Source organism: Triticum aestivum, chromosome 7A, assembly GCF_018294505.1.
Source record: "Triticum aestivum cultivar Chinese Spring chromosome 7A, IWGSC CS RefSeq v2.1, whole genome shotgun sequence".
Classification (NCBI taxonomy): domain Eukaryota; kingdom Viridiplantae; phylum Streptophyta; class Magnoliopsida; order Poales; family Poaceae; genus Triticum; species Triticum aestivum.
In genome coordinates, this window is record NC_057812.1 from 442491781 (window position 1) to 442563869 (window position 72089).

At 43.8% G+C, this 72089-nt stretch overlaps 3 protein-coding genes across 3 annotated transcripts; 2 read left to right on the plus strand and 1 right to left on the minus strand.

The window, feature by feature from the left end:
- Positions 1–17023: 17023 nt before the first annotated feature.
- On the plus strand, positions 17024–22360 carry LOC123147452 (BTB/POZ domain-containing protein At1g30440). The gene is made up of 4 exons (XM_044566700.1): positions 17024–17694; positions 19617–19686; positions 19929–21155; positions 21656–22360. The coding sequence occupies exons 1-4, from the start codon at positions 17636–17638 to the stop codon at positions 22229–22231; spliced, it is 1932 nt and encodes a 643-aa protein (XP_044422635.1). The 5' UTR covers positions 17024–17635; the 3' UTR covers positions 22232–22360.
- A 1985-nt stretch (positions 22361–24345) lies between these two features.
- LOC123147453 (RNA exonuclease 4) lies at positions 24346–29666 on the minus strand. The gene is made up of 7 exons (XM_044566701.1): positions 29317–29666; positions 29154–29238; positions 25786–25894; positions 25599–25687; positions 25463–25527; positions 25312–25390; positions 24346–24885 (listed from the first exon to the last, which is right to left on the minus strand). Exons 1-7 carry the CDS (start codon positions 29574–29576, stop codon positions 24718–24720), a joined length of 855 nt encoding a protein of 284 aa, XP_044422636.1. The 5' UTR covers positions 29577–29666; the 3' UTR covers positions 24346–24717.
- Positions 29667–44780: 15114 nt separating this feature from the next.
- On the plus strand, positions 44781–47247 carry LOC123147454 (60S acidic ribosomal protein P0). The gene is made up of 5 exons (XM_044566703.1): positions 44781–45186; positions 45269–45337; positions 45899–45997; positions 46085–46477; positions 46917–47247. Exons 1-5 carry the CDS (start codon positions 44929–44931, stop codon positions 47058–47060), a joined length of 963 nt encoding a protein of 320 aa, XP_044422638.1. The 5' UTR covers positions 44781–44928; the 3' UTR covers positions 47061–47247.
- Positions 47248–72089: the final 24842 nt, after the last annotated feature.

A 72089-nucleotide genomic window follows, 5' to 3' on the forward strand; every position in this document is an offset into this window, starting at 1 on the left:
TCCGTTGAGACGACACCGTATGAATTGTGGTTTGGCAAGAAACCTAAGCTATCGTTTCTGAAAGTTTGGGGATGCGATGCTTATGTCAAGAAACTTCAACCTGAAAAGCTCGAACCCAAATCGGAAAAATGCGTCTTCATAGGATACTCTAAAGAAACTATTGGGTATACCTTCTATCTTAGATCCGAAGGCAAGACCTTTGTTGCCAAGAATGGATCCTTTCTAGAGAAAGAGTTTCTCTCGAAAGAAGTAAGTGGGAGAAAAGTAGAACTTGATGAAGTATTGCCTCTTGAACTGGAGAGTGGCGCAGCTCAAGAAATTGTTCCTGAGGTGTCTGCACCGACTAGGGAGGAAGTTAAAGATGATGATCATGAAACTTCAGATCAAGTTGCTACTGAACTTCGAAGGTCCACAAGGACGCGTTCCGCACCAGAGTGGTAGGGCAACCCTGTCCTGGAAATCATGTTGTTGGACAATGGTGAACCTTCGAACTATGAAGAAGCGATGGCGGGCCCAGATTCCGACAAATGGCTGGAAGCCATGAAATCCGAGATAGGATCCATGTATGAAAACGAAGTATGGACTTTGACTGACTTGCCCGTTGATCGGCGAGCCATAGAAAATAAATGGATCTTTAAGAAGAAGACATACGCGGATGGTAATGTGACCATCTATAAAGCTCGGCTTGTCGCTAAGGGTTATCGACAAGTTCAAGGGGTTGACTACGATGAGACTTTCTCACCCGTAGCAAAGCTGAAGTCCGTCCGAATCATGTTAGCAATTGCCGCATTCTATGATTATGAGATATGGCAAATGGACATCAAAACAGCATTCCTTAATGGTTTCCTTAAGGAAGAATTGTATATGATGCAGCTGGAAGGTTTTGTCGATCCTAAGAATGCTGACAAGGTGTGCAAGCTCCAACACTCAATCTATGGGCTGGTGCAAGCATCTCGGAGTTGGAACATTCATTTTGATGAGATGATCAAAGCGTTTGGGTTTACGCAGACTTATGGAGAAGCCTGCGTTTACAAGAAAGTGAGTGGGAGCTCCGTAGCATTTCTCATATTGTATGTGGATGACATACTATTGATGGGAAATGATATAGAATTCTTGGAAAGCATAAAGGCCTACTTGAACAAGTATTTTTCAATGAAGGACCATGGAGAAGCTGCTTATATATTAGGCATCAAGATCTATAGAGATAGATCGAGACGCCTCATTGGTCTTTCACAAAGCACATACCTTGACAAGATATTGAAGAAGTTCAATATGGATCAGTCCAAGAAGGGGTTCTTGCCTATGTTGCAAGGTGTGAGATTGAGCACAACTCAATGCCCAACCACGGCAGAAGATAGAGAAAAGATGAGTGTCGTCCCCTATGCCTCGACCATAGGGTCTATCATGTATGCCATGCTGTGTACCAGACCTGATGTAAACCTTGCCGTAAGTTTGGTAGGAAGGTACCAAAGTAATCCCAGCATGGAACACTGGACAGCGGTCAAGAATATCCCGAAGTACTTCAAAAGGACTAAGGATATGTTTCTCATCTATGGAGGTGACGAAGAGCTCGTCGTAAAGGGTTACGTCGATGCTAGCTTCGACACAGATCTGGATGACTCTAAGTCACAAAACGGATACGTATATATTTTGAATGGTGGGGAAATCAGCTGGTGCAGTTGCAAGCAAAGCGTCGTGGCAGGATCTACATGTGAAGCGGAGTACATGGCAGCCTCGGAGGCAGCACAAGAAGCAATCTGGGTGAAGGAGTTCATTACCGACCTAGGAGTTATTCCCAATGCGTCGGGCCCGATGACTCTCTTCTGTGACAACACTGGAGCTATTACCCTTGCCAAGGAGCCCAGGTTTCACAGGAAGACTAGGCATATCAAGCGTCGCTTCAACTCCATTCGTGAAAATGTTCAAAATGGAGACATAGATATTTGCAAAGTACATACAGACCTGAATGTCGCAGATCCGTTGACTAAACCTCTTCCTCGAGCAAAACATGATCAACACCAGAACTCTATGGGTGTTCGATTCATCACAATGTAACTAGATTATTGACTCTAGTGCAAGTGGGAGACTGTTGGAAATATGCCCTAGAGGCAATAATAAAATGGTTATTATTATATTTCCTTGTTCATGATAATTGTCTATTGTTCATGCTATAATTGTGTTATCCAGAAATCATAATACATGTCTGAATATATAGACCACAACATGTCCCTAGTGAACCTCTAGTTGACTAGCCCGTTGATCAACAGATAGTCATGGTTTCCTGACTATGGACATTAGATGTCATTGATAACGGGATCACATCATTAGAAGAATGATGTGATGGACAAGACCCAATCCTAAGCATAGCACAAGATCGTGTAGTTCGTATGCTAAAGCTTTTCTAATGTCAAGTATCATTTCCTTAGACCATGAGATTGTGCAACTCCCGGATACCGTAAGAATGCTTTGGGTGTGCCAAACATCACAACATAACTGGGTGACTATAAAGGTGCACTACGGGTATCTCTGAAAGTGTCTGTTGGGTTGGCACGAATCAAGACTGGGATTTGTCACTCCGCATGACGGAGAGGTATCTCTAGGCCCACTCGGTAAAACATCATCGTAATGAGCTCAATGTGACTAAGGGTTGGTCAGGGGATGATGTGTTACGGAATGAGTAAAGTGACTTGCCAGTAACGAGATTGAACGAGGTATTGGAATAGCGACGATCGAATCTCGGGCAAGTAACGTACCGATTGACAAAGGGAATTGAATACGGGATTGATTGAATCCTCGACATCATGGTTCATCCGATGTGATCATCGTGGAACATGTGGGAGCCAACATGGGTATCCAGATCCCGCTGTTGGTTATTGACCGGAGAGTCGTCTCGGTCATGTCTACGTGTCTCCCGAACCCGTAGGGTCTACACACTTAAGGTTCGGTGATGCTAGGGTTGTAGAGATATTAGTATGCGATAACCCAAAAGTTGTTCGGAGTCCCGGATGAGATCCCAGACGTCACGAGGAGTTCCGGAATGGTGTGGAGGTGAAGATTTATATATAGGAAGTCAAGTTTCGGCCATCGGGAAAGTTTTGGGGGTAATCGGTATTGTACCGGGACCACCGGAAGGGTCCCGGGGGTCCACCGGGTGGGGCCACCTATCCCGGAGGGCCCCATGGGCTGAAGTGGGAGGGGAACCAGACCCCAGTGGGCTGGTGCGCCCCCCCCCCCTTGGGCCTCCCCTGCGCGTAGGGTTGGAAACCCTAGGGGTGGGGGGCGCCCCACTTGGCTTGGGGGGCACTCCACCCCCCTTGGCTGCCGCCCCCCTTGGAGATCCCATCTCCTAGGGAAGCCCCCCCTAGGGGTGCTATATATAGGTGGGGGAGGGAGGGCAGCCGCACCCTAGCCCCTGGCGGCTCCCTCTCCCTCTCGTGACACCTCTCTCTTCTCACTGAGCTTGGCGAAGCCCTGCCGAGAACACCGCTGCTTCCACCACCACTCTGTCGTGCTGCTGGATCTCCATCAACCTCTCCTCTCCCCTTGCTGGATCAAGAAGGAAGAGACGTCTCTCCCAACCGTACGTGTGTTGAACGCGGAGCTGCCGTCCATTCGGCGCTAGGTCATCGGTGATTTGGATCACGATGAGTACGACTCCATCAACCCCGTTCTCTTGAACACTTTCGCTCGCGATCTACAAGGGTATGTAGATGCACTCCCCTCTCCCTCGTTGCTAGGTGACTCCATAGATTGATCTTGGTGATGCATAGAAAATTTTAAAATTCTGCTACGTTCCCCAACAGAAGCGTTATGACAACGCGGTTGATGTAGTCGTACGTCTTCACGATCGACTGATCCTAGTACCGAAAGTACGGCACCTCCGTGATCTGCACACGTTCGGCTCGGTGACGCCCCACAAACTCTCGATCTAGCTAAGTGTCGAGGGAGAGCTTCGTCAGCACAACGACGTGATGACGGTGATGATGATGCTACTGTCGCAGGGCTTCGCCTAAGCACTACGATGATATGACCGAGGTGGATTATGGTGGAGGGGGGCACCGCACACGGCTAAGGGATTATCGTTCAACTTGTGTGTCTATGGGGTGCCCCCCCCCCCCCGTATATAAAGGAGTGGAGGAGGGGAGGGGCCGGCCCTCTACTATGGCGCGCCCTGGGGAGTCCTACTCCCATCGGGAGTAGGATTCCCCCTTCCATGTAGTAGGAGTAGGAGAGAAGGAAGGGGAAGAGAGAAGAGAAGTAAGGAGAGGGCGCTGCACCTCCCCCTAGTCCAATTCGGACTAGGCCTTGGGGGGCATGCGGCCTGCCCTAGGCAGCCCCTCTCTCTCCCCTAAAGCCCAATAAGGTCCATATACTCCTCGGAGAATTCCCGTAACTCTCCGGTACTCCGATAAATACCCGAACCACTCATAACCTTTCCGATGTCCGAATATAGCCTTCCAATATATCGATCTTTACATCTTGAACATTTCGAGACCCCTCGTCATGTCCCCGATCTCATCCGGGACTCCGAACAACCTTCGGTCATCAAATCACATAACCCATAATATAAATCGTCATAGAACGTTAAGCGTGCGGACCCTACGGGTTCGAGAACTATGTAGACATGACCGAGACTCATCTCCAATCAATAACCAATAGCGGAACCTGGATGCTCATATTGGTTCCTACATATTCTACGAAGATCTTTATTGGTCAAACCACATAACAACATACATTGGTCCCTTTGTCATCGCTATGTTACTTGCCCGAGATTCGATCGTCGGTATCCTCATACCTAGTTCAATCTCATTACCGACAAGTCTCTTTATTCGTTTCGTAATGCATCATCCTGCAACTAACTCATTATTCACAATGCTTGCAAGGCTTATAGTGATGTGCACTACCGAGAGGGCCCAGAGATACCTCTCCGATACACGGAGTGACAAATCCTAATCTTAATCTATGCCAACTCAACAAACACCATCGGAGACACCTGTAGAGCATCTTTATAATCACCCAGTTATGTTGTGACGTTTGATAGCACACAAGGTGTTCCTCCAGTATTCGGGAGTTGCATAATCTCATAGTCTAAGGAACATGTATAAGTCATGAAGAAAGCAGCAGCAATGAAACTGTAACGATCATCGTGCTAAGCTAACGGATGGGTCAAGTCAATCACGTCATTCTCTAATGATGTGATCCCGCTTATCAAATGACAACTCTTTGTCCATGGCTAGGAAACTTAACCATCTTTGATTAACGAGATAGTCAAGTAGAGGCATACTAGTGACACTCTGTTTGTCTATGTATTCACACATGTACTAAGTTTCCGGTTAATACAATTCTAGCATGAATAATAAACATTTATCATGATATAAGGAAATATAAATAACAACTTTATTATTGCCTCTAGGGCATATTCCCTTCAGTCTCCCACTTGCACTAGAGTCAATAATCTAGTTCACATCGTCATGTGATTTAACACCAATAGTTCATATATTTATGTGATTAGTTCACGTCTCCATGTGACTAACACCCAAAGGGTTTACTAGAGTCGATAATCTAGTTCACATCGCCATGTGATTAACACCCAAAGAATGATCATGTTTTTCTTGTGAAAAATATTTAGTCAACGGGTCTGCCACATCCAGAGCCGTATGTATTTTGCAAATTTTCTATGTCTACAATACTCTGCATGGAGCTACTCTATCTAATTGCTCCCACTTTCAATATGTATCTAGATCGAGACTTAGAGTCATCTAGATCGGTGTCAAAAGCTTGCATCGACCTAACTCTTTACGACGAACTCTTTGTCACCTTCATAACCGAGAAACATTTCCTTATTCCACTAAGGATATTTTTGACCGCTATCCAGTGATCCACTCATGGATCACTATTGTACCATCTTGCCAAACCTATGGTCAGGTACACAATAGTCTAGTACAAAACATATCATATTTTATAGAACCTATGACTGAGGCATAGGGAATGACTTTTCATTCTCTTTCCATTTTCTGCCATGGTCCGGTTTTGAGTCTTTACTCAACATCACACCTTGCAACACAGGCAAGAACTCCTTCTTTGACTGTTCTATTTTGAACTACTTCAAAATCTTGTCAAGGTATGTACTCATTGAAAATATATCAAGTGTCTTGATCTATCTCTATAGATCTTGATCCTCAATATGTAAGTATCTACACCGAGGTCTTTCTTTGAAAAACTCCTTTCAAACACTCCTTTATGCTTTCCAGAAAATTCTACATTATTTTCGATCAACAATATGTCATTCACATATACTTATCAGAAATGATGTAGTGCTCCGACTCACTTTCTTGTAAATACAGGCTTCACCGCAAGTCTGTATAGAACCATATGCTTTGATCACTTTATCAAAGCATATATTCCAACTCCGAGATGCTTGCACCAGTCCATAAATGGATCGCTGGAGCTTGCTCACTTTGTTAGCACCTTTAGGATTGACAAAACCTTCTAGTTGCATCATATACAACTCTTCTGTTAGAAATCCATTAAGGAATGCAGTTCTGACATCCATTTGCCAGATTTCATAAAATGCGGCAACTGCTAACATGATTCGGACAGACTTTCAAGCATCGATACGAGTGAGAAAATCTCATCATAGTCAACACCTTGATCTTGTCGAAAACATTTTGCGACAATTCGAGCTTTGTAGATAGTAACACTACTATCAGCGTCTATCTTCCTCTTAAAGATCCATTTATTCTCAATGACTCGCGATCATCGGGCAAGTCAATCAAAGTCCATACTTTGTTCTCATACATGATCCCATCTCTGATTTCATGGCCTCAAGCCATTTTGCGGAATCTGGGCTCATCATCGCTTCCTCATAGTTCGTAGGTTTGTCATGGTCTAGTAACATGACTTCCAGAACAGGATTACCGTACCACTCTAGTGCGGACCGTACTCTGGTTGACCTACGAGGCTCGGTAGTAACTTGATCTGAAGTTTCATGATCATCATCATTAGCTTCCTCACTAATTGGTGTAGTAATCACTGGAACTGATTTCTATGATGAACTACTTTCCAATTCGGGAGAAGGTACAATTACCTCATTAGGTTCTACATTCCTCCCACTCACTTCTTTCAAGAGAAACTTCTTCTCTAGAAAGGACCCATTCTTAGCAACGAATATCTTGCCTTCGGATCTGTGATAGAAGGTGTACCCAACAGTTTCCTTTGGGTATCCTATGAAGATGTATTTCTTCGATTTGGGTTCGAGCTTGTCAGGTTGAAACTTTTTCACATAAGCATCATATCCCCAAAATTTAAGAAATGACAGCTTAGGTTTCTTGCTAAACCACAATTCATATGGTGTCGTCTCAACGGATTTAGATGGTGCCCTATTTAACATGAATGCAGCTGTCTCTAATGCATAACCCCAAAACGATAGTGATAAATCGGTAAGAGACATCATAGATCGCACCATATCTAATAAAGTACGGTTATGACGTTCGGACACACCATTACGCTGTGGTGTTCCAGGTGGCATGAGTTGCGAAACTATTCCGCATTGTTTCAAATGAAGACCAAACTCGTAACTCAAATATTCTCCTCCATGATCAGATCACAGAAACTTTATTTTCTTGTTACGATGATTTTCTACTTCACTCTGAAATTCTTTGAACTTTTCAAATATTTCATATTTATGTTTCATCAAGTAGATATACCCATATCTACTCAAATCATCTGTGAAGGTCAGAAAATAACAATACCCGCCGCGAGCCTCAGCACTCATCTGATTGCATACATCAGTATGTATTATTTCCAATAAGTCAGTTGCTTGCTCCATTATTCTAGAAAACGGAGTTTTAGTCATCTTGCCCATGAGGCATTGTTCGCAAGCATCAAATGATTCATAATCAAGTGATTCCAAAAGCCCATCAGCATGGAGTTTCTTCATGCGCTTTACACCAATATGACCTAAACGGCAGTGCCACATATAAGTTGCACTATCATTATTAACTTTGCATCTTTTGGCCTCAATATTATGAATATGTGTATCACTAAGATCGAGATTCAATAAACCATTCACCTTGGGTGTATGACCTTAGAAGGTTTTATTCATGTAAATAGAATAACAATTATTCTTTGTCTTAAATGAATAACCATATTGTAATAAACATGATCCAATCATATTATGCTCAACGCAAACACCAAATAACATTTGTTTTAGGTTCAACACTAATCCTGAAGGTAAAGGGAGTGTGCGATGGTAATCCTATCAATCTTGGAATCACTTCCAACTCACATCATCACTTCGCCCTTAACTAGTCTCTGTTTATTTTGCAACTCCCGTTTCGAGTTACTACTCTTAGCAACTAAACCAGTATCAAATACTGAGGGGTTGCTATAAACACTAGTAAATTACACATCAATAACATGTATATCAAATATACCTTTGTTCACTTTGCCATCCTTCTTATCCGCCAAGTATCTAGGGCAGTTCCACTTCCAGTGACCATTTCCTTTGCAGTAGAAGCACTCAGTTTCAGGCTTGGGTCTAGCATGGGCTTCTTCATGGGAGTGGCAACTTGCTTGCCATTCTTCTTGAAGTTCCCTTTCTTTCCCTTGCCCTTTTACTTGAAACTAGTGGCCTTGTCAACCATCAACACTTGATGCTTTTCTTGATTTCTACCTTGACTAATTTCAGCATCGCAAAGAGCTCGGGAATTGTTTTCATCATCCCTTACATATTATAGTTGATCACGAAGTTCCAGTAACTTGGCGATAGTGACTAGAGAACTCTGTCAATCACTATCTTATCTGGAAGATTAACTCCCACTTGATTCAGGCGATTGTAGTACTCAGACCTTCTGAGCACATGCTCACTGGTTGAGCTATTCTCTTCCATCTTGTAGGCAAAACACTTGTCGGAGGTCTCATACCTCTCAACTCGGGCATGAGTCTGAAATACAAATTTCAGCTCTTGGAACATCTTATATGCTCTGTGGTGTTCAAAGCATTTTTTGAAGTCCCGGTTCTAAGTCGTAAAGCATGGTGCACTAAACTATCAAGTAGTCATCATACCGAGCTTTGCCAAACGTTCATAACGTTTGCATCTGCTCCTGCAATAGGTCCGTCACCTAGCGGTGCATCAAGGACATAATTCTTCTGTGCAGCAATGAGGATAATCCTCAGATCACGGACCCAGTCCGCATCATTGCTACTATCATCTTTCAACATAGTTTTTCTCTATGAACATATGAAAAATAAACAGGGAGCTACATCACGAGCTATTGATCTACAACATAGTTATGCAAATACTACCAGGACTAAGTTCATGATAAATTAAAGTTTAATTAATCATATTACTTAAGAACTCCCACTTAGATAGACATCCCTCTAGTCATATAAATGATCACGTGATCCAAATCAACTAAACCATGTCCGATCATCACATGAGATGGAGTAGTTCTCAATGGTGAACGTCACTATGTTGATCATATCTACTATATGATTCACGCTCGGCCTTTCAGTCTCCAGTATTCCGAGGCCATATCCGCATATGCTAGGATCGTGAAGTTTAACCCGAGTATTCCGCGTGTGCAAAACTGGCTTGCACCCATTGTATGTGAACGTAGAGCTTATCACACCCGATCATCACGTGGTGTCTCGGCACGACGAACTGTAGCAACGGTGCATACTCAGAGAGAACACTTATACCTTGAAATTTAGTGAGAGATCATCTTATAATGCTACCGCCGAACTAAGCAAAATAAGATACATAAAGGATAAACATCACATGCAATCAAAATATGTGACATGATATGGCCATCATCATCTTGTGCCTTTGATCTCCATATCCAAAACACCGTCATGATCTCTATCATCACCGCCATGACACCATGATCGCCATCATCTTGATCTCTATCAACATGTCGTCACATGGTTGTCTCACCAACTATTGCTTTTGCAACTATTGCTATCGCATAACGATAAAGTAAAGCAATTATATGGCGCTTGCATCTTATGCAATGAAGAGACAACCATAAGGCTCCTGCCAGTTGCCGATAACTTTAACAAAACATGATCATCTCTTATATCTCATCACGTCTTGACCATATCACATCACAACATGCCCTGCAAAAACAAGTTAGACGTCCTCTACTTTGTTGTTGCAAGTTTTACGTGGCTGCTACGGGCTGAGCAAGAACTGTTCTTACCTACGCATCAAAAACCACAATGCGGTATAGTGATTGCTTTTTGATCTTCAGAAAGAACCCTGTTCATTGAATCCGATTCAACTAAAGTTGGAGAAACAGACACCCACTAACCACCTGTGTGCGAAGCACGTCGGTAGAACCAGTCTCGCGTAAGCGTACGCGTAATGTCGGTCTGAGCCGCTTCATCCAACAATACCGCCGAATCAAGAATCAACTAGTAACTGCAAGAAATATGTATGTACCCACGCCCACAACTCCTTTGTGTTCTACTCGTGCATATAACATCTACGCATAGACCTGGCTCGGATGCCACTCTTGGGAATGCAGTAATTTCAAAAATTTCCTACGCACACGCAAGATCATGGTGATGCATAGCAACGAGAGGGGAGAGTGTTGTATACATACCCTTGTAGACCGTAAGCGGAAGCGTTATGACAACGCGGCTGATGTAGTCGTACGTATTCATGATCGATCGATCCTAGTACTGAAAGTACGCCACCTCCGTGATCTGCACACGTTCGGCTTGCTGACGTCCCACGAACTCTCGATCCAGCTGAGTGTCAAGGGAGAGCTTCGTCAGCACGATGACGTGATGACGGTGATGATGATGCTACAGTCACAGGGCTTCGCCTAAGCACTACGATGATATGACCGAGGTGGATTATGGTGGGGGCACCGCACATGGCTAAGGGATCAATGATCAACTTGTGTGTCTATGGGGTGCCCCCTCCCTCGTATATAAAGGAGTGGAGGAGGGGTGGGGCCGGCCCTCTACTATGGCGCGCCTTGGGGAATCCTACTCCCACCGGGAGTAGGATTTCCCCCTTCCATGTAGTAGGAGTAGGAGAGAAGGAAGGGGAGAGAGAAGAGAAGGAAGGAGGGGGCACCGCCCCTCCCCCTACTCCAATTCGGACTAGGCCTTGGGGGGTACGCGACCTACCCTAGGCAGCCCCTCTCTCTCTCTCCCCCCTAAAGCCCAATAAGGCCCATATACTCCCCGGCGAATTCCCGTAACTCTCCGGTACTCTGATAAATACCCGAACCACTCAGAACCTTTCTGATGTCCAAATATAGCCTTCCAATATATCGATCTTTACATCTCAAACATTTCGAGACTCCTCGTCATGTCCCCGATCTCATCCGGGACTCCGAACAACCTTTGGTCATCAAATCACATAACTCATAATACAAATCGTCATAGAACATTAAGCGTGTGGACCCTACGGGTTCGAGAACTATGTAGACATGACCGAGACTCATCTCCAGTCAATAACCAATAGCGGAACCTGGATGCTCATATTGGTTCCTACATATTCTACGAAGATCTTTATCGGTCAAACCGCATAACAACATACGTTGTTCCCTTTGTCATCGGTATGTTACTTGCCCGAGATTCGATCGTCGGTATCCTCATACCTAGTTCAATCTCATTACCGGCAAGTCTCTTTACTCGTTCCGTAATGCATCATCCCGCAACTAACTCATTAGTCACAATGCTTGCAAGGCTTATAGTGATGTGCGTTACCGAGAGGGCCCAAAGATACCTCTCCGATACACGGAGTGACAAATCCTAATCTTAATCTATGCCAACTCAACAAACACCATCGGAGACACCTGTAGAGCATCTTTATAATCACCCAGTTACGTTGTGACGTTTGATAGCACACAAGGTGTTCCTCCGGTATTCGGGAGTTGCATAATCTCATAGTCTGAGGAACATGTATAAGTCATGAAGAAAGCGGTAGCAATGAAACTGTAACGATCATCGTGCTAAGCTAACGGATGGGTCAAATCAATCACATCATTCTCTAATGATGTGATCCCGCTTATCAAATGACAACTCTTTGTCCATGGCTAGGAAACTTAACCATCTTTGATTAACGAGATTGTCAAGTAGAGGCATACTAGTGACACTCTGTTTGTCTATGTATTCACACATGTACTAAGTTTCCGGTTAATACAATTCTAACATGAATAATAAACATTTATCATGATATAAGGCAATATAAGTAACAACTTTATTATTGCCTCTAGGGCATATTTCCTTCATGTCAGGACGGAGCGGGGCGGCGATGGACGGAACGGGTTCTACTCCCGTCCCCGATAAAGCTAAGGGGCATGTAAGCAGTGCATTTAATGCGCTTGTCCTAAGACGCCGGTGATAAACATAGACACTGTAACTACTTTACAGCTCCTGTGTGCCACTATGGCAGCCCCTTGGACATATAAAAGGAGGCCCATGGCGTACTGGAGGAGGATTCAGACTTTTGAACCTCTCGGCCCAGCTTGCATGCGTAGCGGCTAGATGAAGCTCAAGAACACAGAATATACACTCAAGCAGGACTAGGGTTTTACGCTTCTCAGCGGCCCGAACCTGGGTAAAAATTCCGTCATGTTGATCATTAGATCCGCTCTTTGCTCTACCCCTCTTCCCTGCCAACCCGTAGAAGGGATCCACGTGATCCCGTAGGTGTTGTCCTTCGCACCGACAGTAACGCCTTAAGTAAGATGACATAATGTAGAGGGATAAACTCAAGCAATATGATGAAAGATCCATCTTTTTATCCTCGATGGCAATAATGCAATACGTGTCTCGCTACCCCTACTTTGTCACTGGGTGAAATCACGCAGGATTGAACCTAAAACTAAGCACCTCTCCCATTGCAAGAAAAACCAATCTAGTTGGCTAAACCAAACCGATAATTCAAAGAGACATACAAAGATATCAAATCATGCATATAAAGAATTCAGAGAAGATTCAGATAATATTCATAGATAAGCTGATCATAAATCCACAATTCATCAATCTCGACAAACACACCACAAAAGAAGATTACATTGGATAGATCTCCAAGAACATCGAGGAGAACATGGTATTGAGAATCAAAGAGAGAGAAGAAGCTATCTAGCTACTAGCTATGGACCCGTAGGTCTCAGGTAAACTACTCACATTTCATCAGAAGGGCAATAGGGTTGATGTAGATGCCCTCCGTGATCGAATCCCCCTCCGGTAGGATGCTGGAAAAGGCCCCAAGATGGGATCTCACGGGAACAGAAGGTTGCGGCGGCGGAAAAGTATTTTTGGTGGATGCCTCTGAGGGTTTTGGAATATATGTGAATATATAGGACGAAGATCTAGGTCAGGGGACTCCCGAGGGGGCCACAAGGTAGCCCCCCCTAGGGCGTGCCTCCACCCTTGTCACCGCCTCGTGGGCCTTCTGGCTTGGACTCCAAGTCCTCTAGGTGTCTTCTGGTCCAAGAAAAATCATCGTAAAGTTTTATTCCGTTTGGACTCCGTTTGATATTCCTTTTCTACAAAACTCAAAAATAAGGAAAAACAGAAATTGGCACTAGGCTCTAGGTTAATAAGTTAGTCCAAGAAATAATATAAAATAGCATAATAATGCATATAAAACATCCAAAACAGATAATATAATAGCATGGAACAATCAAAATTATAGATACGTTGGAGACGTATCAGTGCATATAGGTGAGCCTAGTTGTTTTAGGTTTTGTGTTTGACAAATTAAACGCTAGTTTTATTCCGCATTTGTTCAAGCCTAAACCGTAATTATTTAAAGCGCTTATTCATCCCCCCTCTAAGCGACATCCACGATCTTTGACTTGGGCTGAGGGTTGAACATTCACGACTTGTAGCTTACGCCAAGAGCTAAGAGCACCACAGAATAGGGTATTACCTCCACCGAACAGGGCCCGAACCTGTATAATTCCCTGTGCATACTCATATCAGCATTCTTCGGTAGATACGATTGCCTCTACATTCCTATCCCCGTAGTATTGTCAGGATTATATCCACGATAGCCACTTTGCGCTCCAGGCATCACTTTTCCTTGGACACTTTGCCTATGGTCGAAAGGAGCTTCAACTAGCCAGGCTGCATCTTGCGCTGGATTGCATAACTGTTGGTAAAGGGCCTCGATCTCCCCATCATTGAGTTCCGCCACGGCACTTTCCTCACTTCCCATGAAGCTATAATCTGGCGTGTCGACCGTGTAACATCCTGGACCTAGGTCACCTGCCACGGGCGTAAAGGCGTCATGGATGGCACCGTTATTGCGGCCCGCTCAAGAAAAAGTTGTGAATGTGTTTCCCATCTCAAAGAAAAAAAGATAAAAAAACATCACCTTCATCTTAATTTTTTTAAAGAAAATCTCGCATCACGTGAACATCACATCCATCTAAAAAAAACTAGAAAACAATTATCAAAAAAAAGAAAAAGGCTCACTTCCCTCTTCTAAAAATAATCTCCATAAAAATAAAATAAAAAATCTCACCGTGGCCAACCAGCATGCGCCAAGTTGCATAGCTGGCTGGCCGCTCTTTCACTGTGCCTTAATGGGTTTGGCAATTTTGTAAATAAAAAAAGGATAAGTGGAAAAGAAAGCATGGAACTGGATTAGTGCCTCGCTTGTCCTGTGACCGGGGGAATCTTTGCTGCCTTGGGACAGAAGGGAAAGGGATGCATCGATTGGAGGGAGCATGGCATGGTGCTAATCATGCGCGGCTGCCCTCGCAGAATCCACAACCTTTTGCGCTGCCACAAGACAAACAAAAGTGATCAACAGTGCGCCTAGTGTCTAGTGCTACCTCACGGTTTAATAGTTTCTGTTTCTGAAATTCCATGGTTGCTTCATCGAACATGAAAAACAAAGATGGAACATGGAATGCTTAGGCCCGGCCCTGCCCCTGCGACGTGATTCCAGTTGTTTCTGGATGGAAGTGCCAGTCAATCTCCCCCAAATCTCTCGGCTGTCCCGACTTGCACGTTGGTGATCTCCATCATCTCCTCCACCAGGGACGACAGACCTTTCGGTCTCGAACATGCAAGAACTTGTCGACGGACATTGAAACATATGGATTCTTGCGGGTGTGTGTTTAGGACTTACGAGTGGCCATTTGCTGCTGTGGTTGTGGACCACGGGGAGGGTAGAAGACCCTCAAGAAAAGGCCAAAAGCACAGTAGCCAACGGTGGTTGATATTTGTAGTATAACAAGAAACACGCGGATTACCATTTACCGTCCCCTCACTTTCTCTGTCCAAAAATCTTCTCCTCTTATCTTTTCTTCTACGCGAAACTTTTAATTTATTTATCTTCAATCATGGCAGTATAACGAACATCATATAAAATAAAAATTACATTCAAATCCATAGACCATCTAGCGACGACTACAAACACTGAAGCAAGCTGAAAGCGTGCCATCGTCATCACCCCGTTGTCAATTAGTTTGGCGGAGAGGGACATAGAGAATCAAAATCAAGAGCCTATCAATCAATAAAAATGGAAAATTAGTTGGCTATCGATCGCTAGCCTACCCCTTCCTACTCCCCTCCCAAGCGAACAAAAGATTAGGATTCCTGCCTACAGTCGGCGGCAACACCGATTTAATTCATCTCCTGTGGCGTAAGGGCCATGGGCGTGTGGTGGATCCCGACCACTGTCGTCGGGAAGGCTCAGTTGTTAGATGTTTCTTTGAATCGGTTAGGATTTGTGTTCTGCTCATGAAAGTGAGACGACGGCGTCTCCCTGAAGATGGAATAAGATTTTCCCTGCCTAGCCCCCATCTCAGTGGTGCTTCTAGCATCGTCGGAGCCCGTGTGGAGGTATGTTTCACGAGATTTAGTTGGTGGTGGTCTTTGATGGATCTGCTCCTAACAACAAGTTTTGCCCAGCCCCGACGAGGGAGGGAGGGGGGTGATGACGACACCACACCTTCGGCTTGTTTCAGTGTACAACCTGGCTAGGTGGTGTCCCGGATCTGAATGTAACTTTACTGTTTGTTGTACTGGCATGATCGTAGATGAATACTCCCTCCGTTTCTAAATATAAGTCATTTTAGAGATTTCAACAAGTGCCTACATACGGAGCAAAATGAGTGAATTTATAATCTAAAATATGTCTACATACATCCGTATGTTGTAGTCCATTTGAAATGTCTAAAAAGACTTATATTTAGAAACGAAGGAAGTAGATTGGAATCATGAAACGCAACGGCCCTGGTGATGGGCGTTGCCTGCTCTGCGGGCCTGAAGAGGACTCAAACCATATCTTCTTCTCCTGCGTATCCGCGCAGTTCCTCTAGAACTATTTCCGTGAGATAGTGGGTGGAAGCTGGGACCACAACAACTTTCCCGCCTTTTTTGCCGAACTCCAGGCGTTAGCACCTCCGGCTCGCCACATTAGGTGGCTGATCATTGGGGTGCTTGCCTGGACGCTGTGGACTGTTAGGAATAAGCTTGTGATTCAGCGTATCCCTCTTCGCCGCGCTACTGATGCTTTGTTCAAATGGTCTGGTTACTTGTAGCTTTGGCGGCCGCTTAGCCGCCCCAGGGAGAGAGACGCCATCACCTCCATCATCATCCAGCTTCGTGTGATGGCTCTCCGGATGGCTCCACCGCTTTCCCCACCACCGGAGCCGGATTAGATCTTCTCTACTTCGCCGCCACCGCCGTTTATGTGTTGTGCATGTCGTGTGTGTATGTTGGGCTTGTTGTGCTGTGCCCACAGCTGAACCTGGGTGTTGTGTGTTTGTGTGTGTGTTGGATTTTGCCTGCGGCGGCGTTGTGTGTTGTTCGGTTGGTACCTTGATAACTTTGTGCCCCGTGGTTGCTTTATTTATAAAGCGGGGTGAAAATTTTTTTGACGACGGGAAGGTTTGGTAAAAAAAAATACAATGCAGCCAAGCCAAAGTGCATTCGGGCCTGCTGGGTCTGGGCCCACAGCCTGGCTGCCTTCCTCCTCCCCCCTCCCCGTCTCCTTTCCGTTTGGTGTCCTTTTCTCCATAGGAAGCTGTGAAGCCCACCCAAATCCACACCACGGCAGGACTACTAGTACTAGTACACCGAGCCAAAGAAGAGAATGTTCTTGGATCCCCTTCCCTGCCTGCCACAACATTCCTACTCCCCCACACTTCCAGTCCCCATAAACAAACAAACCAACAAACCACTGGTCATCGACCTCTCTTCCTCATCTTCTTCTTCCGGGACGGTCTATTCCTTCGTTGAGTCGGGATCTTGGGCGGCAGAATCCAGGAGTAATTCGGCGGGTGGGCTTAGTTAGGTACCACAGTTATCCAAAGGTCCGCCGGCCCTTCTTTTCCACGTCTCCAGAGGTCGCCGGAATCTCTCCTCACCAGTGGATGTGCAATCTCGTGCGTCCTCTCCGCGTAATCTGGGCGCCCTTCGCCTTCCACATCGCAGCAACGTCTCGGGGGATTTTGGGCTAGATTGAGGTTTTGCGTGCGTGTTCCTGTGTGGGGAAAGTGCTTTCCTTTTCTATTTTCTTTCCCTTGGTTTCTCGAGGATTTGGTTCTGGTGTGTGCGGGGGGGCGGAATCTTTCTCTGCCTTTGATCCCAAGGAACCGGCCGCCTCGTTCATGTAGTGCGGCGTCCGCTGGAACCTGGGACTCCTAACATGGCCTGCCTCAAGCTGGGATCAAGGGCTGATGTATTCAGGAAGCAGGGTCAAGACTGGTATGAACAGCTTCTCTCTCTTTCTTCATTTCCCCCAACATGATCCTCTGCCATGTCTAGCCTGCACATTTCCTCATGGTTGCAAATGACAATTTTAACATCTTATTAAAGTTGCTTCACCTTTTAATACGTGCAATGTTTTCATTACTTGCTCTATTTGCTGCCATAATTACCACCGTAGACATTGGAGTGTTTGTCTGTGTGAGGTTGGGCACGATAGGAAATGTACCTGCCATTACTTCTTTCAGGAATTAGAAAAATAATTGAATAGGTGCCATATGTGTGTACTAGAAGCTCCCATGCATCATCCATGGCCCAACCTCTTCCTGTTGGCCTCATCTGGGGTACTGATTATAATATGCTAACCAACTCCTTCTGGATGGAAGGCTCTAATCAAAACATCGAGCCCAGGCCAGCTAGGAAAACTACAACCGTTTTTGTTTTTAAGCTGATGCAACTTTCTGGGAGGACTCACTACCAGTTATTTACCTAAAGACAGCCTGTTAATCAATATCATTATGCTAAGGCTGTCATTTCGATGCATTCAATGCTCGTACCGTTTGGACGACTTCATCTATTCGTGGAAAAATGGAACCTACCTTTTATACTACCATTTTTGGGTGTTATTGAGATCAAGGCAGTGGTGGGTAAATGGAGCAGAATGCCTGTCCTGGATTAGCATTTATTCCCCCTTTCCATGAGAAATATTGTCTCGCTCTCGCCTGACTTTTGGGACCGGCCGTTCTTATGTTCAGTACTTGCTGGAGCTGCACATGTTGGACACTAAATGTGCCATATTGATGCCTCCAAATTCTGTTCTCTCGTCACAATCATGCCGAGCATTACTCCGTCAGATACCGGTCCTGGAATATGTAATAAACTGCTACAAATCTGAAACTTGAGATTTTTTTTATCTTTTGGGTTACGGTTAGAAGGCTTATAGCTAATCTCTTATTTGGTCTCTTGTATCCTATTTAAGTGCAATCTTTTTTTAGAACCAACTTTATTAGGCACATCACTTGATCAACACTTCTAAATACATCTAACCTGTATTTACAAGAGAGAGAAACAATTGTGACATATGAACTTTGATTATTATTTTCAATTCTGACCATGGATATTTTAGTGCATGTTCTGTGTGCATACAGTCTAGAAATTAGGAAGTCAAGCACATTAATGTGCCTTGGAGCTGGTCGTGATCAATGTTCAAGATATCGGTAACTAGTACCATATCGTTCGGGTGCTGAGTAGTGACAAATAGGCGAATTTTCCAGTTAATTGGCCAAGAAATCAGTTAATCGGCTGTTCGGTGACCCACCGAGTAGCGATTAACTGACCGAGATGCTGGTTGAACACATGGCCAATATTTGGAACAATATTCATGATAACACATGGCCTTTTTATCCCTAAATTTTTCAACTTAATGAGACAAGCTAGGGCTGATGTAAGATGTTGATATTCAGCTGGATTATGTAGTGCATTAAGTTTAGTTCACTCCGTTGATGAGCTCAAAGATCACCAAAGTATACCATGTTTTTCCAAGAAGCAAAAATGCTGGAACATGTAGGAACAATTACATGTTGAAATAGTAGAAAAGAAATAGGGATAGACATGGAGGGTAGTGAGTTTGTACATCTACCCCCACCCAAGCGAGGCTCAATTGCTACATTGAGCTCATGTTCACTTTAGAATAGATGGCCGAACTAAATGCAGCTCATTCAAGCTCTGCATGATTGTGTACAACAAACTAAAATTATCTATAATATTATCTCATGTGGTTTGGCTGGAATAATTTTCCCACTTATATTCATGTACTTCCTCATGCTCTACAGTTATAACTTATAACTGTGTAAGCACACTATTTTATATAAACTAAATTGTTTGAACAGAAAATTACTAATGGAAATATGTTTGTTATGTAGGTATTGCACTACTGGCCTTCCCAGTGATATAACTGTGGTGGTTGGGGAACAATCTTTTCATCTCCACAAGGTAAAAAATTCACTAATAAGTTCACTAAGGCTTTCATGTGTTTTCACACAATTTTGTTAGCATTGTGCGATTTTTACTTTGATTCTGGGAAACTTCTAGTACCAATATGTGCATACTACTCTGTCCATCCCAAAATAAGTGTCTTTGATTTAGTACAACTTTGTTTAGAGACAAAAAATAGATGTAAATGTCTGCGGAGGATGAAGTAAATTACCTTGTAACAATTGATATCTGTTTTACAGTTTCCTCTATTATCAAAGAGTGGCCTTCTGGAACGTCTCATCAGAGAGAAAATTGAGAAGGGAGAAGATAGCTGTGCCATTGATCTATCTGATATTCCTGGGGGAGCAAAGGCTTTTGAACTAGCTGCTAGGTTCTGCTATGGTGTGAAGTTTGAATTGACTTCCTCCAATGTTGTGCACCTTCGCTGCGCTTCTGAGTATCTTGAGATGACTGAAGAGATCGCCGAGGGAAATTTGATTGCGCAGACAGAGAACTTCCTTACCCAGACAGTTCTCAAAAGCTGGAAAGATTCAATCAAGGCACTTCATACTTGCGATGACGTCATTGATCTTGCTGAAAAATTGCAAGTTGTGAAGAAGTGCATAGACTCAGTTGCAACTAAATCAAGCACTGATCCCGATGTATTTGGCTGGCCTGTCGCCCAGTATGGTGGTCCCACACAGAGTCCTGGAGGGAGCTTCTTGTGGAATGGTATTAGCACTGGAGCAAGGCCAAGAAATTGCAGTTCAGATTGGTGGTATGATGATGTGTCATGCTTAAGCCTTCCATTATACAAGAAGGTAATCTCAGCTATGGAATACCGAGGCGTCAATCAGGACATTATTGTTGGATCCCTTAACCATTATGCCAAAAGGCGTTTACCTGGTCTGAATCGGCGCAAAAGCATTAGCGATGTCAGTAACTGCCTTTCAGTGTCAACTTTAACCGCCATGCCTTCTGAAGAGGAGCAAAGGTATCTTCTTGAGGAGATTGATAGGCTGTTACCTTTCCAAAGGGGTGTTACATCTTGCAAGCTGTTATTTGGCCTTCTGCGCACAGCGATCTTCCTTAAAGCCAGCTCATCCTGCATGTCCAACTTGGAGCGTCGGATAGGTTTGCAGCTTGATAAGGCCACTCTGGAAGATCTTCTAATAACAAACATGTCTGAATCCATTGAAATGCTCTATGATGTGGATTGCGTACATAGGATTCTTGACCACTTCTTGGCAATGGATCAAGAAACTGGTGGAGCTTCTCCTGGCATTGGCGAAGATGGGCACCTATTGGCTTCTCCATCTCTATTGCCGATTACTATGGTTGCTAAGTTGATCGACGGCTACCTAGCTGAAGTTGCACCAGATGCCAACCTAAAGTTGCCAAAGTTTGTGTCTTTGGCTGCCGCCATACCAGACTATGCTCGGCCAATAGATGATGGACTTTACCGCGCCGTTGACATCTATCTGAAGGTAAACACTCTTTTATTTCTGCTCCCTGTTTCCAATGACACAATAACACACCGGTAGGTGAATTCTTTTGCATATCCTAAGTCAGGCAAATCATGATTAGCATCCATAACTTAGTTCTTCCTATCCTTGTAACTTCTTGTCGAGTTATATTTGAAAGGATTGGTGGATAGCTGTTCTGTTTTCAGTTCCAAAACCTTTTCTCAGTAAAACTAGATAGTACAGTAAAGGTTTGTGATCATTCAGCTTGCGCCGCAGGATAAAGAGGTTATTGAAGAAATAGTAGAGTAGGTTCAGAAACATTATTTAGGTTGCATGAAGGTGGTGCTTACTGCTTACTATTCTTCCTTTTACCTTCTGTTAACGAAGCTTATAGATAGTAATGTTTGATCTGTAATATTTGATATGGCATCGACAGGTAGCTAGTAATGTTTGATGTGGCATCAATCATAAGTTCACCTTGCTAATGTTTGTTTATGTTTTGTTTCTGCTCCTGTACATAGGCGCATCCCCATCTGTCGGAATCGGAGAAGGAAGAGCTTTGCCGGGTGATGGACTGCCAGAAGCTCTCTCTGGAGGCTTGCACCCACGCGGCGCAGAACGAGCGTCTCCCCCTGCGGGTCATCGTGCAGGTCCTCTTCTTCGAGCAGCTGCAGCTCCGGAGCTCCATCGCGGAGTGCCTGATGATCTCCGAGAACCTCGAGGGCGGATCGAGGCAGCTTGGCATGCCAACCTCTAGTGAGCAGCACCGTGGCGGTGTCGGCTGGCCCCTGGCCGCCAGGGAGAACCAGGCCCTGCGCGAGGGCATGGACGGCATGAAGCAGCGGGTGGCCGAGCTGGAGAAGGAGTGCTCCACCATGCGGGAGGAGATTGCGAGGCTGGGCCGCAGCAGGAGCGCCGGCAAGGGCAGGCTGTTCTCCCTTGGCACAAGGCCGCAGATCTGCAGCACCGCCAAGGATGCTACCCCCGCGAAGGTGACAACGGCGAGCGACGACGAGAGGCTGGCTGTGGTGAAAGTTGATGCCACACCCCGGCTGAAGCTGAGCAGACACAAGAAGAACCTGTCCATAGAGGCCTAGCAACATCGCTTGTGTTACTCTGTACTCTGAGTTTGGTGTTTTGCCGGTGAACTTGTTAGATGCTTTTTACATACCACCACCACCTATGAACGAAGAACTGAAAGAAGAAAATGAGTTGTTGAGACCTCATTCTAAGTTTTTGACAGCCACCCTGTATATTACGCACGCATGGCCATGGTGGCAGCGGTAACATCTTGTATCATGTGTCTCGTCTCTAGGATTGCTAGTTCATCTTGATTAATGTGTCCCGTCCCTATCGGTAGTGGTAGGCAGTCCTCCCTAGATGTGATCGGGATATTTGCCCACTTCTTTTATTTTACTTTACGAGCAAGGCAGGAGCTCTGTGGATTTCATTAAGAGAAAAAAGTAAATACAGAGCTACCGGTTTATAAGAAAAACCAAGGCCGAAAATCAACATGAACCAACACCGAACGCAACACAAACAGGCCAACACCATCTAAGGGCATTTCTAACCGAATCCCCAATAACTGGTTAGAGGAGTAAAAATGCGCCAGCACCTAGACGATCCCCAATCTGCCTTAGAGGAGGATAAATTATCCTCAGCCGCCGCGGTACGGATCCGTGCCGCCATGCCCGATCCGCCGGCCCCCGCCCGGTTCGCCGACTTTCTGGACCTCGCTCCGTCACGGGCGCCGCAGAGGACATACATTGGCGTCCGACAGCGCGCGCGGGGGAGATGGGTAGAGAAGATCACCGACCGGTAGACCCACACGAGGAAGTGGGTCGGGTCGTTCCACACGGCGGAGCTCGCAGCGATGGAATATGACTGGTGGCAAGTCCGGTTCCATGGCGCCACCGTGAGGCTCAACTTCCCGTTTGGGACGGCGCCGGTCCACCTCGTCCTACTGGCGCCGGGTGTGGTGAGTGCGGCGATGGCTCGGGATGACCGAGAGGCGAGGGAGCGCCTCAAGGCGGAGGCCGTTGACAAGGCATGCATGGTGGACCTCCGCCGTTAGCACCCCAAGCTCGTGGAGGCGAAGCGGGCGATATTCACCGACAATGGCGGGAAGGTCATCGTCATCTCCAACGATGAGGTGCAAGGCGGCGAGGAGGAAGGCATGGAGGAGTAGGAGTTCGACCTCAAGGAGTGGCGGCCCGGATCCATGTCTCACCAGCGGTGGCCTGTTGAGAAAGATTGGCTCGACCTCCACTATGGCCGATGAGTAGTCTAGTGTAGTTTAAATTTAAATTTATGTTTAATGTTCGATTGTCAAAACTATATTGAATTTATGTTTAAATGTATGCAAATTTCGGTTGAAACTAGGTTAAATTTATGCAAATTTATATTTTACTTCGCTAAGTTTAGTGGATCGGTTAGAACCGATCAAAACTTGGTGGAGCATAACGGCTCCTTTGATTCAAAGGAATTTCATAGAATTTTTAAAGGGTTAGAATCCTTAGGATTTTTTTTCCTATGTTGATCGTTTGATTCACATGATTGAATTCTATAGGAATTTTCCTATGAAATCAAGTGAACCACATTTCATTGAAAATCAAGCATCCACTCCAAAAAAATTTACAATTTTTTTGTTTTTTCTATAGCATCAAACACTCTATGCAAATCTTATAGAATTCAAGTGGACATGCCACTCAAATCCTTTTTATTTTCTATTCCTACGTTCTGAAAATCCTTCAAATCAAAGAGGGCCTAAAGATTTACTTGAATGGAGATTATTTTTTAGGGATTAGCTAGAAATGCCCTAACATGACTAGAGCGATAGTAAGCAAGATATATGAAGGCGCCTTCAAGAAAGGAAAACGATGCGTGAGGACGCAGTCATCACCGGCATCGACCTACTTCTTTCAGGTGACACGGCTCGAGTTGCGGGATGCCAGGACCTACTCCCTCAGTTCCAAAATAGATGACTCAACTTTGTACCTCACACGTGATTTGTACGTTCCTCGTAGGTGGTTCACTTGCCCACTTGCCGTTGATCGCCGATCTCAGCGTCCACTCTTCCTCCGTACAGTTCGTGAAGGTTTGACAATGGGGCTCTGCCGTGGGACTCGATCACGTGCAACTCGCACCGGTTATGATGAGTGCACGTGCCATCTACTCTAGTTATAAGCCAACCCAAGTACTCAAAATGCAATTACCAACAACCAAATATTATCGGCTGCGACATTTTTCAGCTGATCATGTAAATATCTTGTTACAGAACCCGCATGCAAGTGCGAAGTTTCGTCACACGTGATGTGGGGAATGATCAACCACACAATTTTCAATCAATCCCTGAAACAGATGCGGCGTAAAGAAATCAGAATCAACAGATATCCATCTACCCGGTCCGGCATGGTACCCAAGTTCATGGTTCATCTGGAGAAAATTCCCAGGTTGGCGTGCTGATCTTGGAGTTCTTGACAGGGTCATCTGAAATTCCCACACGACGGCATACCCTTTGGCGTCGTGAAATCCATGTTAAGAACGACACTGGCTTGGCCCTGGCCCCCTACATCTATATTTCCTAGAGTAGAACTATTGGGACATTGGGGTCCTTCTCATTGGCTTCAGCAGATTTCTTACTGCCTCGCTTCTTCTGCTTGTTCTTGAACCTGAATTGCTCTTTCTTGTTCTTCTCCCAACTTTTCTTGTGCTTCTTGTAAATGAACATTGCTGCGCGAGCATCCTCAATCTATACGGTTACCAAAATCACCATGCAAACTAGTTATGGACACAACTAATATGAGCAGGAAAGTGTTAGACTAGGATAATGAATTTTCAGTCTACTAGCAAGTGGCTATGTGAACGAGTGGTAAGCTATGGATCACAAGAACCAATCACATAGTTGATAAACAAGACAAATTTCATAATAAGCCCCTGGTCTATTTGCGTTTGTATAATCAAGCACTCAACATTAAATGTTGTTTAGTAAGCTCCTGAATCATTCTAGTTCAACTTAACACAATTTGTTGGCGCGACACTGATTTATTAGTCATTGAAGCAAAAGAGGATTGGAATGGGCTAAAATAAACCAAAATATACTGTTGAGGGGCTCAAAACTGAACTCGAGGCTTAAACACCATATAAAAATACATTATGAGTACAGTATCACACATACCGGGCAGTGCTCTTGCTGCTGTATCTTAACAGAAAGTTCTTGAGCAGCAAGATCTTTCAACGATCTTCGCTTGCCCTCCCTAAATTGAAACACATGTCACTACAGTGCTAAGCAATCTTAGTAAGAGTAGATATTTAGAAGACCATCTAACCGTCGGAAAACCTCATATTCTGAGGTGTCTCTTATGTCCTTTTTTGGGTGGCCTAGTAGCAGGACCTGGCAAAGATTGTACCACATTAGACAACATAACAAAGTGCTTCACGAATGGGGTTAAGATCCGTAACAACCTTAAGATCATGGTGTAAGGCATGTCCAACAAGAACCCTTCCTGTGATAAGCTCAGCTATATCCTTCTGAACGATCGAGAAATCTTTGGCTGTAGTATCATAAAATGGTGTTGCATGACCCATGCAAATAGCAAACCTCAACAGAAAAATATAATAACACATAGTGCTAATATACTAATGACATTACCTTTATTCATGTGCTTAGGTCTAATCCCACTAATATGGGTACGGTAGTCCACAATTCGCTCCATTGGTCGCACATATTCATCATATACTACGTTGCCAAAGGAATTAACCTAACAGAAAGCAGAATAACATTAGAGGGTACGAATATACTAAGAAAAGTATTTCAGCATATGAACTCCAATACATAGACCTCCCTCTCTTCATCGTCCTCCAATACACACTGTACTCTACATCTACTTTGTCCACCACCGCCGGCACATACCACCGGAACCCTACACCAGGTGCTCCCCACCACCGTCATTTGATCCCCGCTGATAATGACGAGTGCAACTGCATCAACATGTACCACACACATGACCCACCTCTCTTTTCCCACTCACACGACCCACCTTTCTCCACTCTCGTGTAACCCAGCTGGGTACCTCACTGCTCCCCTCTCTCCACGACACGTGGATCTCGCCGGGCTGGAGCCAGGCTCCAATGACGCCACTACCAAACCATGGCTAGGCTCACACGTGCCACCGCTATCAGGGAGGGATCCTCACTGCTCCCCTTTCTCTACGACACGTGGATCTCACCGGGCTGGAGCCAGGCTCCAATGACGCCACAACCGAACCATCGCTAGGCTCACACGTGCCACCGCTGTCAGGGAGGGACCTCATTGCTCCCTTCTCTCCATGACACGTGGATCTCGCTTGACTGGTGCCGGGCCCCAACAACAACACCGTTGAACCGCGGCTAGACATCGAGGAGGGCTCCTCACGTGGCCTTTATCAGGGAAATCCTCCACGCCGTTTCTATCCCCCCCCCCCCCCCACACACACACACACACAAACACATCCCAAACACGTGGGTCTCACCAGACGGGAGAAGGCTCCAACAACGCCAGCAGCAAACCGCAGCTATAGCCTATATGTACAATGCTATTGAGCACCCAGGGTGCAGACTAAGTTACTTTGCACCTACGGTTTTGCTACATCGTTATATTTTGAACCTTCATATTGGTTCACTACGCAAAAAATGGCATAAGAAAAATAAGATATGAATCATAAAAGCACAAAGTTGCATTTATATGTATATTTTATGCTGTGCTTTTACGTTTGTAATTTTATGTCATGTAAAAAATTACGGCCGATATACATTTTCGTATGTTCTTATTTACTTCGATGTAAGACAACATGTATGGAACGTAAAAATATGGTGTAGTGGTGTAAAAATAGGTATTCTACACCCTAGGTGCTGATCGTTTTGGTCAAGAGATTTTTTTTTTCTCAATATGATTTTTTTTTATCCAGATGGTAATGGATCATGTTTGTGGTGGTGGATACAAAATGTTGAGTACTACAATTTTTCTTCATGTCTCTGTTCTCTCTCCTTCCTAGAAAATGAAATGATATTTTGTTCATGATACAAAATGTTGCCAGAGTTCTAGATTTCTCTTGGTTCAGAGCTGCTTCTTTTCATGTTCATGATGGCTGCATAGGCCACGCTCGCCCCTCTCCCTTCTTAATTTCATGATGTATTCGGATAAGGCGGGGGTATATGTGGGATTCAGACGAGCTTTGCCTGGGATTTGCTCCAATGGAACTGCTTGGCAGGGGGTGTTACTGTTCTAGAGTGTTAACCCTCCACAGACATTGGAAGGAAGGGTAATGATGGACGACAGGGTCATAACAGAAGAAAGCAAGAGTATGTGTCAGTGGTTAGTTCCACGTAACCAGGGTTTGAGCTTCGCCAGAGAAAAATGAACTTAACGAATTACTCTTAGCTGTAACAAACTGCAGGTGTTTTAATATATATGTAGTGGAATATTAGGATTGCTACTGCTAACTGTATATGCATCCAAGTCTGTAGGAAAAAGTAGAGTACAAACACTCCTAAAATGTTATGAATTCATTTATAAGTTTGACCATCTATAAAGAAAGAATTAGTAACATCACAAATATCAAACTGATATTAGGGCCTTTTGGTCGCAGGATTTTAAAAGAACAGAAACAGGAAAAACATAGGAATTGGATCATGACATGTTGAATCATACAGGAATGTGTAACTGATGTTGCTTGGTTACGCCACAGGAAACAACATAGGATTTTTTTTCCCCGAATGGTTAATCACATGACGTAGTTGTCACTAAAATAAAGAGATGTTTCCATTAGGTTGGACCCATATGAATTCCAATTCGACAAAGCAAACAAGCCCAATGAGAAAAACTCCTATGGAATGGAATCCTCTAGAATTCCTATGAACTTCGATGGAAGCAAAGAGGCACTTACTAGATTTATCATGATGAAATGCAGTTCTATAATGTAATAATGGTTTTATTTCAGACACTAGAAACTGATGGTCAAAGCACTGTCTTGAAGACTGTCATGTCGTAACAGACTTGCATTTTGGATTTGAGGAAGCAATCACCACAAATTTTAGAGGCATCAAACACTAATTGCTAGACATAACACCAAGAGTATTCCATTGTATAATATGTTTTTTTATTGTCATCTTTAGTTGACATGGATGACCACTATACCTACCCTAACACATGATGTAACAATCACGATACATTACTACTAGAAGGAACGTAAGCTAATTAAGAGGTATTTAAACTAAAAAAGGGCAGCCCGGTGCATGTAGCTCCCGCTTGCGCAGGGTCCGGGGAAGGGTCCGACCACTTTGGGTCTATAGTACGCAGCCTTTCCCTACATTTCTGTAAGAGGCTGTTTCCAGGACTTGAACCCGTGACCTCTTGGTCACAAGGCAGCAGCTTTACCACTGCGCCAAGGTATTTAAACTAATAATACCTAAATATTGTAGTACTGGTTACTCCTTCGAAATTCAAGCTTACAACATCTTCTTGCAGCCAAATAAAGCAACCAACTTCTAAACATACTGATGTGGCATCAATCTGATTTCTGAAGTTGCCAAAAGCACCTTCTAGCCCGAAAGTTCCAGACATCACATAGCTACAAAGCTCTGGTTATGGGTTCCTTTTTGCATATGGCAACCCCACTACCTTTGGCCGCATCAACAATTCGGAACTTAATTCGGAAGTCATATTTCGACCCAGACGCTTTTGGGATGCTTCTAATAACCAACTAATTGCGGTGCTCTTGCTTCTTTAGATCCTATGCCAGACACAACTTGATAAGCCCTTCGAAGAAAATGTCATTCCGCACGAAATGCAAAACATTATACATGCAGTTGTCTCAAGACTGCGCAGCTCCTCGAACCCCATTCTTCCCATTCAATTCAACAAGAAATCCCGTACATCCCAAGCGCTTACCATTGGCATGGCATAGTTAGCAATGAAGCATGGCACTGTACCAAGTAAATACACAAGAAACCAAACAAAAGAAAGTGGTGATTGGTGTTTACCAAGGTGGCCCTGGCGAGGGCGCTCTTGCTGCCACCGGCCCCAACCCCGACCATCTCGCAATCCAGCGCCAACGCCTTCGTCAAGCTGACCACCACCACCAAATCAAAGCCCAAACGTCTCAAAGCGGCATACAAGGGAAGCTAACTGGCAGGGCCCACTCACCTGGTGTCGTCAGAGGTCGGCTCAAGCTTGAAACTCAGCTCCGCTGCCTCCGGGGTAGGAGACGGCTCAGGGGGCGGAGAAGGGGCGGGGCGCTTGCGCTTGCCGAGGAACGTGGACGCGGGGAGCTTGGACTGGAGCTGGGCCCAGTTAGGGTTTAGGGCGGAGGGGGCGGCTGGTTTTGTCTTGGGCTTCCGCTTCGAGGTGCGCTTGGTGTTTCCGGCTGCCGCCGGTAAGCCGGAAGACGGCGGCTGAGCCGCCATGGACGATTGCGGCGCGGCAGCGGCTGCTTGGGGTTGGGGGGCTCCTTGAAAGGGTTTGGGCTTGTTTGCTTCTTGCTTTTGGGCTTTGGACCTTTTGACCGACCCGGAGGAGAGATTTGGAATTAAAAGGTCCGAACATATTTTCAGAAAGAGAAAAATTTACCATAGGTCACAAAACTTGAGCCGGCTGACACTTAAGTACCACTACTTAAAAATACCTGAAATACAGTTCATCTACTTGCGCAGGGGTTCACTTTGGTCCGTATATACGATTGGAGCTACGTATTTGCTGACTTGGCCGAGTCAGCCGTTGCCAGCTGTGCTTTGACCGCCACTTGTGCAGCACCTGTCGGGGGGGGGGGGGGCGTTAATACTAGATGGCTGGAGGTTTTTTTTGCAAATGCGCGCACCTGGTCGGACCGCACCCCGGACCGGGTCGCTCCTGTCTCCTCCCTCCCGCAACCCACCTGGTCGCCCTGCCTTATCCTCTCGCTCTCCGCTTCCTCTCCTCCGAACCCTAGCCAACTCCCGTCCGCGCCGCCGCCGTCGCCTTCCGCCGCCGCAGCCATTGCCGACGCCCTCCTCCGCCTCCTCTGTCTCCTCCTTCATGTCGTCTTCCAGCTCCATGCACTCAGCGCTGCGTGGCCGCTCCGTTGCTGTACCACTGATCGGGTGCCCGGATTGCGGCGAGCAGGTGAGGTTCTACCGGTCTAGCACCGATGAGCACGATGGATGGATCTTCTACAAGTGCGTGAACCACCATGTAAGTGCCAGTTCAGTAGATTCATGCCGTGTCAGCTCACTTTAGTAATGAAGCAGAGCAACTGGTTAACTAATGCAGTAGTTTAGAGCAATGCAGTAGTTGAATCATTAAATCTATAATTTTCTGGAGTTGGTTAACTAATTTTGCCACTGATTAATCAGGTCACTTGTGATTTCTGGCACTGGGAGCTTGAGTATGTGCAGCATCTGGTTGAAACAAGGCGTCTGGTTGGTGATGCTGATGTAGATGCAATTGGTGCTGTTGAGGACAAGAGGGAAGAGCTTGAGAGGCAGAGGACTGAATCAATGGCAGGCAGAGGCACAGCTGGAAGGGTCATGGCTGGGAGAGGCAGGGCTGGAAGAGATAATTATGGCAGCTCCAGTGAGAATAAGTATGCTACCAAGCAGCAAATTGCTATGCTTTTAGGGTTAGGCAGAGAGATTTTGATGCTGCTGAAGCTGATGATTGGTTTTGTTATAGTGCTTTGTGTGATGTGTTTCACCTTAATTATGAAGAAGTGAAGTGTTGTTAATTCAATAGGTGCAGGTGTGTAAACTGAGCATACTAAAATGGTTGCTTTTGTTTGCTCAGTAATGCTTAGTTGTAATGGTTGTTGTAATGGATAATATGTCAGTAATGTGAAGCCTGCTTGACCTACTTGCTTTGAAATGCTAGACCTAATTGCTTTGAAAAAACTGACAGATGTATTTCATGTCAGAAGTGTAGTTAAACTAATTCTGACAGAATGTTTGCAGTTCACTGAATTTTTATGGTTAACTGAATTTAGTTTGCAAAGTTAACCTCATTGTACTTAATCTTGTTGCTTTCAAAATAATTGTTGTACTGAACTAACTTTGCAAACTTTGCAAACTAATTGTTGTACTAAATGAAGTAAGTGAATCTCAGCACAACTGAACTCAAAAGCAAGCATGTACTTGCACCTGCTGCAAACACCCACCCAGCAACTTGCACTCTACATGTAGCTTTGGTCCACCAGTCGACCACCACCACCACCATCAGATCCCCTTCTTCCTCATCATTCATCTTCAATTTCGTGCACCACCAGATCCCTTCTCTCCTCTGTCCAATAGCACCAATAGATCCCCTTCTTATCTTTAGCTAGCAGCAACCATGGTGTCCTGGAATGATCTTCCCACTTCTTCTGAAGATGACTCAGTGACCAACAAGGTTAGTGTGCTCTTCAATCTCACACAAATCCACTCTAGGGTTTCTCAGCTAGGGTTTCTCTCTCAATTGATTCCAAATGTCTCTCTTTTGTTTAGCCACCTGCCACAATATCCTATGAGGAATGGAGTGGCTTGGCTACAGATCTGCCTAGCTTTAGATGTGGGCATGGATCTTTGTGTGAGAAGAATGTGGCATTTGAATCTGTTGATACTGGCAGAAGGTTTCTAGCTTGTGCACAAAAGGTTAGTAATTTTTTTTGCATTTGGCATTGTTAAACATTTTTCTCTTTGTAGTATGTCTTAAGTTCCATCATCAGGCACAGTACTGAATACTGGCAGTTAACTGAATCTCTTTTTTGTATGTTCTAAATTGTTAGGAAGTACCCAAATGCAGATATGTTGAGTGGGTTGACCCTGAGTGGCATGATGCTCTGAAGATGAGCCTAGCTACTATATGGACCATGTATGAAGAGGAGAAAAAACAGAGGCTCAGACAGAATGTTGTGAGTGCTGAAGAAAATTTGAAGGTTCTTGAAGAGAAGAAGAAGATGGAGAATGAGTTGAGGCATTTCAAACTTGATTTTGCTAAGATGGTGGCTGAGAAGGAGCAGGCAATGAGCCAACTAGGCAGCACACAACTTACTCTGACTGATCTAAAGGAAGAACTTGAGAAGAAGAAGATTGCAGACAAGTCAGTAACCAACATTCATCAGGTATTCAGGGTTAAAGCAGAGAAAGAGAGGGACCAAGCAGTGCAAGAGAGGGATGACTTGAAGCATGAGAAAAGGAAGCTTGAGTACATGATTGGTGACCTATTCAAACACAAAGAGGCCACCAAGGAGAAGATAAGGAAGCTGAAGGGCATGCTGAATGAATTTGATTGAATCTGTGTCATTGTAAAAAAACCACTTTGTATCTTTCCTCCTGGATTTGTGTCAACTAAATTGTGTTAAGATAAGATATTGAAGTTGAAGTGGGTTAAGATAAGAAACTGAAGTTGGTTCAGATAAGAAAATGAAGTTAACTGTCTCTGTCTTATATGACTGAATTTGCCTGAATTTATATGCCTGCAGTTGCTGTTTCATATGACTAAATTTGTCTGAATTTATATGTCTGCAGTAGTTGTTTTATATGACTGAATTTGTATGCCTGTACCAAATTTTTCTTAAAGAAAAAAATTACACAAAAAGAGTTTTGCCTAGGTCTCGAACCTAGGACCTGTGGTATTGAACATTGGTGGCAATGCCAGTGTGGTAAGTAGTAGTGCTTTGATCAAGGGCAGGTACTAACGTAGCTATTTAGCAGTTGCTAGTGGCCCAATGGCTCACGCCTCTTCCGTTTCCTTGTCTGCTCTTTAAGCCCACCCACCCACCACTCCACTCTCCACTCTCCACTCAGTCCACCGCGTCGCCTCGGTTACCCCGCACCAAACCCCCACGCAAGAAAACCCTCGCCGTCGACCACCACACCGCCGCTGCGGACATGAAGAACTACCCTGCCTGGAAGAGGGTCATCGATGACCTCGCAGGCGACGACAAGGCCATGCGCGTGGACCTGGCGGAGATCGGGAAGTGATTCCCCAGCTGTTCGATGCTGTGTCACCATGCGCGTGGCCTCTTAAAGGTCATGACCGACGACGAGCTGGACCGCGCCTGCCCCGACCACAACGGTATCCACTATGCACTCGTCCTCCGCTTCGCGATGCAGGAGACGCGCTCCGACGACCCGGGGCAACGAGCCCGGTGGTGGATGTACCGGTCCGCCACTACGCCGCGGCAGCCGGATCCGGTGCGCGTCCGCCACAACGTCGACCTGGCTGTCCCCGCACCTGTCAACACTGCCTACTGGGACCACTACCAGCCCGACTACCTCGGGCGCGATGATGTCTCCGAGTACATCTCATCCGACTCAGAGTACGACTCCGGCTCCAACGACGACTCTGGCTACGCCGCCGACTCGTCCTGGTCGACTGGCTGGGAGGAGCCGGAGGTGATTGTGCTCTCTGACGACGAGCCGGAGGTCAGTGTGGCGGCGCCCGTTGTTCCCGAGCTGGAGGTCCACATGGTGGCGCCGGTCGCCAGGGAGGGTGACAAGCACCGCCCCATTGACATCGAGCTGCTTCCTAATGTTCCTGACATCGTCAAGCAGGAGGTGGAGGTGGTCTTGGCCCTGCAAGCACAGGACGTCGCAGCACAGCCAGAGAGGAAGAAGAAGAGGAAGGTGGCAGCTGACATGGAGGTTCGCTGCTCGGAGCGCCTCCAGAAGTTGAAGAACTGAAGATGATGCAGTTGCAGTAGAAGGCATGAAGAAGATGCAGTTGCAGTAGTTAGGTATGCTGAAATATACAGATTTTCACCATATAAGTTATAAAATATTAGTTTGTTAGGTGTGCTTGTATATTAAGCACATAAGTTATTTGTAATTTCTGTCTGTTGAACTCTGTTGAACTGGTTGTTGATGCTATATAAGTGTTGAACTGGATGTGATGCTATATATGTGCTAAACTGTGTTGATGCAAAAGTGGCAGTAATCCAAAAGTGTTTTGTTGCTATGTAATGGTGTTGATGCAGTCTTGTTGCTATATAAGGCAACAATCCAAAATTCTCTTGTTGCTATGTAAAGCAATAATTCCAAAAGAAGTAGCTGCTAAGGTTTGAATCTTAACTGAATTTTTGTCTGAATCTTTGTCTTAATTGAATTCTATCTTAACTGAATTATGTCTTAACTGAATTATGTCTTAACAAAATACAGACAACTGTTAAGATTCAGTCAACTATAATCAAATCAGTTAGCTTTTCAAACTAAATTCAGACAACTGTAAAAAATCTGTTAGCTTTTCAAACTAAATTCAGATATCTTTGCAAACTACATTCGGTCAACTGTAAAATTCAGATAACTTTGAATTCAGTGAACTGTAAAAATTCAGTTAAGTAGGTTGGAGGGGAGTGGAAATATAATAAGTAGGTTGTCAAGTAACACTTGAGCAAAGCACTGTTCCTATCACACTGGCATTGCACCCTATTTATCACACCACGGGTCCTGGGTTCGACACCCAGGCCAACCTTTTTTGTATTAATTTTTAAATTTTATGCAGTTAATTATCTATACTCCAACAGTGAATAAATCAATGAACTCCAACTGAATAATAAAGCCACTGAACTCCAACAGTTTTCATTTGGATTTCTTTTCATTTTGAACTCCAACAGTTTTCATTTTGAATGGCAGTATGAAGCCACTGAATCTTCACATTTCCAACAGTTCAAAGAGTCTCATTTTAGTTTTTGCCAAAATATTACAAGTGCAAAAGCACTGAATCATCCCAACTCCAACAGTTTCAAAGAGTCTCATTTAAGTTTTTTGCCAAAAAATTACAAGTGCAAAAGCACTGAATCATCTAAACTCATCAAACATGTTCACTCTCTTCGGCTTCTTGGGCACATGTCCACTTGGTCCTGCCTGCTTCCTCTGCTCAACTCTTAATCTTTTGGCCTCTTTTTGTTGTATCTTCTTGGCTTCTTGATCTTCTTTTCTCTTCAGTGCTGCCATAGCTCTCTTTGCTTCTTGATCTTCTTTTCTCTTCAGTGCTGCCTCTGCTTTAGCTGCCATTGCTTCAAGGGCTCTGGCCTCCTTCTCTTCTTGCAATGCAGCTTTTCTTGCTGCTGCAGCTTCCTTCCTTGCTGCAGATTCCAAAGCTTTCTTCTCTTGTGCTGCTCTTCTTCTTCTTTGTGAAGACTCTACTTTTCTCCTTACAATTTCTTGCCTTTTTGCTTCTGCCTCCTCTGCTTTCTTCTCTGCCATCTCATTCATGGCCTCAAGTGCTGCATCTCTCCTGGCTGCCATCTGTCTTTCTTTGTCTCTCTTCATCTTCAGCAACTTCATGGTCAGGTTGCCTTCATTTGTAGCTGTTGTTGTCTGTGCTGCAGTGTGAGAACTGGCTGCATTTGAGATGAATGAGGAATCTGGCAAAATGATTTCAGGTTCTTCTCTAGGAACAGGTCTGGATTGTTGCATCCTATGAAGCATTGTAAATCCAAAGTCCTGCACCTGTACAAAACAAACATCACATGAAAACATCAGTACAACAAAAATGACTGGACAAAAGAGGTCAAAATTAAGGGACAAAAGTGGAGAATTTGCCTGAAAAACAACTGGTGCATCTGCTCCATCATCTTGTGTGACAATGACCTCATCATCTTGTGTGAAAATGACCTCCTCATGTGTATCATGGCCATCAACATGGGCCTCCTCATGTGTAACTTGGCCATCAACATGGACCTCCTCCTGTGTAAGTTGACCATCCTCTTGTGTGACCTGAACCTCCTCCTGTGTACCTTGGCCATCATCTTGTTGTGCCAAAACAATTTCATCATCTGACACATCATCAGGAATGGCCCTTGGACCCCTTCTTGTTGTTCTCTCTTCTAGATTTGGCAAAATGCCAGCCTTTTTGAGATTACATCCTTTGATGTTGTGGCCTGTTTCATGGCAGTATGAACATGTTATTGTGATTCCATGTCTGCTCATCACCTTGGTTCCATCTTTCTTTTCAATCTCATAAGGCTGCTTTCTCCTACTTTTGTTTGAAGGCCTCCCTACTTTTTTTCAAAGACAGGTGGCTTGATTTCACAGCCATTCATCTTCTGCCACTCACTCCTATCTCTGCAAGGCTTGATAATGGGTTTGTATGCTAGCTTGAATGCTTCTATACTGTAACAGGAGTGCACCAAACTCTCAGGATCAATCCTCTCATGTCTGCAGCATGCAATTGCATGGTGACATGGAACTCCACTAAGATCCCACCTTTTGCATGTACAACTTTCTTCCTTCAGGTCAATAATGTATGTCCTGTTCCTATTGTCAACCTGAAAGATGCCATCACCAGCCCCTGAAACCATGCATGTAGCTGACAGCTCTATATTCTTCTCAATTCTTTTCCTAATTTTTGGGCATATTGAGCCAGGCCAGGTCTCTGCCTCTTTTCTTTTGTTGTAGAACCTGACCATGAGCTGTGTTTTGATCTTGTCAATCATTGATCTGAGATGCATCTCCCTAGCCTCAAGAATATATTTGTTGAAAACCTCATAGTTGTTGTTCAGAAGAATATCACACTTGACCAATTCTCTTTGGAAGCCCCTAACCCAAGTGTTGGGTGGTAGCTGCTCAAGCCACTTGTATGCTTCTAGGCTTATGACCTTCATTTCCTCCATGCTTGCAGCCCACAGTTCTGGTGTTGTGCTCCTTGCACACTTCCATAGCTGGTTTTTAAGAACATCTCCTTTGTGTGTTTGCTGAAAATTCTGCCATATATGCCTAACACAGTGTCTGTGCTCTGCATCAGGAAAGTGCTGCCTCACTCCCTTGATCAGGCCCTTTTGCTTGTCTGACATTATAGTCCATGGGTCTGTGTTTACAATTCCCAAGTCACTCTTCAGATTTGACAGAAACCATTTCCATGTGTCAGTGTTCTCTACCTCAACAACTGCAAAAGCTAGAGGGTAAATGCAGTCATTAGGATCCATGCCAACAGCACACAGCATAACACCTCCATACTTTGTCTTCAGGTGGCATCCATCCAAACAAATGACAGGCCTACAAGCTTGCATGAAACCCCTTTTGCAGGCATCCAGAGAGAAATAACAACTTGCAAATATGCCATTACTGACACCCACATAGAAAGAACTCCCTGGGTTTGATCTTCTGAATTCTTGTGCATAATCCCACATGCTGTTGTACTGCTCCAACTCATCTCCTTCAATAACTTTCTTCACTAACCTCTTAGCCCTTCTAAGCTTGCTTCTTGTTGCTGTCATGTTCCAATCTTTCTGAACCACCCTTGCAAAAAATTTCATGTTCATGTTTTCATCTGCTCTGAAAGAATCAAGATATTTTCCAGCCATAAAAGGAGCAGTGAATGACTTAACACACCATTTCTTTATGCATGTATGCTTTGGGTTGTATTTCTTGATCATGAAGCAGTTGATTCTCCCATCAAATGATGCAGACAAGGTCCAAGGGCACCCATCTTCACAAATGGCATTCAGTCTTTTTCTATCATTTCTAGGGCACCTAATGTCAACTCTCTCCTGACAGCTGTACTCTTTGATAGCTTTCCTAAGGAACTCAACAGATCCAAAGGTCTGGCCAACTTGAAACTGTGGTTTAGTCAGGTCTTCCTCTCTAAAACTTTTGAAATTCAGCTTCACCTTATCTTCATCAGAGGATGGCAGACAAATATCCACATCTTCAGTAGGATCATCAACTTCTTCTTGGACTGCTGGTCATTTGCCCTTCTCACAATCAACATGTTTGTCAAACAAGTCATCATCATCCTACGGATCAATGTTTGAATCAACAATTTGTGGAATATAATCGTCATCTGAATCCTGCACTACTGTGTCTGCTACATCCATGTTCAAAAACCTACAGGATTTCCTTGCCCTAAACCCAAACTGAGATGAAAGGTAAGTAGTTCCAGGCTGGGGTGGACTTGGTATGAAATCATCTTCTTCTGACTCTGCTCCACTTTCTGACTCTGCTTCATCTTGCTCATGCTCTTGATCAGAATCATGCTCTTGATCATGCTGAGCCAGCTCATGTTCCACTAGAGTGAGCTGATCCTGCTCCTCTTGCAACTGCTGTGTCTGCTCTACTTGCTGGTGGTGGGCATTCTCCTTCTTTGGCCTAATGCCACTGAACCTGACAATTGGTGGATCCTCATCATCAGAGTGGGCTTGAACAACAGAAATATATGATCTCATGCTCTCATCATGATCAAGAAATATCTGTTGGAAGTGGTTGCCATTTAGAACACAATCCTTCATGTTTTCTGTCATAGTGTTGTCCCCTATCTTGATCTCTCTTAATCCATTCTTATACATTGTCAATCCAGGAACACACCAATAAGCCCTGATCCTGCCCTCAAACTCATATCCAATTTCCTCCACTAGACTGGCAACAACATTAGGTGTCCAATTATCTATGTCACAGTAATCATACCAAATGGAGTGACCTTTGTGATAACCCCTATGCTTGCCAGCACACAGAAAGTAGCCACCATGTATGACCTCAACAGAGAAGTGGTTGCTTAAGTGACCTGCAAAACAATCAAGTTGAAAAAGTTCAGATATTTCAGACTACAGAGAGATTCAGACATTTCAGACTACAGTTCAAAGATTCAGACTTTTTTACCTTTTCAGAAAGAAAAACAGAGATTCATGGCTCCAATTAACAAATGTATGATCTTACAGGTCGAAAAGCAACCATCTTTGGTCAATCTGACACAATGTAATTGCAAATTACAACAATTTTTGGGTCCAATTAACACTCTGACACTAAGAGCAAACTTTACTGCTTAAACCCTAGACCCCTGGACCGATGAAAATTGGGGGGGGGGGGGGAAGAACCATAACCACTCCAGATCTCTGCAAACATGGCCAAACCCTAGCTCCTACTGCAAACCCCCCATGAAGCAACCCTATTTTTGGCCTGTCAGAAAGATCTTCACAAACTGTTAAAACCCTACCACCCCACACCCAATCCGTCAGAGAGTAGAACGAATGGCCAAACCCTAGCTCCTACGCGCAATTGATGCGGCCAAGAACTCTTTACGGGAGCTAAATTGCACAGATCGAGCAAAGGAGCTGCTGGCGACGGTGACGTACCGTACAGGGGCGGCGAGGCATCATCACGGCGACGCGAAGGAGCAAGAGGCACGTCGCACAGGCCCCTCCCGAACGGCGCGGACGGCGGCGGCTCAGCGTCCGACGACGTGCTCATGGAGTCGTTGTCGACGCCAACGACGTCCGACCTCGGCAGCGATGATGAGCAGAAAGGGTGCGAGAGCAGAGAGGAGAGAGCGACCCGGTGCGGGAGCAGAGAGGTTGCGGGAGGGAGGAGAGAGCGACCCGGTGCGGTCCGACCAGGTGCGGGCCGTTTAATGACCAGGTGGGGTGCGGTCCGACCAGGTGCGCGCATATTTGCAAAAAAAAAACCTCCAGCCATCTAGCATTAACGCCCCCTCCCGACAGGTTTGCACAAGTGGCAGTCAAAGCACATCTGGCAACGGGTGACTCGGCCAAGTCAGCAAATACGTAGCTCCAATCGTATATACGGACCAAAGTGAACCCCCTGCGCAAGTAGATGGACTGTATTTCGGGTATTTTGAAGTAGTGGTACTTAAGTGTCAGCCAGCTCAAGTTTTGTGACCTATGGTGAATTTTTCTCTTTCAGAAATATACTTCAAGATGAGTTTTTTTAACACACTGACGTAGAGACTCATACACATATCTCTACTAGTAAGTATGCACGTGCAATGCACGTATCATAGAGTTATGAAATAGAGAGAAAATTGGATCGCTGAAAGGGGAGCGGTGGCATAAGTGTCGAGCATGCCGGTAGGTTTCCTTGGTATTCCTCGGCTACTTTTAGTGACTCCTTTGATTATGTTGGACTATTGTAGAAAAGATTATTGAGAACTTTTTGTGTACAATCAATAATCAACAATTGGAAAACATGTTCGTACTGGATGGAAGAGGCAACAAAATTCCAAGGTAAGACCTGAAGCTTCCTTGAACTAAAAGTTGATTATGCAAGCAGTCGAAGTTAGGATCTAGTGAGTGATTTAGGACCTGAAGCTTCCTTGAACTGAATGTACGTGCTCGTACCAGTTCGTGCCCGTGTAGCATTGCTGGCCCACATCGCCGTCGTTCGTTCCTTGGGACGAGAAGACCAGGTCAAATTAAGAGTCGAGCCGTCAAAGACGACGAACATTCAAATAGGTGAACGAAAAGAAAGAAGTGATGGAAGTCAAGGAACGATCGGAATCAAGGTCCGGGTTTGATTGATCCCATTATCCGAACAAACATGGAAACGGGTGATTTGGTTTCCACGTTTGTCCCTGCCTACATGCGAATATGGGCCATGCCTTTTTCTTATTTCCTTCTATGTACACAGTACATAAGGCTCGGTTTCAAAAAAATGATGGCACGGATCATGGTAATTATTACTAATTGATATTTTTTCCTTCTATGTACGTGACATACAAGGCCGAGTTAAAAAAATATGATGGCGTAGATCATGGTAATTCTTGCTAATTGATATGATTAAAATAGGCCTAGTTTGAAGCGAGATCGTGGTAATTATTGCGTAACAATGATGGCGTAGACCATGGTAATTATTGCTAATTGATTATGGTAAATGATGTGATATAACATTGAGACAATCCGGTCCATTGAGAGATGCCAGATGTATTGCTGAGATGTAATATTTCTATCACAACTCGATTGTTTAATAATAGTGGAGATAAACACACACACACACATCCTATCTTTATGAGCACTTTCGAGACCGAACGACACACCATCTTGAGATTAACAAAGTCAACACAAACGCATTCGTACTTGATGTGAATGTTTCCTCTCACTAAACGTACATCCCCGAAATGTAATCTAACACTTGAACTCTGATGAGTGAAGATACCATTGTCCTCCTAATCATCCAGCCACATATTGGTCTGCTATACTTTAAGATAAACTAATGTGTTGATTATAGGCTCTTAAAATTTTGCTCGTGTAGAGCTTTTCCCTCTTGAATGCCCAATGGTTACTAAAAACTCTTACAAAAGCAGCACGCCGTAACGACTCAATGAGACTAAAAATCCATCTTTTGGTATCCGGCTTGTGATTGCCCGTCAGTACATCAACCAAATCATAATCCTTGAGTGCTCAGAGGCAACACGCCACATTGTAGTCTAGCAATGAATGTATCCACGAATCATTGCTCCTGCATAACCCTCAGTCAATGACAATAGCCATTTTCCGATGATGAAGTAAGTCAACCATCGGTAGAGACTGCTGAGCGAGTCTCGATAGGAAAACCTTGAGCTTTGATGGAACACAGTCCTTCCACATCATCATCCAATACCTTTGGTCCTTCTTAGAGTTCGAAAATCCTCCTCGTTCCTCGAGCCACACTTATCGTCGAGCTTGGTTGCTACCAATATACATTAGACGTCTCCACGAATCATTGCTCCTGCATAACCCTCAGTCAGTGACAATAGACATTTTCCGATGATGAAGTAAGTCGACCATCGGTAGAGACTGCTGAGCAAGTCTCGATAGGAAAACCTTGAGCTTTGATGGAACACACTCCTTCCACGTCATCATCCAATACCTTTCCTTCTTAGAGAGGAGAGATTTGGAATTAAAAGGTCCGAACATATTTTCAGAAATATACTTCAAGATGAGTTTTTTTAACACACTGCAAACAGACGTAGACACTCGTACACATATCTCTATAAACACACGCATACACATCCTATCTTTATGAGCATTTTCGAGACCGAACGACACACCATCTTGAGATTAACAAAGTCAACACAAACGCATTCGTACTTGATGTGAATGTTTCCTCTCACTGAACGTACACTCGCGAAATGTAATCTAACACTTGAACTCTAATGAGCTGAAGATACCATTGTCCTCCTAATCATCCAGCCACATATTGGTCCGCTATACTTTAAGATAAACTAATGTGTTGATTATAGGCTCTTAAAATTTTGCTCGTGTAGAGCTTTTCCCTCTTGAATGCCCAATGGTTACTAAAAACTCTTACAAAAGCAGCACGCCATAACGACTCAATGAGACTAAAAATCCATCTTTTGGTATCCGGCTTGTGATTGCCCGTCAGTACATCAACCAAATCATAATCCTTGAGTGCTCAGAGGCAACACGCCACATTGTAGTCTAGCAATGAATGTATCCACGAATCATTGCTCCTGCATAACCCTCAGTCAATGACAATAGCCATTTTCCGATGATGAAGTAAGTCAACCATCGGTAGAGACTGTTGAGCGAGTCTCGATAGGAAAACCTTGAGCTTTGATGGAACACAGTCCTTCCACGTCATCATCCAATACCTTTGGTCCTTCTTAGAGTTCGAAAATCCTCCTCGTTCCTCAAGCCACACTTATCGTCGAGCTTGGTTGCTACCAATATACATTAGACGTCTCCACGAATCATTGCTCCTGCATAACCCTCAGTCAGTGACAATAGACATTTTTGGATGATGAAGTAAGTCGACCATCGGTAGAGACTGCTGAGCAAGTCTCGATAGGAAAACCTTGAGCTTTGATGGAACACACTCCTTCCACGTCATCATCCAATACCTTTCCTTCTTAGAGAGGAGAGATTTGGAATTAAAAGGTCCGAACATATTTTCAGAAATATACTTCAAGATGAGTTTTTTTAACACACTGCAAACAAACGTAGACACTCGTACACATATCTCTATAAACACACGCATACACATCCTATCTTTATGAGCACTTTCGAGACCGAGCGACACACCATCTTGAGATTAACAAAGTCAACACAAACGCATTCGTACTTGATGTGAATGTTTCCTCTCACTGAACGTACACCCGCGAAATGTAATCTAACACTTGAACTCTAATGAGCTGAAGATACCAATTTCCTCCTAATCATCCAGCCACATATTGGTCCGCTATACTTTAAGATAAACTAATGTGTTGATTATAGGCTCTTAAAATTTTGCTCGTGTAGAGCTTTTCCCTCTTGAATGCCCGATGGTTACTAAAAACTCTTACAAAAGCAGCACGCCGTAACGACTCAATGAGACTAAAAATCCATCTTCTGGTATCCGGCTTGTGATTGCCCGTCAGTACATCAACCAAATCATAATCCTTGAGTGCTCAGAGGCAACACGCTACATTGTAGTCTAGCAATGAATGTCTCCACGAATCATTGCTCCTGCATAACCCTTAGTCAATGACAATAGACATTTTCCGATGATGAAGTAAGCCGACCATCGGTAGAGACTGCTGAGCGAGTCTCGATAGGAAAACCTTGAGCTTTGATGGAACACAGTCCTTCCATGTCATCATCCAATACCTTTGGTGCTTCTTAGAGTTTGGAAATCCTCCTCGTTCCTCGAGCCACACTTATCATCGAGCTTGGTTGCTACCAATATACATTAGACCGAGCGCATCTTAAATACTCATTTTTTTCTTTCAAATCGTTGACCGATATTTATCTAGTTGCCTGGTGCATAACGAAATCCCAATTATAGCTTTAGGATATGTAGCCATAAAAAGTTTTGTTCTATTTTTGTTCGGTCCCGGTTTCATTTTGCACAATAAGTTCACTTACCAACTCGGGAGGGTCTGCAGTCAAACTTGCTATCGGCCTCATATCATAATCACGCGGGATCAAATTATATCTTCATATTTCTTGGTGTTGTGGCCATCACCAATCTATAATCTATAATACCTAAATAGTTGATCCTCACTATTTCTAATTCTATCAACATACAAGCCCTCCACCTCATCAAGTGTGCGACATCAGCATCCACTAACAATATTTTTCAGCCTATGCAAACCTTATTTCATTATCACTAAATTCTCTCAACATGCAAGCATCCCACTTCACCGTACAATATTTTTATTTCAGCCCATGCAAACCATACCAATATGCTTATTTTCGTCACTGAACATATGTAGTATATTAGATAATTATTTAATTTATGTACTTCCTAAAGGTTGTGAAATGCCCTGATTTACACATAATGCAAGTACGGAATATTTATATGTTAAAATTAGTAGCTTTTGATTTAGATCTTTTATTGCATACTAGTCAATGCGTACATGCAATGCACGTTAATTTGGAAGTATATTAAGTGCATGCAGATATTAAATATGATACTATTTACGTGTCATTATGTGATTAACACTATTTTTGGCATGAAATTAACTACACGCTAAACGCGTTGAGCGCTTGATATTGAAGCAGTCTACGTCGTTAGATTGACATGACTTAATGGCCGAGATTAATTGGATATGTCCCTTTGAGTCTTTTTATATTGGTACAGATATAAATATAAGTCATTTGTAATTAATTTTTATATTCCCACAGCAACGCGCGGGTAAATTACCTAGTTCTCCTAATTAAATCCTGTGTAAGAGTGTCTCTTCCTTCTAACACTGAACGCCAAATGCATCTCGCTAGTTTTTTTTCTTTCTATTTTTAGGGGTAAATTCTTCTCGCTGTTTTTTTAGTGGAAAAAAATGCTTCGCTAGTAAGGCAGAATAGTTGAGCAGGCCCGTTATTTTTTTCAGCCGAAGCGCCCATCCATTCTGTAAGCAGCTGAGCAAGCCCATTCGGCCCATTCCAGCATCGCAACCCTAGCCAAGCACGAGCCATAGGACACTGGCAGCTATAAATACCCAACCCCTGAGCAACGAAACCCTAGGTTAAAGCGACGCCGCCGCCGCAAGCCGTCCGCCTCGCTCTTCTCCCGAGCCTGGTCCTCATCCTCTCGCCTCTCCTCCTCAACACAGATTTAACAATCTAGAGTTAGCGCCTCCGTCCGTCTCGTAGCTGCTCAGATGGCGATCAAGAGGACCAAGGCCGAGAAGAAGATCGCGTACGACCAGAAGCTCTGCCAGCTGCTCGAGGAGTACACCAAGGTGCTCATCGCCGTCGCCGACAATGTCGGCTCCAAGCAGCTCCAGGAGATCCGCAAGGGTCTCCGCGGTGACTCCATCGTGCTCATGGGCAAGAACACCCTCATCCGCCGCTGCATCAAGGTGCACTCGGAGAAGACCAGCAACAAGGACTTCCTTGAGCTCAGCAACCTCCTCGTCGTAAGCCGCCGGACTCGTCCCCCCTTTGATTCTTTTGATTCCGCCGCGAATTTCGTGCTGAAATATATCCTCCGGTCTGTAGGGTAACGTTGGCCTCATCTTCACCAAGGGTGACCTCAAGGAGGTTCGCGAGGAGGTCGCCAAGTACAAGGTAAAATTCAGACCGGATCTGCCATGTCCCCTATTTATTGAATTATTATGTGATGGATTGCTGGTTTATAGTGCGGCTAATGGAGAGATATATCCTACGTCCGTGATAAGTAACATGTATCGCTAGAAATGTAGCCCCCCTGATGTGGTCTGTTTGTTATTCCTGTATTTGACGACACCTTTGCCTAGGTTTAGAATATTTGTAAATTAGCTAGTCAAGTTCTATTATTTTGATGAATCAGTATGTCGCACAAATGGTAGTTAAGTTTGACAAATGTTAATGAAGCGGAACCATTGAATTATTATCGACTCAGAATGCTGCCATTCGTTTATGTGTGCAATTTAGTTGTTTCCTAGCCACAAGTATGTATGTGAAAGTTCCTTTTTTTCTGTCAAACTGGCTAGTTTAGATAACAAATGTTATAAAATTGTGTAGTTGACACGTTCTATTCTTAGTATAAGCTATCTTTTTTTAATGCCATCTCTTAATTTTTATGTGATTTCTTTGTACTTAAGTTTAGAACATCTGAGGTTAATTCTTGTCTTGTGTTTTGACACACAGGTTGGTGCTCCTGCTCGTGTTGGGCTAGTTGCACCTGTTGATGTGGTGGTTCCCCCTGGCAACACTGGTCTGGATCCCTCCCAGACGTCCTTCTTCCAGGTTAGCATTTGCTGGTAACACTTTTCAGTTGATGCTTTTGTTTCAATCACATGTTATTACAAGTTCTAATTGTGTTGTCTTGTTTAGGTGCTTAACATTCCCACCAAGATTAACAAGGGTACTGTGGAAATTACTATCCCAGTGGAGCTAATCAAGAAAGGTGACAAGGTGGGCTCCTCTGAGTCTGCCCTGCTTGCCAAGCTTGGTATCCGCCCCTTCTCATATGGACTGGTCATCTGCAATGTCTATGACAGTGGGTCAGTCTTCAGCCCTGAGGTTCTTGACCTCACCGAGGAAGACCTGATGGACAAGTTTGCATCTGGTGTTTCCATGGTTGCCTCACTGTCCCTGGCGATCTCATACCCCACCATGGCTGCTGCGCCTCACATGTTCCTCAACGCATACAAGAATGTTCTTGCGGTTGCTTTGGAGACAGACTACTCATATGACCATGCTGATAAGATCAAGGAGTACCTCAAGGTAATTCTTGTTCTACAATGTTTTGTTCCCACTATGAAATCTTAATTTGAAACATGCATTAGAAGTTGTCTTGAACAATGGCATGAACTTTCTGTTTTATTTAGTTTAGAGTCATGTGTTGAGCTACTTATCAGGATGTCATCTGTTCTTTTCTAACCAATTCTGGAGCTTAAAAAGTGATATTTTTGGATTGTGTTAGCCTCTAATTGTCCCCTTAGTGTAATCTTTCAGTGTGTGAGATTTGTTTTTAGTAGTCATCATGGTATAATACATGACATGCCATCTCTGATCTGGCAGATGTTTCATCATATTCATGAGCAACTTCATCATTGTTAGCTAAGCTAGTCATGTTCACATGGTTCTTCCTACCACAGCTTAATTCTGAATCATGCATTTCCATGTCAGTTTTTGACACATTAGGTGTTGTTTTGCTGTGCAGGACCCCAGCAAGTTTGCCGTTGCTGCCCCTGCTGCTGCTGCCTCTGGTGGTGCTGCCGCCGCTGCCCCCAAGGAGGAGGAGAAGAAGGATGAGCCCGAGGAGGAATCAGATGGCGAGATGGGATTCAGCCTGTTCGACGACTAAGCTGTGTGCCTATCTTCATAAAGCCGTGTCCCGTTGCCAGTTTTGTTTAGTGTTGAACACTAAAGTTTTTCAGTCCTATCATTACCTTGAACAAGAATTAATTATGCTGTTTGTTAGTGTGTATTTGAATATGGTAACGTTATGTCATGCACTTAGTTACTTATATGCATCTCTCTGCTTGTGCTTCTCTGCTGTGTTTCACTAAGTTAAATTTTAAGTAGGCTTGTTTATCGATGTTTGGGATGGAGCACTGATTTGGCCGTTGGATGGAATGCGCTTATTTTGCCGATGACATCAGATCCTAGCGAGCTCGGCGGCCAGCCTCCGGATCAGATTGCACTGGGCCGTGTGGGCGTAGGCATGTATGGGATGGACCTGGGTGCTGCTGCTCGAGCCGGTCGCGGCTTGTGCTTGCGCGCGTTGACGGTTGTGTGGGGTCAGTCCTGCACAGGCAGGTCGCTGGTAACCGCATACAACATTACATAGGGAGGAGTACATAATTAATTAAGGAAACTAATCAAATCTTAACACTCTCCTTAATTCTTCCTTGTACTTGCGATTGAACATCCTTGGAATAGTCTCCTCCAAAAACCTTGTGGGGAAAATATGAGGAATAATGTAGGTAATAAGGTAAAACTCAAAAATATGAGGATATATTGGTAAAACTCATTCAAACCCTGTGGAAAAATAAGGAGAAAATGATCCAACATATAATGATTATTGTCTCTGTTAACTTGATATGAAGTATATTCATAGAATTTAGAGGGCAATAAATATGTCGTGTATACTTTCGTAAAAACCCCGGTGGGGAAAACAGAAAGTATGACATAATCTTATGTTAATATTACTTCATTAAAAACCTTTATGAGAATCTGTAAAGTAAACTCATCAAGGAAAAAAGAGTATAATATGATCTTTTGAACATGAACAATTCAGGAAGATACTTTGAACACATTTCTGGAACACAGAAGTCGGTAGAGACCTGATGAACAAATCAATCTCATGATTTGACTTACAAGATATGCAATATAGTGATATTGCTTATTACGTAACATGTTTGCATACGGGCAACACAAAAAACATTATCATTTAGATAATGGTTGGTGGATGTATTCATGAGGTCTGTTTCGAAGACTCTCCATGAGAGGGCTACCACACCTAGTAGGAACACTAAGCTTCTCTACAATTTGACATCGTGGTGATCTGATCGATGTATCCAATGATATCGGTGTTCACATTTCTGTGAAACTGAAAAATCAGGATAAGATGTTTGATGCCTTGGAGATATCAAAAGATATTCTTGAGTACCAACCAATTGTGTTTGATGAAACCAATGGCATTATGGAATATTGAGTCCCAATATCTTATTTCCACCACCTCTTGGTCTAAATAAATCTTTCTCCGCGTCTAGAGAATGAACTACCATGAGAGTTATGGATGAATGAGATTTGTCCACAATGAATTTCTCCAATATATTATGGATATAGACAACATAGTATACCATAATGTATGAATGAAGGTGCTCAATTTGTAGTAACGAGCGGTATTTTGGTTTACCCAAATACTTCATTTTAAATTCCGTCATTTAGATGATTACGTGTGTCGTTATTGCAGACACACAAACATGGGTAATCATCATTGTAAGAGTAATCCTTGTGTATAAGGAACTCACTAAGTCGGTTGTACCATATATACCGACAACAATAAGTCATATGTCGACTTACTGATTTTTACACAATGTATGTTGTATTTTGCATTTTGATTCAGAAGTGAGATTCCATCGGGAATCAATCATATATGTCTGAATCTAGTGATCCACATGTATATGTAATCACTACATCTATCAACTGCACAAATAGATGATTTTGTACTGCCAATGATATAAGTTATCGGAATGAGATTCCACCTCTAGAGAATAGTTGGGTATCTGCGTGAACCCTTGTGCTACAATACTTGCTCTATGTTTCACCACCTCATTGTTCTCAATTCTGTTTCCAGAAGAAAACTGGTGTAGGTATTGCTTATGAATACCTTCCCATTATTGAGCAAGATCATTTCTACCTAGATTATACCCTTTGCTTGAGTTCAGTCCGAGTGTTGTTCACACTTTGCCATGGCCATGGTCTTTAGATCTGAATCATTTGAAAGGTTTTGCAATCTAGTTGAGAAATATATGTCGACAATTGTAGACTTTTGGTTATATGTTTCTCCAAAATCTATATATCAATATGGATTTGATGGAACTATCGTTACCTATGGTGACTGCTCGCGATTTCCGAATGCGGCTGAGTCGGGTATTCCGATGACCCGGTCATTGTGTGCACTATGACCTGGGTTGGTGGAAGTTTTCCATCCACTGGGTGTATACTACCCATTATGTGTCTGCCAACGTGAAGTTGACTTGCATTTACTGATTCACAGGCCTTGATATCCTTGCTTGCGAGAAGCTGAATCCTTATGTACTTCTGCCATACATCTCCCCCTGTTGCTTTGAACGGGGAGTGGAGTGGATTTTGTTGATACCTCCACTCTTTCAGGCGTACTTTTGCAGGATTGTAGGATTGTGTGACACTTTTATAGTCAGTAAATGAATCTGGCAGGTTATTTGCAATATGTTGCAAATCTTCCGAACCATGCATGGTTCAGCTCTTTGAGTACGTGGATATGAGGCAGAAATGTGTTGAACATTCCACTAATTTCCTGGCATTCTTTATGGTACTTGAATTCTCCCCCTAATGCCTGGAAATATTCCTCATTGAATCAACATACTGGCCTTGAATAACTCCCCACGTGAGGGGCTTAAGGTATTGACGGTAATACAATTATTCCTCACATAGATCTCAACTATATGTTGATGGGCCAATGATGTATGTCGGGGTGGTGATATCGGTGTGTAACCGAATTACCGCAAATAGGAAATACTTGGTAGATTTCCACGTATCATAGACAGAGGGGAATAATATTATGCAGTTTGGTCATGAGCGTGTAAAACTACATGACTCCAACGTAAAGTTGGTAATTTGCAATTCGAGAGTGAAGATAATGCAATGAGCTTAACTGCTTTGGATAAAGGATTCTACCAAACCATTTTGAGTCTAGACATTAGGACAAATTGCTAAACTTCAATCCGAGGGCCATAGAGAAAGGCACTCAAGGAGAATTCTTCAATGCTATCCATACAATTTTCTTGAAATCGATGTCAGGATAATGAGCCAATGGTTTTGTATGAATAAAGCACACACTTAAGACCATCATGTAGATATGTTTTTTAGAACCATGGAATGCCTGAATAGTCTAGTCAATGGATGGAAAGAGCCACTTACCTCAACTTGATGCATTTAAGGAGTCTGAGTGGTTCAGCTTTAGACTTTAAGGTGTGCGAGCCTTCAAATTAGCTTCCTTCTGTCACTTGTAGTGCACATAAAATCCAAATGTTGTTAGAATTTAGCATCATAATAATCATAAATTATTGGAATTGCTGATAGTTTCGGTTTCAATCCAATGTCTCGATGACCAAGGCGAGTATGCCAAGTTTTTCATATAAAAGACATTCTGGAAAGCTATCTTGGATGCAACATGTAGTACGGGCTTTGTAGTATGTGTAGTGCAATCTAGATGATACATAGAGAATGTGCTTGCCATATTAATTGCATATGGTAAAGAGAAGTTATTTCTCTTTGTTGTCATCATAAGTTTCGCTATGGAAACTATTTTGACGGATACCTTCATAATTTAGTAGGGTACGAGTTAAACCTGGGAAGCAATAAAACATCCCGACGTTACTCGCGTACCCACAGGGATAGTAAATATGACTCGAGTTGAGCCAACAAATACCTCATCGCGTCCAGCGATTTTAAAATGTCTCCTTTCTCTCAATGAGTGGAAACATTGGACTTCCCTAGGTATAGAGTTTATGGTGCATATGTCCACAAGGAACATATCATTTTTCATCGGATTGACTCCCGTATAAATCTATATATAGACATGAAGATTCTCAATATGAAAATCACTGTCACATATATAGAATACATACAAATGTATTTGTACCAAAGTGCTGGTACAATATATTGTGATATACAATATATGATGACAACAATACTTATGTTGTTGTCATAACATCGTAAATGGACATTAATTATATTGGCCACTCAGGAGATTGAAAGACTATTCATAGTCTCCAAACATGTCGGTTGAGGCATATCAACCATCGCATTCTCCGTGCCCATAGGATCCCGTCACAGCTGGTGATGTCAGATTGAAGGTTGAAGTAAGATTCAAACCTTTGTCCCTGAGGTTCATTGTATCCCAGGAATTGTTGATACAGAATAACCAGATGTTGGGATATGAATCTAATGCCTTATTATATATAAGACACAATTTTTCTGTTAGTGCTATGAACTTGACCAAAGGTGAATCCAGGATTGCACACATTATCCCACAAGACACAAGAGCAATCAAGATGTCCATGGCCCAGATAGGGCGGTAATGGCCATTGAGGACGAATGCCTCAAACTCTATAGCCATATGTTATCTCTATGGGTAAACTAGATATAATTAATTTACAATCAATAAATTAAAGATCGTCATGGTTAGTGTTGTAATGAACTTAGCAAAATCAAAGGAAATTTCAAGAAGTTGGCTTGAAACCATTAGCGAAGTTGTGTATCTCAAATTATTAAGTATGGCATGTTGTAGATAATCTCCAAAGGAAATTTTGGAGTAGATCTAGCCGTATTAGCGGAGTATAAGATACTCACACTCCAAATGCCTTATGTCATAACTTAATTAAAATGCATGGGAGAGCACATTGGCAATCATAATGTCAAAATGACAAAATGTAGGCGTAAACAGTAGGTGTAGATAAATTTACACTCTACCTCATGATCCCAAAACATCAATTTAAGGAACTCACTTTGAATTTTGCATTGTAAATTTGCAAAAGATTTAAAATCTCAATTGCAAACGATGAATGTAATAAATCTCAACATGTGCACACACGGAAATATATTACATCACACATTTTCAGTGATACACATAGTACTTGAACTGAAAAACAGTACTAAAAGACTTGTACTGTAATCAACAATGTCTACAACAGGAAGTAAATTACTGCTAGAACTACTGTTAACAGACTAATTTGCTAATAAGCTGAACTAGTACTAACGAAGCAATAAAGTAAGTTGCTAGTTAAATAGACAGGAAAGTCTGCTGGTGTGCCGCATGCACATGGCACGTATGCAGTCTATTCGGTGAGTCAATGAGATAAGGAGAGAGAGGAAACAAGTAGTCTCTCGATCCTCAAATCCTCCACCGAAACAGCGGAGACCACCATGCGACTTCCTCCAGTACCACTGCAGCAGAGCTCACCAATGGCGAGCAGTGTTTCGGCCGCCCTCTTCCTCGTCGGGGATCCACCAGGGAGCAGGGTCTTCGTGGTGACGCCGTTGGAGGCGCTGTTCACGAGCCCAGTGGCCAGGCTCCAGGTGCCAGCGCGGTGGCCGCGGCTGCTCATTGGCGAGTCTGCCGGCGGGCTGGCTAGCGGGAGGCCGATGGCCAAAAGGCGGCGGCGAGCGCCTGCGCACGGTGAAGGAGGTGACGTGTCCGAAGTTGGGGACGACAGGCGGAGCACATCAGCATCGACGCGCGGCAAAGACGGAGGCGCGGCCAGGGCGCTCGTCATGCTCCTCACGTCGGAGCCGAAGGTGAACATGGAGGCCCCGGTCGGCGTGGATACGTAGGCGAGGGCATCGCCTTCAATCTCGACAACCGCAGGGGTTTGAGGCAGAAGGCGCGGCGCCATGGCGTTGGCGTCAGCGACCGCGGCGCTGGTCGAGCCAAAACTGAAGATAGATGTGGGCAACTGCCCAACAGCGTCCACACCGGTGGCGGGGCCGTACTCGTGCAAGGGGCAGATAACCCACCCATGCGCAGAGCACCAAAACGCAGGTGGCGACGCGGCCTGTGCCGGGCCGGCAGTGACGGGGAGGGGGGGGGGGCAAATTTTTGTGTTTTGACCCTTTTCTAAAACCTATTCGAGATTTGACCCTAGTTTAAAAAAATCTCGAAATCTGACCCTTTTGCTACCGCCAGAGCCCATGGCGGTAGGGTCTAACAGCCTACCACCAAGGACTTTGGCGGTATGAAACATCGCTACCGCCAACCGAGCTGGCGGTAGCCTGCACAACCTTACCGCCAAGGTGCTTGGCGGTAGGCACGAGCACGCATTGTGTTCAATACTTAGGAGTTTTTTGGTGGTAGGGCATGCAACCCTACCGCCAGGGACCTTGGCGGTAGGCTGTTATACCCTACCGCTATGGTCCCTGGCGGTAGCAAAAGGGTCAGATCTCGAAAAAATTTCAAACTAGGGTCAAATCTCAAATAGGTTTCAGAAAAGGGTCAAAACACGAAATTTATCCGCCGGGGGGGGGGGAGGGGGGGTTGCGGATGCCCTGGTCGCGGAAACGACCCGTACCATGGCTGCGCGCAGGGTAGCCTCCGGTGCCGTGGCGGCGGCCAATGAAGCAGCCTAGCCCGTACCGCCGACCGTCGAAACATCGGCGTTCACCAAAACCGTGCCGGCGGTGGTGTGCTACGAAGCGGTATCGACGGCCATCGTTCCGCAGCAGGCGGCGAAGGAACATCGGTAGGCGAGGCATCTCACCTTTTCCTTGTTTGTGTCCTCCTTCTCGGTTCCTCTCCTATGTCGCGCTCGGCAGAGGTAGTGTTGATAACTTGTTCGAAGTAGAATCTGAGAGCGATCGAGAGAGTAGCAAATGAATCGAACTGTGTTCTTTATTCCATTGACAATCAACTATTTATACAAGGTGAAACATCGCCTCTACAAACCGACATAGGAGGCAGTGTTTCGAGAGCAACCGTTGATAACCCACAAGTATAGGGGATCATAAGAATTTTCGAGGGTAGAGTATTCAACCCAAATTTATTGATTCGGCACAAGGGGGGCCAAAGAATATTCTCAAGTATTAGCAGCTGAGTTGTCAATTCAACCACACCTGGAAACTTAATATCTGCAACAAAGTATTTAGTAGCAAAGTAATATGATAGTAGTGGTAACGATAGCAAAAGGTAACAGTAGGAAAAGTAATGTTTTTGGTATTTTGTAGTGATGATAGCAATAGCAACGGAAAAGTAAATAAGCGAAGACCAATATATGGAAAGCTCGTAGGCAATGGATCAATGATGGAGAATTATGTCGGATGCGGTTCATCATGTAACAATCATAACCTAGGGTGACACAGAACTAGCTCCAATTCATCAATGTAATGTAGGCATGTATTCCGAATATAGTCATACGTGCTTATGAAAAAGAACTTGCATGACATCTTTTGTCCTACCCTCCCATGGCAGCGGGGTCCTTACAGAAACTAAGGGATATTAAGGCCTCCTTTTAATAGAGTACCGGAACAAAGCATTAACACATAGTGAATACATGAACTCCTCAAACTACGGTCATCACCGGTAAGTATCCCGATTATTGTCACTTCGGGGTTAATGGATCATAACACATAATAGGTGACTATAGACTTGCAATATAGGATCAAGAACTCTCATATATTGATGAAAACATAATAGGTTCAGATCTGAAATCATGGCACTCGGGCCCTAGTGACAAGCATTAAGCATAGCAAAGTCATAGCAACATCAATCTCAGAACATAGTGGATACTAGGGGTCAAACCCTAACAAAACTAACTTGATTACATGATAGATCCCATCCAACTCATCACCGTCCAGCAAGCCTATGATGGAATTACTCACGCATGGCAGTGAGCATCATGAAATTGGTGATGGAGGATGGTTGATGATGACGATGGCAACGGATTTCCCTCTCCGGAGCCCCGAATGGACTCCAGATCAGCCCTCCCAAGAGGTTTTAGGGCTTGGCAGCGGCTCCGTATCGTAAAACGCGATGATTTCTTCTCTCCGATTTTTTTATCCCCGAAAGCAAATACATATAGTTGGCCTTGAGGTTGGAGGATCTCCAGGGGGCCCACGAGGTAGGGGGGCATGCTCTAGGGGGCAGGCGCGCCCCCACCCTCGTGGATAGGTGGTGGGCCCCCTAGTCTTCATATTTTGCAGGTATTTTTTATATTTTCCGAATAGATGTTCCGTGAAGTTTCAGGTCATTCCGAGAACTTTTGTTTCTGCACATAAATAACACCATGGTAATTCTGCTGAAAACAGTGCCAGTCCGGGTTAGTTCCATTCAAATCATGCAAGTTAGAGTCCAAAACAAGGGCAAAAGTGTTTGGAAAAGTATATACAACGGAGACGTATCAACCATCGGGGACGATTATACAATCATGGGAGCGTCGTGACGGTTGCTTTGGCAACCGCACACAACATTACATAGGGAGGATTACATAATTAATTAAGGAAACTAATTAAATCCTAACATGGGGGACCAAACTCTTAGGTGCCGATGAGATTGCTGCTCGGCATGTTCCCACACCTACTTCATACTGCTGAAATGCCTGAATTTTTAGCTTTTGTGTGTAAGGCAACCTTTAAGGCAAATCATTAGACGGAAACAAAAACTTAGACGTTGTTTAGGCTTCGTTGGTTCATAGGCCTCATAATCTGAATTCAATGATAAAATTATGAACTTTCAAGCTTTTGTCAGATGGTCACATTTTACACTTTTTTTTTGGTAATGTCCACATGGCAAAAGAATCATGTTAAGATAACAACATTCTATTTTTTGATGCGTAAGACATGTCAGTTTTTTTCCCACCTAATTGGCACGACAAAATTTACCTTTTTATTTGCAATGGAAACTTTACCTTTGTTGACATGGTTAATTTAACTACACTGCCATGGGAAATTCTTCACTTCTATTGCCAATAGCAAAACTTTTTATTTGCCATGGCAAATTTACACCAGTTACCATGGCAAAATTACTTACATTGTCATGGAAAATTTACTTTTTACATGTCAATTTAATAGCTCATGGCAATTTTTTGCTTTTCATGGGACCATGGTAAATTGGCCATGGCAATTTTACTTTGAGTACATTGAGCATGACAAATGAACAAGAAACAAAGTCTACAATCATTGAGTACATTGCGCATACCGTGGGGCAAAAAATGTGTTGAATGGTCATATGCCATTTTTTTGGGAAAAAGTGTCTTATACATCATAGCAAAATTTGAAACATTTTTTTGGAATAGCCACACGACAAATGTATGCATTTTTTATCTTCAAAACATGTTACCATTTTAAGAACACGACAATTTTACTTTGTAGCATGGTAAATTTACTTTATTGCGATGGCATTTTTTACTTTTATTGTCATGTCAATTTTACTTTAATTTTTTGCCATGTCAATTTGTACTATTTTATTTTGATCATGGAAAAATTACCTTTTTTTCCATTGCAAATTTACCTTCATTGACATGGCAATTTTAATTTAACATACATGGAAAATTTACTTTTACGGCGCATGGTACTTTTATTGCCATGGCAAATATAGTTTACGTTCATGGAAAATTTTGCTTTTCACACTGTTCATGCAATTTTTTGCTTCTACAGACTATGGTAAATTTACTTTATGAGACATGGCAATTACTAGTAGACAATATATGGTGCACTTTTTTGTATTTCACGTGATGGCAAATTTTTATCCACAATTTTTTGTGTCTTCACGATCACGTATATAGTAAAAATGCCATACAAATTGCAATCCATATTTTTTTGCCACCATGTACACATGCAAATTGCCATGACTTCCTTTTTTGTGCATTTTCATGAAAAAAGATCGTTTTGACCATGTCAAAATTTGCTTTTAGATACAATGACAATTTTTGGTTTGAACCACTAGGATTTTCAGTTCTCTATCATGACAAATTTACCCCCCCTCCTATTTGGACCATTGCAATTTTTGTATAGCATGGCAAAATCTAGACTTTTATTGGTCACTACCAAAACTGGGTTTTTTAGTCTTAGTACAAACTGGGTGAAACTGGGATTTACCATTTTCTTGCAAAAATGCCATGCACGGACGCTCGAGGTGGGTGTTTGTTCTTTTTTTTGGAATGGAGATGCAAGATTTGTCTCATGAATTAATTAATCAGAGGAGAATTGCCCAATTAATTAACGTAAAACCATATGGAAACCGATACAAACCAAGAATATGTGGACTCTTCATAGAGCATGCAAACCCCCAAAACGCACGGCCAACCTGACAACCATACCCACTAACCCCTACACTGCTACATCACAAAGAAACCCGTGATGAGAGTACCTCAGCCGAAGACCGCAGACACCACCAAATCCACACAGACAAGTCAAGTCATAAGGACAACCCAAGAGACCGATGACCATTCATCAAGCAGTTGCGGACACCTTTCTTGTGGCGCCGCTCTTCTTTCTTTTGCTCCTGAGAGCCTCCTACACAATCGTCTTGCCAGATCCAGGGTTAGCCGCTTCTAAACATGCGAGCAAGCTAGAAGCTCTATCTAGAAAGAGAATCCCATCAACCTTGTCACGCACAGACAACACCTACCCAACGGTCATGTGCGAGTGGGTAAACGCAACGCCGGAACCTCCACTGTCCATAAAGGCGAGCGACTTGCTGGGCTCTAAAGGATCATGTGCCAACATACTGACCATCTCAACATCAGCACCCACAGGTACCACCGACATGATTGACTCAAGCGCCTCGGATTGCTCACATGACATAGGTGAATCATGTTCCTTACACGAGGTTGCCAGCAAGTCGACCTTCATATGCTTCATAGACAGAGGCAACTTGTGTGCTGAGGCATAATTTGTAGCACTAGAGCCACGACCTCAATAACGACTTCGCTCTCGGAAGCAATTGTCGCGACTCACAGTGGCGACGGGCAGGATGTAGCACGAGGGGAGAAATCTCTGTAGAGGCCTGCTTCCCCATGTACAGAAACCAACCTAGAGCTCAGGCAGCAGAGACACAAACTGAAGTTTGGTGAGAGCAGCCTCTGCTCTTGCCAAAACACTCCCAACTCCCGCAATGCAGTCGCGATCATGTCGAACAAATTTGTTCGATGGATCTTTCCCTAGTAACGAACAAAACATTTTCTCCAGAGAGCGAACAAATTTGATGTTAGTGCCATATTGGGGGTCCTAAGAGCATCTACAATCGGAATCCTCAAACCCCCTATAAGCCGGAGCAGACGATGACCCGGTAAAAAAAACCCGACCCAGACGAACATCTCATACCAACGCCAAATGCTCAGGCTAACCGACACCGCTCATATCCAACCCAAATCTGGGGAGGACATGGGGAGGCTCGGGTGCGTCCGCCACGTCGGATCCAGCTCACTTTGGCCCGCCCCGACCTCACATATATTTGTCCTCATCTATTCTCTGGACCAAACCCTAGCCACTCCACTCCACTCCACTTCGCCCCAAGCTCCCTTCCAGCGTTCTCCGATGTGGCGGGCAGTGGATCTGACTCCAAGCACTCTTGATCAGCTGACTCGGGCTCCATGTGAGCTGGATGAGGCTATGACCATCCACATGGTCCTCCGCCGCTCCTAGGAGGAGTGCGCCTGACCGACGTTAGAATCTACCGACACGAATCCATTGCGTGAGTGCAACTGGCGCTCGGATCCACCGGGGTTGGAGGCTCGAGGTCCGTCTGCCACCCCATCTCTGGTCCACTGGTGTATGAGTGCTACAAGAGTAATGTGCCCTATGGTAACAAGCAGGGGACGTGGGAGCGCGAGGCCCGCCTTGCTGCTGATGTGGTGGAGGCGGATGCGACGGCGCACTCTTTCGCGGAAGAGGAAGCCATCATTGCCCGCATCCTCCAGAATCGACAAAGGAGGAACACACACGCCCTCACCCGAGAGCAAGTCCAGGTAGTCCATGCCATGGCTAGAATGCTCCCAAAGAGAAGAAGGACGTCAATGACGGGATGGACAACTCTGGCTAGGAGGAGATCCGACTTGATCCATATTGCGTCTTTGAGCACTACTTCCATCAAAAACACGCCAAGGGAGCCGACAAGGGCAACCGTGGATGATCTTTGTGTAAGTGCATCTAGTGCCCCTTAGTGATTTTGGTGTATTGAAGACTTATAGGTTAAGGGACTAATGTGTTTATGAGTGTACACAGGTCTATAAGTCTATGAGGAGTTTGATATTTACAGAAAAAGTCGACCCCTAAAAAATGAAGTTCTTTGACTAAAGACTTTGAATTTCTGAAGACTTTCTGAAGACTTTGAAAGTGAAGAAATTGGTGTGACCTTTGAAGACTTGGCATTCATTCGAGGAACATGAAGCGTGAAGACTTTTGTTTTCGTAGTTCCTTTTTCTCTTTCTTGAGTCATAGGAAACACCATACTGTTAAAGGGGGTCGAGGAAATACTAAGGAAAAATTTCCATGTGATGCTCAACTCAAAATCCTACACCTACCAATCCCTTCGATTGAAGCCATTGGAAATCTCATACAGTTCAGTCATATTCTTCGGTGACAGAGACGAAGTTCTTCTGGTCTCTGAGGAATTTGTTCTGACTGAGGAGTTAGGAATTCGCCAGTGCGGATTGCCTACACGGTGAGGAACATGATAGCCCTGAGGAATTTGATACTCAAATTTCCGACCGTTGCTGTGCTATGTGCCAGCTGTCCCAAAATATCTATCCACCTAACGGTCATATCATTGAAGGGCATTTATGTCTTATCATGTCGGGCTGCTCCCTAGGCTATAAATAGCCGCCCCTATAACCACTAGCTAGTTGGCTGCTCCGAGAAAAACTGACACTTGTCATTTGAGAGCATCCCATTCTCCGAGGACTTTGAGCGAAAATCATCAAGTGAGGAAAACCCAAACCCAATCAACTACAAACCCAAAGTGATTGAGCATCACTAAAGAGATTGATCCTGCGTGGATCCGACGCTTGTTACCTTTGAAGACTGTGCTTCTTCCAGACGGTTAGGCGTCATGGTCTAGAGCATCCAAGAGGAATTGTGGATCGCCGAGTGACCAAGTTTGTGAAGGTTCGGAAGTCACCTGAAGACTTACCACGAGTGATTGGGCGAGTTCTGTGTGACCTTAGCTCAAGGAGAATATGGTGAGGACTGTGTGTCCTCAGGTTTAAATACCTAGCTGCTCCAACCAGATGTACAACTGAGACAACAGTTGGAACTGGTCTACCAAATCATTGTCTTCACCAAGCTCACTGGTTCTATTTCCTCAACTCTTTCATTTCGTCATAACTGTGTTGAGTGCTTGTTCGTATCTGTGTTTGAAGACTTTGACTAAAGACTTTCTCAATTTCCTCAGTTCAATTTCTTTAGTCTGTTTGTCTTCATACTGTGTTATCCTGCGTTTACGCTTTCTGTACTATGTGCTTGTCTTCTTTTCATCATGATGACTATGCTTGTGTTCTTTTATGTTTAGTTTTGAGTACTTATTCCGCTGCTAGTAGTTCTTCGCTAAGGAATTTCCTCACCTACAAATTCCTCAGTGAAGAATTCACAAAAATCACCTATTCACCCCCCTCTAGTCGATATAACGCACTTTCAATTGGTATCAGAGCAAGGTACTCCCTTGTTCTGTGTGATTTTGGTTTAACCGCCTGGATTTTTAGTTATGTCGACCACAGGAATGAAGACTGTGTCATGCCCCATCTTTGACGGTCACGAGTATCCCAAGTGGAAGGCCATGATGAAGAAGCGCCTCATGGCGATGAACAGCGAGCTGTGGACGGTCACTGAGATTGGTCTGACCGATCTGTGCAAGATGGCGGAAGCTGATGACATTCACAAGTACACTCTTCTCAACGTCACAACGAAGGACGCCATCTGCTCCTGTTTGTCTCAAAATCAGTTCAGGAATATCATGCATCTTGATCATGCGAAGCTTATCTGGGACCGTCTCTCTGAGGTCTATGAAGGTCATCGAACCCGTCATGATCCTTGGTTTGAGGACTTCAGGGAATCTCTCAAAGCGATGGCATTCAAACTAGAATCATCATCTTCTGCATCATGCCTTATGGCAAAAGATGCTAAGATAACTGAATGCTATCTATCTGAATCCAGTGATGATGAATCTGGTGATGAATTTGGACCCAACTATATCAAACTTGCTTCCCTTGCCACTAAACAACAAAGAGCTTTGGAAAAAAAATCAATACATGCTAAATAAGAGTGATGATATGTTGGGTGAAGAAATGGATCAGTCCAAAGCTTTGGCTGAGAGTCTTCAGAGGCTTCAGTCTAAGTTTGACACCCTTCAAGGTCATCATAACACTCTCTTATCTGATCATGAGAAGCTTTCATATGAATTTCTTCAAAGAATGCAAGATCTTGAAAATATAAGAGTGAGTTATGAAGATCTTCAGAAGGAGCATGATTCATTGCTTTCTCAACAAATCAACGCTTCTCAGGAAGAATTTGTTCCTCCATGCTTGAAGTGCATTGAACATGAATCTGCTAATTCTTCACCTGAATGTTCAAATGCTGCTAATATTTTAAATTCTTCACCTGCCTCTGCTATCACTAATTCCTCATCTGAGGACACTGCTAGTATCACTGACAATGCAGGGCTGAAGGAATTGTACATGACAGGCATGTACAAAAGCCTCAAAGGGCATCAGACTCTTTGTGATGTGCTTAAAAAGCAGATCCTCAACAGGAACCCTAGGAAAGAGGGTATTGCCTTTGAGAGGAAACTCAATGCTGATGGTACATATTGGAAGCCTGAGCAGTACCCCAAAACCTCCTGGGTTGCTGCAAAGGGACCTCCAGTTGATCCATCCAACTTATCTGGCTTTGCATGTGAATCTCCTCGTTCTGATGATGAGTCATTTGACTCCAACTATAAACTGTTCAAAAATCATAATGGTGAAGTATTTGCTAGATATGTTGGCACTAACTGCAGGAACGGTCCTCCTATGAAGAAAATCTGGGTTCCCAAAAAGTGCCTTGAAAGTCTTCAGGTGAATGTCCTCAGGACACCACCTGTGAGGAATAGGAACCCCAGATCAAATTCTTCATATGGACCAAATTCCTCAAAAGGATCAAAGTCCTCATATGAATATCATCATGCTAATTACTCTGTTTCGCAGGGAAGAGCCAAGGGCTATGAATATGAGTAGTATTCTTCTAATCATTATGTTCATAAGTCCTCGAAAAATTTCTCTGCATAATCATATGCTTATCCTAACTCCTCTTATGTGAAACAGAATGGACTGGCTTCTATGCCACCTTTCTCGTATGGAGCTCGCAGAGTGATGAACCCTTTGCCACCCCTTCAGATGTGGGTGGTGAAGAAAAAGAACTAATCTCTTCTGTAGGGTCAGGTCTCCAGACATACGTAATCGTCTGAAGAATTTGCTGGAGACCTGAGTGTGCCTGAAAGGACGCAGGCTAATCATGAAGAAATGAACTTTCATTTCTCACGTCCTCATACCGCTTTATCTGTTCTGTTTCTTGATGAAATTGATCTGATGAATTGATGTCATATTCTTCACTGATGAAGTATATGAGTTAGTAAGTTGCACTAATTCATCTGCAAGATGATCAACCCAAAGCCACTGAGTGGGTCCTCGATAGTGGATGTACAAATCACATGACTGGTGACAAGAATCTATTGATGGATGCTCCCTTATCACCATCACATCTGAAGCATATCATCTTCGCTAACAAAGGCAAAAGTCAGGTATTGGGTCTAGGTAAGGTTGCGATCACAAAGGATCGACACATGGACAAAGTCATGCTTGTCGAGTCCTTAGGATACAACCTCATGTCTATCTCAATGCTTTGCGATCTTGATATGGTTGTTGTCTTTGGCAAGTACCGTTGTGTTGTGGTTATGGAAGCTGACAATTCCAAAGTCTTTGAAGGCTTTAGGAGAGGAGACCTGTATATTGTTGATTTCTCTACAGGACCACAACCAGCCATGTGCCTACTTGCAAAAGCTTCAGAAGGCTGGCTCTGGCATCGACGACTTGGTCATGCAGGCATGAGGAATTTGCACACGCTTGCGAAGAAGAAGCATGTCATTGGCATTGAGAATATCAAATTCCTCAAGGATCACTTATGCGGAGCCTGTGAAGCTGGGAATATGACAAAGGCTAAGCATCCAGTGAAGACTATCATGACCACCACTCGTCCATTTGAATTGCTTCACATGGATCTCTTCGGTCCTAACCATTATTCTGTAGTCTCAAATGATGCATCTCAATATGTCTTTGTTATTGTTGATGATTACTCTCGATACACATGGGTACACATTGTTACTTACAAACATGAAGTGCAGGAAGTCTTCAAACGATTTTCCTCGAGGGCTTCAACCAACTTTGGTGTGAAGATCAAGCACATCAGAAGTGACAATGGAACTGAGTTTAAGAATTCTGGTCTTGATGACTATCTTGATGAACTTGGTATTACTCATGAGTTATCTGCTCCTTATACTCCTCAGCAGAATGGCGTCGTGGAGCTCAAGAACAGGACTCTTGCTGAGATGGCTTGCACTATGCTTGATGAATACAAAATGCCTCGTCGTTTTTGGACTGAGGCAATTGATACTACGTGCCACATCATCAACGGAGTATATCTTCACAAATTCTTCAAGAATACTGCCTATGAACTCCTCACTGATAAGAAACCCAATGTAAGTTATTTCAAAGTCTTCGGTGCTAAATGTTGGATTAGAGATCCTCATCACAACTCAAAATTTGCACCGAAAGCACATGAAGATTTCATGCTTGGTTACAGAAAGGACTCGCACACCTACAAAGTTTTCAACAATGTTCTTCACAAGGTTGTTGAAACTGTAGATGTGCGGTTCGATGAAACTAATGGCTCGCAAAGAGAGCACCTACCTTATGTGATAGATGAACCAGCACCTGAGGAAACTATCAAGTTCAAGGCTAATGAGGATGTCATTCCTACCGAAGAATCTGCCGAAGAGTTCATTCCAGAACACGAAGAACGCCAAGCTAATGCACCTGAAGAAAATACTGAAGAAAATGGTGCTGAAGAAAATGCTGATCAAATTCCTCAATGACAACCAGCTCATCCTCGCGTTGCAAAAGAAGTGCAAGTTGAAAAGATCATCTATGACATTAAAGCACCAAGTCCTCTCACACGCTCAAAAGCTTCACATTTATCTAACTTTTGTGGGCACTATGCTTTTGTATCACAGAGCCCACTAAGGTAGATGAAGCATTTCTGGAGCCTGAGTGGATTCAGGCCATGCAAGAAGAATTACATCAGTTCGAGCTCAACAACGTCTGGGAACTGGTCAAACGTCCAGATCCTCGCAAGCACAATATCATTGGCACAAAGTGGATCTATAGCAACAAGCAAGACAAAAATGGCCTAGTGGTAAGGAATAAGGCACGGCTTGTAGCTCAAGGCTACACACAGGTTGAAGGAATTGATTTCGATGAAACTTTTGCACCTATTGCTAGACTTGAGGCTATTCGCATATTACTTGCTTATGCTAACCATCATGATATCACTCTATATCAAATGGATGTGAAAAGTGCATTCCTCAATGGTAAGCTTGGGGAAGACGTATATGTTTCTCAACCCCCAGGTTTTGAAGATCCAAAGCATCCTGACAAAGTGTTCAGACTCAATAAGGCCCTCTATGGCCTCAAGCAGGCCCCTCGGGTGTGGTATGATACTTTGAAGGAATTCCTCATGAAGAAAGGCTTTAAACCCGGTTCACTCGACCCTACTCTTTTCACTAAATCTTATGATGGTGAATTGTTTGTGCCCCAAATATATGTTGATGATATTATCTTTGGCTGTACTGTCCAACGTTATAGTGATGAATTTGCCTATATGATGAGTGAAGAATATCAAATGTCTATGATGGGAGAATTGAAATTCTTCTTAGGTCTTCAAATTCGTCAACAACGCAATGGCATATTCATATCTCAGGAGAAATACCTCAAGGATGTACTGAGAAAATTCGTCATGCAAGATTGGAAAGGCGTCAAAATCCCTATGCCCACAAATGGCCATCTATCCACTAATGAAAATGGTATTGACTTTGATCAAAAGGTATACCGCTCCATGATTGGTTCCTTATTGTACTTATGTGCATCTAGGCCAGATATAATGCTTAGTGTTTGCATGTGTGCCCGATTTCAAGCTACACCGAAGGAATCACACCATAAGGCTATGAAGCATATTCTTCGATATCTAGCTCACACACCAATACTTGGATTATGGTACCCCAAGGGCTCGGTTTTTGATCTCATTGGGTATTCTGACTCTGACTATGCTGGTGATCGTGTGGACCGCAAGTCAACATCTGGTACATGTCATTTCCTCGAACGATCTTTGGTCTGTTGGTCCTCGAAGAAACATAATTGAGTATCACTATCTACTGCTGAAGCTGAGTACATTGCCGCTGGTTCTTGCTGTGCTCAATTGCTATGGATGAAGCAAACTCTCAAGGACTACGGTGTCAACATGAAGAATGTGCCTCTCTTCTGTGACAATGAGAGTGCCATCAAGATTGCTCACAACCCAGTTCAGCACTCGAAGACAAAGCACATTCAGATTTGTCATCATTTTCTTCGTGATCATGTGTTGAAGGGTGACATTTCTATTGAGCATGTGAAGACTGAAGAACAGCTAGCCGATATCTTCACAAAGCCCTTGGATGAGAAGAGATTTAGCAAGTTGCGGTGTGAGCTAAATATCTTAGAATCTTCGAATGTTCTTTGAAAAGGACACTCATCCTAACACTTATGCAAAATTGATGACTTAGATGTGCAACACATGAAGAAAACGTTTTTCTTCAATCAATGAAGAATAACACTCTAAGTGTGAAGAAATTAACGAAGAATTTGATTCTCAGAACCCTACGACAATTGTACGCGGTGTCTGAAATCATCATTCTTATAAGGTGGGTCACGCCACCACCAAAAGTTGAAAATCTTCAATTTGAGTTTTTCCTCAGTTTTGAAATTCCTCAGTTGTTCAAATTCTTCAACTTTGCATTGTCTTCACTGTTTTCGTCATTTTTCTTCATTGGCTATATATATATATATATATATATATATATATATATATATATATATATAGGGAAAATCCATTCTACCACCCAGTGGTAGTTACCCCACATATCTCGTATACTACCATGTGGTACTATATATACTATTTTTTTATTTTAAATATGTTCATATACTATATCTAAGATATTTCAAAGCAAGCTACATGAAAAAATGGATATGAGCCCATAGTTTTTGTTATATTTGTGAAATACGTAGATATTTGTTCGTAAAAAAGAACTTACTCAAAACATGGTACATACTACCTAAAAATTAGTATATATACTACCTAATCATTGTTATATACTACATACTACACGTACATACTCTCGGTTTTGATAGATACTACATACAACATACAAAACGCAAGTGGTGGTAACTACCACTGCTTTTAGGAAACATTTGTCCTATATATATGAGTTTACGTCCTCTACATCATTCACTTATGTCTATCTTTTCAAGTTGGCTTTTCTGCTAAGTGAATGTGATCGGACCCTTCCCCCTCTATGCTATACTCAACCCAATCTATTCACAAATTCTTCATGTGCGTTCTATTTGAAACTTGTTCAAAATCTTCACCGTGTCCTTGTAAAGAATTGCGAACGCAATGTTAAAACTTATCTTATCCAAATTTTCGGCTTTTCCGCTCAAACCGTTCCGCATCCCACGATATACTTATCTATTCACCCACAATCGCACACGATCTCCACTTCTCAGTACGTGGGTGACACATGTCAAGCGAATGAGAAGGGTAAGGGGCACGATCGTCCAAATTCTTCGGGCGAACAGTTTTCGCCGTGGCTATAAATACCCCCTTCCCCTTCCTCACTTCCTTTACTCCGCTCGACCTCTCTCCAGCTCGAGCTTCTCAAACCCTAGCGCCGCCGCTACTTCATCGTTGCCGGTGAGGAAAATCTTCACTGCCTCGACCTCATCGCCGTCGTACTCGCGCCAGCCGCGGAAATCTTCACTCCGCTGCCGCCGTAGCCGTCTTCCTCCGCCAAGTTAGGGCGTGGAAGATCTGCACTGACGAACTTCACATCTCCACATTCCAGTTCTTCGTGTTCTTCGTCCAGGGTAATTAAAAGTTACTTTTACTGCCCTCTTTGATTCAAATGATTTCTACAAAATCCTAAAAGGTGTTTTTCTTCATATCTTCACACACTAAAACACCTCACATGTCATCTGTTCTTGATTCGTTTCTCTAAGCTATGTTATTCTTCAAGATTCCTCAAATGTGTGGATTTTCGATCTATACATCTCTGGAAACTAAGACAAAGAATGCTTAGTGAAATTCTTCAAGACTCGTCTGGTCAAATTCCTTAAACTTGTTCTTTATAAAAACCTTCTGAGAACGCATATGACCTCTCCAAATTCCTCACAACTATACTCTGTTCACAGGTACTCATGTCAGCTGCTGAATCACTAGGTTCTCATCAACTTAACTCATTTGCAGCGTTCCTTGAAGAAAAGTTGCATACTTATTCAGAGAATTCAATTGTTCAAATTCCTCAACTGAAGAAAATGGCTGATGGTTAGAAGCCACATAAAGGAGGAAAGAGGCCTGAGGTCAACACTGCCTTTGAAATACCCGAGGACATATATGCTGGGTACTGCACACCCCCTGAGGAAGATAAAAATCAGCGCAAGGTGCGCATTCAAAAGATTGAGAGGAGATGGGCAAGAGAGTGGAGAGAGTACAGATATGTCACTCCCAAATATATGAAGAAATTTGCACTAAATCCTCCATGCCCAAGACCTCCATTGGCACATGGTCAAATAGCTGATCCCACCAGCCTCAAGCGTGGTGAGGATTATCCTGATGAATGGGCCAAGCGCGAGGCCAAGTTGGCCAAACAAGCAAAAGATGCAGTGAGGAAATTCAACGAAGACTCTGCTGTCGTTGCTGCTGTTGAGGCCTCTATAAAGCCGAAGAAGGCCATGCCAACGAAGCCTGCTCACAAGCCCAGTGCTTCACCAGCAATGCCCTCACGGCCGAGTTCCTCAGCTATGCCCTCACGGCCAGATTCCTCAAAGCCCTCACGGCCAATTCCTCACGTTGCTCCTGCTCCTACAAAATCTTCAGCTCCTCCGCCAAAGTTTTCGGCTGCTCCGACCAAATCCTCAGCACCTGTGCATCTCGCCATGTGCCAAAGGACCACAGGCATATCTATTGCCTCAGGAGCCTCTGCAAGTTCCTCACCTGCTCCAAGTCCTCAGCTGCTCCCTCTCTTCTGAAGAAGAAGACCACTACTAGACGAGGTCCTCGACCAAGTCCTCACAAGAAACAAGTTGCTTTCCAAGTGCCCTCTGATGATGATGAGGCTGATGATGAAGAACTAGCAGAAATCATCAGAGACAGGCAAGTCTGGGCCGCTAGAGCCAAGGGCACAAGTGTGCCTCTACTTTTGGATCCAAAGTTGATCCTTGAGTACATTGACTTATGGCACAAGGACCCAAATACTCCCATGCCTGATTTCAAGCTGACACCTGGCCAAAGTCATATGTTGACTCATTTCATACAAGAAGAAAAATGGAAGTTTGAGAAGGCCAGGCAGATCAAGAAAGCACATACAAAAAGAAGCGCTACCTGAAGAAAAATGTTGTCTTTATGACAACCGAAGAACTAGTCAATATACGGTCTAAGATCAAGAAACTCAGTGATGAATTTGACGCATACCATGCTGATTGGCTGGGAGCCAAGGTTTGTTTTGTGAGACTTGCTGACAACTTCACCTCAAATGTTGTAGCCCCAACGCAATAGGAAATCCCTCAGGCTGAAGCATCTGCTCAGCCGACTGAAGAAAATGCCAGCACCGCTGATGACAATCAGGTTGCTGAAGAAAATGTGAGTTCCAGGGCTGATGACTGCATTCCAGCCGCTGATGAAATTGTGAGGGCATCCACTAGTGGTGCGCCTGAAGAAAATGAAGAAGTCAGGGCAACTACATCAGTTGCGCATGAAGAAATTCAACCCAATTCCTCTGCTCCTGCGCCTACACCAACCCCGATCCTTCCATCTGCATCAGATGTGAAGAAAACTAAGGCTGCAGAGCATGCAACGGTGAAGAAAAGGAAGGCATCAACTGCATTAGATTCTTCAGCTCAGAAGAAGATGAAGCCACTGACTAGCTTGTTTGCAAATCCAATTGATGTTGTTCCTATCCCAACCATGGCATCAAAGGACCTTGTTCCTTTTGATGAAGAATATGTGATTCCAAGTGAATCCGATGAAGAGAATCCCTCTGCTGCTTCGTCAGAGCAGATGGATGAAGAAATTGAAGTGGATACAATCCCTTCAACACCAGTTGTCTCCTCGCCTATGCCTCAGTTTACTGCTGAAGAGGCCGGCGTTGAAGAAATGGGAGATGAAGATGTGTACATTGGCTATACCACACCTGTGCTAAGTGATGAATTTTGGGAAAGTCAGCACCCCAACTCTCCACTCTTCACACCATTGCAACAAATTCCTCAGTCCCCAGTAACTACTGTACAAATGGGATCTGATGAACCACATGCCACACCGTCTGTCCATGAAGAAATTCCAGCCACTAGTGCCGAAGATCATGTGAATGAAGAATTGAAGTCCCAAGCTGCCACTGAAGCAGTACCTGAAATTCCTCAGCCTGTGGAACCTGAGATCGAGATTTCGGAGGTTGTGATGCAATTGACTGACACTCCTCACCCAAGCCAAAGGATCCATTCTCAAAGAAGTAGAAATTCAAGGCTGATGATTTCTTTGGCGAGCACGTGTTCTTCACTGACTACACTCCTTATGACTCTGCTCGTCTAAGGAGGAAGCGTTTCTGGACTGCAAGCCAGGCCAACTTCTATTCTTCACTGCTTTTCAACAAAGACAAAATCTTCTGCCATGAGCATATTCCTCACGTGGACATGGAATCATTACCTTGCTTCTCTCATGTGCTCAGTGTTCTTCATGATGCAGGCCTCCTCAACTTTTGCTCTGACATTGCTGATTGGAATGAAGAGCTTATCCTTCAGTTCTACGCTACATTGCATATCACAGGTGATCCTGAAGATATCAACACCTGGGTCTTGGAATGGATGACCGAAAATACTCACTATAAGGCACCGACCTCTGAATTGCTTCACGCCCTGCCCATCAGTCCACCCAGTGAAGGAGCTCGCTGCCTGTATCATGAACCAGAACTCACAGCTCATTACATGCAAGTGTTAATGAAGCCTTTGAAGCCCGGTCAAGCCCCAAGGACCAAACTCCTCATGAAGGATTTACTCTATGTGCCCAGAACTGTCTATCGCATTCTAACGAGGACAATGAGTCTCATCAAAGGCCATGACTCATCTGATGAGAAAATAGTTGGGATCATGAAGAATCTGCTATTCAACATCATTCATAGCATTCCTATCAATTATCACGATTTCTTCATGAGGACTCTGGAAAATGCTGCACTTTCTCCATTTGAGCTGAAACCTTATGTACCTTGGATTATGAGATTCCTCAGGACAAGGTCTTCACTCAACTACAAGGCTGATTTTTAGAATCACCTTAGCTATCTGCCCCCAATTGAAGTCCTCAAGCAGGCTTTTACTTCAACTGATGAAAAGGGCAAGGCTCCTACTGTCATTGATGAAGGCATTCGTCCATTGGATGGTCAGTTTCGCAAAGTTGCATCTTATTCCACCAATGATGACTCTGCCACACATGACTCTGCTGCCAATGCACCCAAGTCTACTCCTCAAGCCACTGCTCCTCGTGTGATGACTAACCGTGAGCTTCTGCTTAGTCTTCACCAGAAGGTGGATCGAAACCATAAATGGGTTAAGCGTCAGTTTGGTTCATTTCTTCACAACATGACTGCTACACACAATGTAGTGAAGAAAAACCATTACTACCTCCATGAAGTCTTCGGTCGCACCTGGGCTATTCTATCACATCTGTATGGTGAAGAAGATCTCAAGAAAATGGGTCTTAAGGAAGATTTTGACTGGTCTGCACCTCCACCGAAGAAATTCAAGAAGGTCAAGGTTCCTTATTTGGTGTCCAGCTCATATTCTTCATCACGCGATACCAACGAGCACGAAGACTTGGACGACACTGCGGCAGGCCCTTCCACGACAAACGCGCCCAACAACGCTGGTGCTCCTTCATCAACTTGATCTTCTTGAGGGGCGTTAGTCCTCATTTTCGATTCTTTTGGTCATTCGATGACAAATGGGGAGAATTTTGAGTTAGTCTTCAAGCGGGTCTGTCTATATGGGTGTTTTTTTATAAAGTTACAACTCTCGTTCTTCTGAAACTTTATTGGATCGAGTTGTAAACTTAAACCTGATGGTGCTCTGATACTCTTGATGTGTTTTTCTGCATGCTTATTCCTCATATATGTTAATGCACGCATGCTGAATTACATCAGTCACCATATTTCATCATGCATTGCAAATTCTTCATTATGATATGTCAAATGTGTGTATGAATTACAAGATATAGGGGGAGATCTCCATTATTCTATTCTACAAAGTGTGCAATGCTTCAAAAGAAAATTCCTCACTATGCACATCTTCAGGGGGGATTTCTTCTATATCTTGCAATCAAATTCCTCAATATCAGTATTTACACTTCATATGTTTATCCCCGTTGAAAACTTAACCTATATTGTCATCAATCACCAAAAAGGGGGAGATTGTAAGTGCATCTAGTGCCCCTTAGTGATTTTGGTGTATTGAAGACTTATAGGTTAAGGGACTAATGTGTTTATGAGTGTACACAGGTCGATAAGTCTATGAGGAGTTTGATATTTACAGAAAAAGTCGACCCCTAAAAAATGAAGTTCTTTGACTGAAGACTGAGAATTTCTGAAGACTTTGAAAGTGAAGAAATTGGTGTGACCTTTGAAGACTTGGCATTCATTCGAGGAACATGAAGCGTGAAGACTTTTGTTTTTGTAGTTCCTTTTTCTCTTTCTTGAGTCATAGGAAACACCGTACTGTTAAAGGGGGTCGAGAAAATACTAAGGAAAAATTTCCATGTG

Bases quoted from the DNA above. Each gene is read 5' to 3' on its own strand.
- LOC123147452 (XM_044566700.1), top strand. From the start codon at position 17,636: ATGGCCTGCCTCAAGCTGGGATCAAGGGCTGATGTATTCAGGAAGCAG. The intron at 17,695-19,616 runs GTATGAACAGCT...TTTGTTATGTAG, and splicing joins AGGAAGCAGGGTCAAGACTG to GTATTGCACTACTGGCCTTC. The intron at 19,687-19,928 runs GTAAAAAATTCA...TCTGTTTTACAG, and splicing joins AATCTTTTCATCTCCACAAG to TTTCCTCTATTATCAAAGAG.
- LOC123147454 (XM_044566703.1), top strand. From the start codon at position 44,929: ATGGCGATCAAGAGGACCAAGGCCGAGAAGAAGATCGCGTACGACCAG. The intron at 45,187-45,268 runs GTAAGCCGCCGG...TCCGGTCTGTAG, and splicing joins AGCTCAGCAACCTCCTCGTC to GGTAACGTTGGCCTCATCTT. The intron at 45,998-46,084 runs GTTAGCATTTGC...TGTCTTGTTTAG, and splicing joins CCCAGACGTCCTTCTTCCAG to GTGCTTAACATTCCCACCAA.
- LOC123147453 (XM_044566701.1), bottom strand. From the start codon at position 29,576: ATGGCGGCTCAGCCGCCGTCTTCCGGCTTACCGGCGGCAGCCGGAAAC. The intron at 25,688-25,785 runs GTAATGTCATTA...ATGATACTACAG, and splicing joins ACCTAAGCACATGAATAAAG to CCAAAGATTTCTCGATCGTT. The intron at 25,391-25,462 runs GTTAGATGGTCT...GTTTCAATTTAG, and splicing joins GAATATGAGGTTTTCCGACG to GGAGGGCAAGCGAAGATCGT.